General features: G+C 32.1%; 1 protein-coding gene and 1 pseudogene across 1 annotated transcript; both read right to left on the reverse strand.

Moving 5' to 3' along the window:
- Positions 1-14,024: 14,024 nt before the first annotated feature.
- Positions 14,025-33,441, reverse strand: LOC129322476 (malate dehydrogenase-like; annotated as a pseudogene).
- A 1,050-nt stretch (positions 33,442-34,491) lies between these two features.
- On the reverse strand, positions 34,492-45,846 carry LOC129321884 (malate dehydrogenase, cytoplasmic). Its single transcript, XM_054967830.1, has 7 exons — positions 45,687-45,846; positions 36,847-37,005; positions 36,470-36,645; positions 35,927-36,204; positions 35,662-35,797; positions 35,443-35,554; positions 34,492-34,868 (listed from the first exon to the last, which is right to left on the reverse strand). The coding sequence occupies exons 1-7, from the start codon at positions 45,727-45,729 to the stop codon at positions 34,774-34,776; spliced, it is 999 nt and encodes a 332-aa protein (XP_054823805.1). The 5' UTR covers positions 45,730-45,846; the 3' UTR covers positions 34,492-34,773.
- Between the last annotated feature and the right edge of the window lie 26,243 nt (positions 45,847-72,089).

The raw sequence follows: 72,089 nt of genomic DNA on the forward strand, positions 1-72,089 counted from the left end.
TTATGAACGTGTGTTGTGGGTTGCCTAACACCTTTCCCATACTCAATCGACACCTGAGCCTATTTTTGATTTCGCAGACCATCCTTATCCCCTTTAAATGATTTTTCAAAATTTTCTTAAAATTTTAGTGGCGACTCTTTATTCAGTCGGTTTTCGCTGTGAAGGCTAGAACCTCCGCTTTGTGCGCTGTCCATGTCGCATTTTGGGGTGCAACAATCTTCATCAAATTTCTTCACGTTAGTGGAATTATTTATTTCATGCATGCGTTTAAAGATCATTTTAGAAGCTATAACCAAAAAAGGGAAAAAAGAAGAAAAAATATCAATCAAGGACCATCAAAAAAAATTTATATTAATCAAGAATCACTTATTGTCAAAACTCGAATGAATACTTGTTGATTCGGAATAGTCTTTTATCAATAAGTATCCATTCAAGTTTTAACAATAACTCATTCTAAATTAATAACAGTTTATTCAAACTTATTTTCTATATAAGTTTTGACAACAATTGGTCATTAAGTAATATAAACTTCCTCCAACGATCCTTGATAGCTATTTTCCCAAAAGAAGAAAGAAAGATTGAAACAAAAAGAGGGGGAAAGACTACTTATTTGAAACTAGGGTGGTTAGTATCCATATGCAACTAAGCTATAATAACCTTTTTAGGCCCTTTCTTTAGCATTCCACTATATCAAATTCAGCATCAAGCTCTATACCCAAAAAAAAAAAATGCAGCATCAAGCTTCCACACACTCTCATAGCTTGCAGTCTCAGCCATCAACATTGCATTGATTCTATAGAATACAAGTGAAATTTTCAATATTCATAATAGTAATGTGCACCTGAGAAGCATCACAGTAAGGAAGAGCTCCAATCCAGGAGCCCCTAATCAGCCTTCACAGGTGTAGGTTATTTACTTGCCAAGTAAGCAATTCATATGGAAGGCATTAAAACAAACAGAGAACATGGTAAACTAAAAGTTCAAGGAATTAGTCAAGTAAAGAGGCATTCCTTGAGGTCCTTTGTATCCAAGTTATTCTCAGTTTGCTCGGTCCTTGAGGACTTCAAGATCCCTCTCTATAGGGTCTATGGTAGATATTTTATATTAAATATGCTTAAAAATAATATACTCCACTAAAATAGTTTAAATTATTTAATTAAATAGTTTTTAAACTTATATATTTATGATATATCTTTTAATCATTAAATTTAAGATTTTTTTTAATATTCTCTTTACTATTTTTTTTCTTATTTCTTTTCATATTTTTCTTCTTCTTGCCTAGGCTTATATTTTTTTTTTAGAGTTTCAAAAGCTTCAAACTTATTCAATTTCTTCGTCTTCTTCTTTCTCCATATATCTTTCTGTTTTTTTAAATCTTTTTTTTTTCAATATTTCATTCTTTCACTTTCTTTCTTTTTTTTTTCATCCCCTATCGAATGACTTTAATATCATGTTAGTATGTTTAAGGATAGTATGCTCCATCAAGATAGTTTAAGCTCTTTAATTAGATACCACAACCAAGGCGACAAATAGATCATGAATGAGCCAAGTTCTATACGGCTTTAACCTGCAATGGTTTTATAGATAAAATCATGCCATTGCCAACGTCCATGGAAGCTTGCACCCAAAATATTCTATCATGAGATTAACTTTCCATTCATATAATAAAATTGAATAGCTTGGTTATTATAAAAAAAAAAGTAATTTTTTCTTGAAGAACAACCTCGTAACATTTTGATATGTGATTTTATGATAGATATTAAGCACATAACATTCAATATATTTTAAAATTTTTGTTGTAGTGCTTGACAAAGCTTATTAGTAATAATTCTTATAATTTTTTCATCAAATATAAAATAAAAGTAAAATCAAATGACATCAATGTTTTAAGAGCAATGGTAGCATTATCTTATTGAAAATAGGGAGAATGACAATTAAGAATCTTCTAAAAACATTAATTTCAATTACGAATCATAAAATTTTGAAATCCCAGTTAAGGACCATGGTCCTTAATTGTGATAAAAAAAATGTAGTTTGTGAGGTGAAATTCACTATTATCATTTGAGAATTCACTAATCCAACTTGAGAAAATTTATAACGTATATTGTGAAAACATGAAACCTCACTTGAAAATCAATTATTCAACAAAAAGTGTCATTTGGGAATTCATTAACTCGATTTGAAAAAATTTCTAACGTATATTGTAAAAACATAAAATTTCACTTGAAAATTGATTGTTTAATAAAAAACACTAATTTGAACAAGTCACTTTTTATTAAACAGTTGATTATCAAGTAGGTTTCATTTTTTTCACAATATACATTAAAAAATTTTTCAAGTCAGGTTAGTGAATTTTCAAGTGGAGCTTGTTGTTAAATAATTCATTTCCAAGTGGGGTTTCATGTTTTCACAATATACATTAGTAATTTTTTTAAGTCGAGTTAGTGAATTTCCAGTCGCGTTAGTGAATCCCACCTCACAAAGTATATTTTTTTTATCACAATTAAGGACCATGGTCCTTAATGAGATTTCAAAATTTTATAGTCCGTAATTAAAATTAATATTTTTAGAAGGTCTTTAATTGTCATTTACCCTTGAAAATAAATAGATCATATAACAATTATATCTTTAAGCTATTAAAATATGTTGATTATATATACATAAAAGACAAATGTAGAATTTAAATGAAAATAACAAGATGATGCTTCTCTTCCTCGCGCTTCACTCCTCCCCTCTCCTCTCTTCTCTCTTTTGCTGCTCTGCTCATTATCCTCTCAACCAAAAAAAAACTTTTGTTTTTTTTATCTTTATAATTTTTCTCTCTTTTTTTATTTTTAATCTAGAAAAATTTCAATAAAGATCTCCTGATTGTAAATAATTAAAAAGAGAACCTTAAAAATTATGAATCTTCATTACAGTTCAAGGCTCTAAATTGAAATTAAAATTGAGAATAAAATGACAAAATTAACCTTATTTCAATTGTTAATTTGTTTCCCTAATATGACTTGTTCATTTTCACATGAAATATTGTTAATTATTTTTTTCAATTGTTTGACACATTACTTTTACTTGATTTCATTCTAAGTGTTGCTTTCATTTTAACTTGACTTGTTCATTTTTTACTACTACAAAATGCCCCTTACTTGACGATTATTTTAGAAATTATCTGACGGTTTTTAACCGTCAAGTAATGAGGTGCCATATATTTATTTGACGGTTAAAAACCGTCAAATATTTTAGAGATTACTTGACGGTTATTTCAAAATAACCGTCAAATAATCACTTAAACATTTGCATATACTGCAGCAATATACTTGACGGTTATTTCAAATAACCGTCAAGTATTTAGTAATATTTGACGGTTATTTTGTAACAAGCGTCAAATATGCTTTTGCAAATTCTGTGTGCCAAATACTTGACGGTTATTTCATAATAACCGTTAAGTATTCGTACATACTTGACGGTTATTTTGAAGTAACTGTCAAGTAAACTTATACTTAATGTTTCTTTTTAAATAACCGTCAAGTATTTATGATGTGTTTTTTTAAAAGTTGGGGGTTGCTTTTTAAGCAGCCCTCCTACAAATACAAAGCAATCAAATATATATACCAGCCAGCCAACAATAAAAAACAATTGAATCATTATTTATATTGAAATTACAATCTAAATATCTTTAATTTATCTTATATCTACCTATACTCTAAACCCGATGCCATAAAAAAATCTATAACTTTACCTACTTTACAAGTTTAAATTTCAAAATTAATTGGCCTCAAACATAAAATTGACCAAAAAAATAAATGTGTACACCAAAACTAATTAGGCCTAACCACTGCTGCTATCCACATGTTAAACACAGCCTGAGCTACCTCTTCAAAGGTTTCCTCTATATGTGCAGCTACATACTGAATACAGTAGGCATCCTTGAAGTACTGTGTGCAAAGAGTTACAACAAATTCAAGTTAATAGCTATCTAACAAAAGTTGTTAAAATTTATAATTTAAGTATCATTATATTTAATATATACCTTGTTAGGTAATGTGGTAGGGGCATGGGTGATAATGTCCTTTAAGAATCTCATCAAGCAATAGCCACAGTCATTGCTCTGATCTGGCTGGAGTGGATATTGTGCAAAAAAAATTACATATCAATAAAATAATAGTTAAAAGGCCACGGTTTGTTAATTAAAAACTCAATCCATTAGGTTTACCTTAACTGTGACCCATGTCTCACAAGAGTCTAATACCCTTAAGCTAGGGGACAAGGTCTTGTTGGTCGCAGTTCGATACAAGACCACAGCTCTAAGAAGGAAATAAAGAATAAATGTTAGAAATTCAATATATATGGATATTAAAATAACAATTAATAAAAATTCAACTTACTTATTAAAAAGTTCTACCATATCTGGCCTATTGCTTGGTTCTCCATTAAGAGGATCAAGATACCAAATTTTTGAAGCAATAGGGTTAACCACAATAAGCATCCAGTGCCCCCTAATAAGAAATAACAAGTGTTATCAAATAAGTAAATATAAAAAATATTTACTTGTACCAAAAGTAGCTAGAAAGTGGCTTACCCTTGACAGTAAGGAGCAAGAAATAAAGTATCATTGCTTGCTCCCCTATCCTTAAATTGATTTGAAAGCTGCCTTGCTTGATCTTCAAGAGCTTCCTTTGTAATTCCATTATAGGTAGAGACATCGTGGGGATTAATCAGCTTGAATCTCGACTCAAGGCCGCCAGGAATCATAAATGAGGTATAAAGGTAGCTTAAGTAAAAAAAACAGGTTAATACACACACGTGCACACATACATATATATAATTTAAGTAATTAACTGAGCATTATCGAAGAAATACCTCATGTAGAAGCTCATCAGACTAGTACTGGCCATTTCATGCTTGAGAATTTCATTCAAAATTTTATCCCGAACAACTTCAAACAAGCCCGATCTTCCATATAGCCCATCATCAAAACTAATGATATCCCCAATCGCAACTTGACGAGCCATCCTCGTAACCATCGCATATGTCTCAAGAGAGGCACGATATTTGTATTCTACAGTTGGCACCGGTGCTGCTGGATATTGCGAAACTGTGGCTGACTCTTTGGTATGGCCTGACTTACCTTTTAGCTTGTTCTTCCCTTTCAGCTGCACAACAAAAAAGTTAGATATTTATAATTATATTATAAAATTATAAATAATTATTTAAACCGTACCTTTTTCTTTGGAGGCAATGGGTCCTTTGCCGGCTTTGGTGTTACCACTATTACAAGGTGGCTAGGCCATGCAACGAAGCTCCCTACTGCTTCCCCTACCGTCTGTGCCTCATCAGTAGGAACAGGCAATGGATAGTTGGGGTCGATAACAACAAGTAGAGAAACTCTAACACAGTCGGGCGAGAGGGGATGATTATGGATTGTGTCCCCGAGATGTTGTACACATGCCCTGTTGCAACCACTCTACGTTCAGGAGTGTCTGCCAAACAATTGCAATCGTTCTCGCCCTAATTAAACAAACAATGACAATCAGTTTCTAAAATAAAAATAATTAGACAAATTCATAAGGTAAAACATATTACCTCAGGTAGTTTTTCTGAGGGGACTGTGCAGCTATCTTTCTGACTAGGGCTAATCTCACCCAAAGTCCTCCCAAGGACTTGCCCTTTCAACAACATGTCAATTAATGCTGCCTGGGCTAGTAGTTGCTGCTTCATAACGGCTTGCTCTTCTCTCAGCTCTTGGACCTCAGACGAAGAATCTAATGTTCGCTTTTTTATCTTGCCAAAATATTGCTTCTTCGTGACTCCGAAGCCAACACCCTTGACACGACCAGGGTGGTCAACAGTTCCCAACGCCCTAGCCAAGATATCCTCATCCTCAGGAAGGTTGCCCTGTGAGACTTCCTGAGAGATGGAATCCTGTGTAAAGTAAATATATTTAGTTTGGATATTCATAATTAATTATTAAGTAGTAGATAAATATAATACTTACAATCTTTTCAGTAACCTCCTTCACGCGGGGGTTGTCAATAATTCCTTCTTTATTAGTGCGTGCCAATGTCCAGAGCTTATGGCGGGATATGGTAACCTCTGATCCCTCCTCCTCTAATTGTTTTTGCTCAATGCCTGCATACCCCAACCTCCCTGCTCTATAAGGATATTCATTCTTCACTACTCTCTCCTTATTCTGTGTACTTAATTCCTTGACGAGTTAATAATAAAAATTTTTGTTAGTACATACACATATAATCAATAAATAACACCAAACTTGAAATTTAAGAAACATTAATACCTTGAATTCCTTCTCATGCCGTGAGGCAACAAAAGCATCCCAATCCTCTTGTTTTACTAAAGGCTGTAATAAGGGAGGAACTCGAGCTACAAATTCAGCATCAGGATCTTTCAAATATTTCTGTGTGATAAAATATCTGAAAGATCGTAGTGCCCTCCCAGCCTTTTGTAGGACAAAATCTTGCCTACTCTCATCAATGTCAAATCCTGACTACAAAATAAAATAAACAACATATCAGATGTATTAATTTTAAAAATAGTTTATACCAAAATATACTTAGTAAAATGTAACTTACTGCTACAGTATCCCAAATAAGAGCCTTCATGGCCTCATCTACTTTGCGCCATGATTTTACTGTGATAGGCACAGTAGTCTTTGCCACCACCCCAATATAACTTATGAATTTTGAGGATTTAATTGCTTGCCCTTTCTTGTTCCATTGCACATCAATTTTTTTCCTGCAATTCTTGTTTTTGTCACCTCTTCCATTATCGTTAGGCCTCGTTGAATGTTATTGTACTCCTGCTCTAGCTTTTTCTGTGTACTCAGAACCTCAGTCGAATTTGTAGCTAGAATTGATGGAGGGGTATCAACAGACTCGTTATCAGAAGCCATTTATCTGTAAAGGAAGACAATTAAATCAAACATTAAATAACTTAAACAAAATTCACATAATTAATTCAAACATTAATCAACTTAAATAAAAAGAACACAATTAATCAACTTAAACAAAATGCACACAATTAATTCAAACATTAATTAACTTAAATAAAAAGAACACAATTAATCAACTTAAACAAAAAGTTTTATCATTCAAGTTCTCATATAACTTAATTATACTCAATCAAGTTACCCAACAATAATTGATATAAAAATTTTATCCCAACAATCTATTTTGTCCTATAAATTCAATATAACTCAATCATATCTAATCAAGTTATCCAACAACAAAATTAATCACCATCATCACAACAAGGGAAGTAAATTTTCAACAAATTCATAAAATGCCCAACAGTAAATTAATTTTCATATAATCTTAAATTTAATTTCAAAACTAACAAAGAATTGAAAACAAAAGCCTATATACATTCAATCACAAATCGTAGTTCTAATGAACAAAAAATTCATATTCCAATTGCTAATTCCAATCAACTCTCTAATTACAATCAATTGACAACAATATCATAAGGAAGAAGGATAGGCTAACTTACTTAAGAGAGGCAGAGCACGAGGACGAAGAAGAAGAGCAGGGGAAGGAGGAAAGAAGACAACTCGCGTTTTGCACTGTTGAGAAACAAGTAGGGGAATTTGAAGTCAGATTTACCTTAAACACTAAACCTAAAAATGAATTAAACAGATGAAGAAGAAATTAAACTCACATATGGAAGATGGAGAACGAACCCAAAACGCCCGAAATGAAGACTTGGATGAACGAACAACCCACAAACCCCAAAAAATGGAACCCATGAGCAAAACCCAAGAAGAATCGAGTCTAAATCTGTGTTTTTGGGCAGTTTTAGTGATGGAAAATGATTTCGAGCACTGTGATTTTCGAGTCTAAAATGTATTTTCGAAAACGTTCGAGTTGCAGAAATGTAAAAATGAAAGGTTCTGGAGCGTAAATTTAAAAGGCAATATTTAACGGTTATTTCATAATAACCGTCAAGTATTCATTACTTGACACTTGTTATTAAATAACCGTCAAATAAAACTCAGACATACTTGACGGTTATCAATAAACAAGCGTCAAGTAATTAATTTTTTTATTTTTCCTTTTAAACCATATATTTGACACTTTTTTACAAATAACCGTCAAAAAGATAATACTTGACGCTTGTTATTAAATAACCGTCAAATAAAATGCAGACATACTTGATGGTTATTAGTAAACAAGCGTCAAGTAATTAACTTTTTTTATTTTTCCTTTTGAACCATATATTTGACACTTTTTTACAAATAACCGTCAAGTCTTCCGAAATATACTTGATGGTTATTGTAAAACAAGCGTCAAATATATTTATAAAAAAATCAAATCTGGGATGCATATATATTTGACGGTTATGCCAATATAACCGTCAAATATATACTAAATACTTGACGGTTGTTTTGAAACAACCGTCAAGTATTTAGCGCCTTTTTTATTTGTCATTTTTCACTTATAACCGTCAAATATAAGCCGTCATATTTAGCTTATTTTGTTGTAGTGTGTCTATTGTAACTTGTTCATTTTTTCTACGAAATGTTATTAATTGCTTTACTTTAATTATTTGACACATTGCTTTCAAGTTGCATTTGAATGGATGATTTTGGGTTGAGAATTTGGATTTAAAATTTCACATTTAAAATTTATAGATTCTAAATTCTTTGTGTGTGTGATATAATTTTTTTCAAGTTATAATAATAAAATCCTTTGTTTGGATCGTAAATAAAATTTTAAATTTAAATTCTATATTTCAATTTAAAGGCCACTCAAATGACGTCAGTCGTTTGGTCCATATTAGGGATGGTAGCCCAGTCTCAGTCAATTGCAGCTATCCAAACCTAAATGACATCAATGGTCTAGTCTCGACAATTCGATCCTAAACAATGCCCACAGATTAATACAAGACGATTACAATAGTTTGAGGGCTATGAATTAGATTTGGATGACAACACTAGACCATTTCTTATTAATAGCGATGTTTGGCACTGGATGATGAAAGTAGACAAATTAAAGATGATGATCACAAACTAAATGAAAATGGCAACAATTGGATGCAATGGACCAAAATCAAGCAGTAGTAGTGAACTGGCACTAGGTGTTAGAGGAGGATGGTTGAAAGTGAATTGAAATTTGAAATTTATGAACTCGATGGAGGTTGATGGTCCAATCTCAATTGAAGCCAGTTGTCCAGTCCCAATCAACTTTGGCAGTCAAGTTCTAGTAAAAGTCTTTCATCTGGTCTAGGTCGTCGAAGGCACTTTGAACCCAATCAGCGCTGGCCATTCAATCTTGATTGATGCCTGCCATCTTGTCCTAGTCAAAGTTGTTCGTTCGTTCCCAGTCGACACTTGTAGTTAGGTCTTAGTTGGTGCCAATTGTTAAGTCTTGGTTGACACTAAAGGTCTAGTCCCTACCAAAGTTAGTCATCCAATCCTAGTGGAAATTGGCTAGAGGCAATGTTGTTGAAGTCGATAAAGTAGTAAAGTCAATGAACGAACGCGAAGGAAGAGAAAAGTTTTCATGAAAATTTGAAATAATGAGTTTAAAAATTATTTGAAATTACAAAAAGATTGAGGTAAGATTTAGATTTGGGTCAAATTCAATTCCACACATTTTATAATTATTTGAATAATGAACTTGGCTTAAATCTAAATCCAAATCACTTAATTTTATTTTAAGTGTTGCTTTCATTTTAACTCGACTTGTTCATTTCCTTACTGTGATTTGTTCATTTCTCTACAAAATGTTGTTAATTACTCTGCTTCACAAGAGGGCAATTAACAATTGAAGTAGGGCTAATTTTGTCATTTTACTCTCAATTTTAATTTCACTTTAGAGACTTTAAACTATAGTGAAGATTCATAATTTTTGGGGTTCTTTTTTTTTAATTATCTATGATCAAGAGGTGTTTATGGAAAATTTTCCTTTTAATCTTCTGTCATTCTCTCCTCGTTGGTTGCTTAAACTCTCTTGGTGGTTTCTGTAGCTATGGCGTTCCGACTAGGAGGGGTATGCTTCGTTTGCTTTTAGCTCTTCTGATTCTTGTTCTTCTTTTAATTTTGTTGAAGATCTCGAAATGCGCTTAGATTTTCTTTTTTTAATACAAAGTCATGGACAATCATGTAAAAAGACTAAAATCTACTCATATCTAAAGTCAAAAAATTTCTACAGTCTTATAAGGGTTGATCAAAGATTATAATATTAAAATTGTTATGTATTTCTTGGTGAGCCAATATGTCAGTACATCTATCTTCTTCTACGCTTAGATCGTTTTAGATCGCCTTAAGTTATTGTGTTCTCGGTTTGATTTCCAATTTCCTCTCGTATGAATTCGTTTTCCCTTTCTTGGACTCATTTAGACGGGTCCGATGACTGATTTTCATGAACTTGACTTACTACTGGAGATTTTCGGTCTCAATTTTTGTTTCTTCTAGCTCAATCGTTTTGACATGATTCCTGTACTGGAGTGAAATTTTCCCTTTCTTTGTGGTACTTGCTTAACTAAATGCGTAGCTTACTATGCTACCTGACTTGACTTCAAATCCATGTTGATCTTAGAAGAAAACTTTAAATAAATCGCAGAAACTGGATGTATCGATGCTGCTTTTACGCTTTGTTAGCACGCTGTGATTCAACAGCTTTCTGCAAACTTTCGTTGTTGATTGTTGGGCTATCGGCGCAGTGGATTTTCTAGTTTTCGCTTTTTGGTCTGGCTGCCTTTTTCCCTGCAGCTTCATTTCAGATTACCTGATGCAATTCTAAAAAAAAAAAATAATAAAATTTCTTTAAACTGTAGAAATGACAATTTAATTTTTTAAAATATTATATTTTTACTGAAGTCCTTAAAAAATTTTTTATCAATAAATTTTAAATTAAAAAAAATTATTTTATTTTTATTGACAATTTGTAATTTCTTGTTTAAGTCTTACAATTTTTTTTGAAAAAATTATGATTTTTTAATTAAAAGTTATAAATGAAGTTTGTTATTTTGAACACTTGTGTTTAATAATATAAATTGCACTTGATAAATTATAATTTTTTGTTTAACTCTTATAATTTACATAAAAAATTATTATTCTTTAAGCAAAAATTATAATAAATTACACTTGATAAATTACACTTAATAAGTTATAATTTTTTTGTTCAACTCTTGTAATTTATATAATAAAAGTTGTGATTCCTTAAATAAAAGTTGTGATTAAAGTTTGTTATTTTCAATAAAGATAAAATGATCTTTTCACTAAAAAAGTTATTGACAAAGATGTTTGTTAAGACTTCATTAAATTATAGCAGTTTAAGAGATTAAATTATCATTTATATAATCCAAAAAAATTTTATTATCATTTTTTTCAATTCTAATGTAAGTTGCTGGAATTTGTTGGTTTCTATTCAAAGCCATATTCAATTCTAACGGAGAGAAGCTGACTTTACCTCAGAGGAAAATTTAGATTAATCTAGACAATTTAGATTAAATATTTTTAATTTTTTGTTTTAAATTTATATTTTTAAAATAAAAAATATATAAAAAATTTAAATAAATATATTTATTAATCTGACAGTTTAGATTTAATATGGATGGTTTACATTTAATATTAAAAATTTATATTAATTTTATAGATATATTTTAAACAGTACAGATATATTTTGAATAGAGCAGTAAATTTATTAAAAAATTTTAATGTTAAATTTGAACCATTTGTATTAAATATAAACTGTGAGATTAATAAAAATATTTATTGAAAACAATTTACAATTTTAATTTCAATATATATTTTATTTTAAAAATATAAATTTAAAATAAAAATTAAAAATATTTAATTTAAACTGTTTAAATTTTTCTTTATTTTAGTGAAAAGGCAGAGGAGGCTTCCTTAGGAAGGCAAGCCAACTCGTTTTTCTTCACGCGCTGGATCTCGGATCTGCTTATGGTTTGGTGTTCTGCTCGTTAAAATTGAAATACATTGGTTGGTTCACATCTAAAGGGTTTCACGACACAGGAATTCTAAGAAATTATTTGAATTTCACTCATCCTTAACTTATATTTTTGTCAGAGCTTGTATAAAAAATTAACAATTTAAAGTTCGACTTTTCACAATAATTTATACTTTTTTTAAGACAATATCTGATATAAAATTTATGAATTCTTATTATAATAATTTTTTTTAAATGGACGTTAATTTTATTCTTCTTATGTTTAAATTAGACTTTTATAGTGAAATAATCTATCACATGAGGTTTCATATTTAAATTCATGAGAATGTTAAAAAAAAACTCCTTTTGAAAATTATTTTCAATTATAACACTCGAATCTAATAACAAATATTAGATAGGAAAAATAGCAATGAAAAATCGCTTAAGAAAATTTATATCAGTTAGGAATTAGTTGTTATTAAAATCAAAATAAAAAAAATTTGAATGGATTGATGTTAATTTAAAATAAGTTATTATTAAATTTAAATTAATAAATATTCATTTAGTTTTGATAATAAAAAATTTATGAGTGATATAAATCTTCTTCAACAGTACTTCACTGATATTTTTCCTACCAGATGACCATTATATAAATGTTAATTTTCGATTTATAATACTATCTTCTCCCGTGCAGGTAGGTAATTATTATCGGTAAATTTTACAAAAGAATCGCCCGTCAATTCGCTATAGAAGCTCCTTAAATCACAAAACGCTACAAAGCATTTTTCTTAAAATAAAATATCACCTATTTATCTCTGCTGATTTACTTTCATTATTTCATTATTTCCAGAACAACCTATCCTTGCCAACATCAGACTCTATAACTCATACGCCTTCCAAAACACATGACCAGTCTCAACGCCCACGGGTAGACCTGCTTGCAGACAATTGCCAAAGCCTAATCCAGAATCGCTCATGATATGTTGTAGAATAATGGGGAGCCTCAGATTGAGTTATGCAAACAATGGTAGCATATAATTTGTTTGCATGCATGTGCATTCCCAAGAAAATTTTGTCAAAGGGCCGATATAACAAAGCCTATATAATAATTAAAAGAAAATTAAGTATATATTATTAACATAACATAAATATTTTAATATATATATATATATATATATATATTCATATTTAATTTTACATACATATAATAAAAATAAATATATACCTTTATTTTTTAAATTTTTTCTTATTAATTTTTTCAAAGAATAAGAATAATTAATTATTATATCTATGATAAAATTTTTAACAATTTTTTCTTAATAGAAATTATCATTAAATTGGTGAAGATTTCATTGTGAGCATAGAATAATTTAAATTTATTCTTGAGATCTAAAATTTATTCAATATAAAAAATATATTACTTGCTTACTGAATTTAATATTTAATTTTTTTAATTAATAATTATAATAAATAAATATATTAATATAATAATAATTCTCAATTGTCACAAATTTTTTATGTCCATGAGATTTAAAAAGTAATTTTATATCATATGCAGTAAAAATCATTCATATAATAAATTTCAATAGTTTGATTATTAAAAAAAAGTACTTTTTTTTTAAGCCCATATCTTAGCCATGATCTCTTAACTTTTGGATAAGTGATTTTAGGGTAGATATTAAGTACATAACATTCAATATATCTTAAAATTTTTGTTGTAGTACTCAATAAAGTTTGTTAGTAATAATTCTCATAATTTCTTTCATCAAATATAAAAAAAAAAGTAAAATTAAATGATATCAATACTTTAAAACAATTATAATATTACCTTATTAAAAATAAACAGATCTTATGATAACTATATTTTTAAACTATTGAAATAGTCCAACTATATATGCATAAAAGAAGACTATAGAATTAAAATGAGAATTTCATCTAAATATCTTAAAGCTTTTACAATGTGCTAATTTGAGGGGGTTAAAAATATATAATTTTTATATTTTATTAAAAAAATAAAAAAAGTTAGAAGAGATCATAACCTTTGCTGGTTCCCTGTCCCCACCTCAGGGAGGGCAGATCATCACAAGATGAAAAAGTTCCAAAATATGGTAACTAAGCTTTAGAATAGTCCAAATTCCACTAAAAAATGAAGCTTCTTGTGTCCATAAACAGTTCCTCTGCAGTCAACAAAGTTGCCTTATTCAAAATTGAAATTACCTTCATAGAAACAAAGAGAACTACAATGATACCAATCGAAAAGCAGTCTAAGAAAGGCATGAGAATGCTAAAGCCTTTTCCTCCGAGAGCTCTTCTGATGTCAAATCCATTTTATTCCTTGAAAACTCATCAATGGGAAGTCCTGACAGAAACAAAGAAAATCAAGTTAAGATGCAAGCAAGGTATTAAACATCGGATGAGCTATTTAACTGATTGAAATCAAAGGTCAAGAATTTAATAGGATTAAATCGAAAATCAAACTAAAATGAAGTCAATTATAATAAAATAATATATATTTTTATTATATAATAAATAATAAATATTTTATGAAAAAACTAATACAAATCTATACAATTTACAATATAGGAACAATTTTTTCTCATCTACTTGTATGTCCCTATTTTTAACCTAAAAATTATTACTATACTTTTTACTTTTTCAATATGAAGTAGACATCAATCTGACAATCACCTCAACTTTTTGAATTTTCCTCATACATTGGGTTACACATTAGTCATTTGGTCTTCCATCTTCTTCTTTCTTCATCTGCGAGCTGCTTCTCTCTTCAAAACCTTAGGGACGACGGACGACAGCGGACGAGACCCTCCAAGCTTGAAGAATGGACGATGCAATGGAGAGGCCCGTGAAGAAGCTCGACTGCTCGTGGTGAGGAAGAGGTCTGAGAGGTAAGAGCAGAGAACAAATTGAGAGGGCTTTTGGCATTGGGCGAAAGAAGAAGAACGAACGAAGGCAAGAACAAGACTGAGAGGCACAGAGATTAGAATTCAAACAAGACATGAGAGATCAAATGACTCATATAGGGCTTCTGGCTTTTTTTATTTTTATTTTTTTTTTATTTTTGATAATTTAACTCCCAAATCGATGTCAGGTTATAGTTAAAAAAAAAAAAAAAATCAACCCACCTGACCCGAACTTGGGCGAGGTTGTCAGGGTTAATCTCAAGTCATCCGTTTTAACCTGGGTCAATCAAATTCAGATTGGACAAGAAAACTGGACTAGAAAGGCCAGTTCGGTCTGCTTTTAAAAATCATAGATACAAGCAATGAAAGCTAAATAACTGCAATTTCGGTGGCGCAATGTGTATTTTGTAAACCATGTGCGGCTTTCATAAGTACTTTTGATGAATGAATCCATTTTTCACCAAAAAAAAAAAAAAAAAAGGATAACTGCAAAAGTTGCGAATGCCAACTGCTGAAGTTGAAGCGAGACGTCATTCAAGAAACTATCATCTCTCACACCAGGACACCAAATAGTCCCAACTAGCATTTGACAAAGAATTGGGAATTCTTGATTGATTATTATTTCCCAAATGGGCTGCAGCAGTAAAGAGAACGGATACCAATACCAAAATAATCATAAAGCGGCTATTTTCAGTCTGTGATTGAAAGGGAGTAGATCTTCTAGCCCACACGACACACCATGAACTACGGTGCATCAGGCATAATTCTAATTAGCATTGCAATTATGAAAACTCTAAATAAGGTGTCCAACAATTTTTTTTTTTTAAACTTTAAATCAGGTTAGCATAAGTCTAGCAGTGGCAAGGGATAATAGCAGTTATTAAAAAAATGACAAAAAGTCTGTTGTCCTTATCCATATCCATGTGACATTCAAAAGAATTTCGCGTTGGTCTAGCAATTATTACACCTTGACCCAAAAATCAACGGCATTATTAAAGCAACCAGACTCTTACCTTGAACTATCTTCCAGTCGCTACTTTGGCAAGTGACAGGGATTCAGGGAATGAATAAGTTAGCCCAGCAGGTATGCTGTTAGAACCATCAGAATATACTCCCATCGACGCCCAGGTGCCCTGTATTTAAATTGGACAAATAAAGCTAAGCATGAGACTTTTACAGATTTTCAAATAAAAATAATGTAAATGCTATCCTGCCTCTGGAATTCCAAGAAATCACGAATGTGGTCACAAGCAGCAGATAGAACACTTGAAAGCTTCCTAGCTTTAATAATTGCAGCACCACGTTGTTGAACAGTAGTTATGAATTCCCCATTCAACCTTTAAAAAAGAAACTAGCTTCAATTCTTTTGGTCTTCAACAAATCCAAAACTGGGAAACTAAAACGGAAAAAAGAGAGTGGAAGGAGCTAGTTTAAAGCATATAAGTTTATCCTTGTACCGCACATCATCAGCAAGAAGTTCACGGATTGGCTTTTCCCCAGATGGGGTCTTTACTTTTGAATGGTTGGTGTCCGGATATTGAGTTGATGGATGATTACCACAAATGATAACATTTTTCACGTCAGAAACTTGAACACTCAGTCTGTCAGAAATTTGGCCCAATGCCCTGTTATGGTCAAGTCTAGTCAAACAAGTGATGTTTTTCTCAGGAATAGATGGTGAAAATTCCTTAAAGATCAATGCATTTGTGTTGGAAAGGTTAGCAACAACAAGGACCTGCAAGATAAAAGAACTAAAATGCTTTTAAATGTTGTATCAATTACGTAAAACTGAAATTATTTTCATTCTAATGTCCCTCTCTGTTTTTTTTTTTTTTTTATGGTGAAAAATGTCATACTACAGCATCATGCATATATCATATTGCTCTCATTACTATTATTATTACCCTTTAGAAATCAATATATGGACAGTGTTTGAAAACACAAAAAAAAAAAAAGATTTTAATGCCAATTGATCACTGTATAGAATAATATAATTGAAGAAATATCGAAAAAATCTTCAATTCTTTTAGAATAAGGCATCAAAGAAATGAATGGCTATTGATTACCGTGAGAAAGGTTTGTAAAATGATGAATTCAGATGGAATAGTTACCTTGCAGCAGGGACGGAACCGCATGGCCAAGAAAATATTGCATAACAAAACCCCAAAGTATGCCCTCATTAAAAAATTTCATGTGCTCCTATCATTTCAAAAAATTCACTTGCCTCCTTATAAAATTCACTTCTCCCATATAAAAATTTGTGATCTAAAAGACTAAACAATTTATCCCATCAAAAAATATTTTTTATTTTATTATAATTTTTACTTTATGCATTCTTTTTAACATTTAATTTTATTATGTTATATCCTCAATAAAAATAACAATTATTTATAATTATTTTTATAAAAATATTAATATATTTTTTAAATATAAATTATGCCCTCACCAATTTTTATTTTTGAATCCGTCACTGCCTTGCAATTTGTAGAAGCATGCTTAACGAGGGCAGAAGCCTGGGCTCGTTCGTAGAGGCATTTTTTTTGACATCACATCTTTTCTCTTCATGCCATCCTTTCTTGGAAACCATGGCCGCAATGTTGACTCTAGTGCATGCCTCGACTACATCAGCTGCAGCAACAACACCTGGAACAAATAAATTGAAAATAATTCACAATCTAGAAGATCATTTAAACAAGTAAAGGTTCAGAACAAATCAACACTAGCAATCAGAAGGTTATTTATAAATTCACAAACATTTCACAAGAAGCAAAAATCAGACCTTTAACGAGTGGGATTGCAGCATCCACCAACTCCATTTTAACTCCAGTCAAAGAATCTGCCGCCGGAGGAATGAATATCAACCATGTGGAGGATTATAGGCTAGTCTGGCCCCAGCTTGACTCCCCTAGCAATCATAGGGACCCGTGCCTATCCAATTTTGTCCTAAATTTCCCAAAATATTATATCAGTATACAGTGCAAAACCAAGAACGGACATCACTGTTGGACTGAGACATTTCACCGTGCCATCTTTCTTCAGTTCTTGCATATGAATATGAGAAACTATTTCTATATTAATCTAGATGCCAGCTCAGTGCATCCTGAAGCAACCAATCATCTCATGCAACAAAAAGGAAATGGATGATTCGGCTGATCATTCAGGAACATTAATAATTGCATACAGATATAATTCAAAACTGGCTTTGATATGATTGCAAACGATTGTATCATCAATTTTTTTTATGAACCAAACATAATTTTTCATAGCAAATTATCACTAAAAAATAATAGAAATACTGCTGCATAAAATTCTAAATATTTATGCTCGAGGCACTAAATTACCTCCAAGGTACTACAAAACTCCAAGGAAAGAAAATAATTTCTATAATAAAACAGACAGACAGACAAAGAAACTCTCAAGTACGAGGAACATGCTAAGAAGATATTTGGAAACAATATGTTAGAGAATGTAATTAAGTATTAATTATGTAATTAGTTATACTGTAGATAAGGATAAGTGGCCTGTAGATATTTGTATATTCTCCATACATTCTCTCTCAACGTGTCAGCTTGCTCCTCAGGCTACCATTGATGGAAAACCAAACCCTGAGTATAAGACTAGTGTGCTGTCGATCATCTACTTGTAGGATGGATTTGTAACACAATAAGCATGGATATTAGATCGCAGCTGCTTCACTACTGCGCTACTTAGTACCTGTGGAATAGTGCAAAATCTTTGACAAGAGCCTCAACTAAGGCACGAGTCATGGTGTTCAAGTCGGAGCTCTAAAGGACATAGAAAAATGGGATAGGTATCTGTCAATAACTTAATATTCTTAAAATAAATATCATTTATGCATTGTAAATATGTTTTAATTAGTTAGATTCGTTGTATCTTTTCTCCTTCCTTGTATCTCGGCCTGTCCCAATATTTAAGGCATATATCTTTCTAATTTGCTTCTCTATATTTGTACATATTCCCTCAAAAAGGTTCAGAGGAATATAGAATCAATTTTTCCCTCAATTATATTCCTGGTATCAAAGCAATAGGAGGGAAAACACAATTCTTCTTTAGATACTGAGTCAGAGATGAGTCTTCAGCTGGAGCAAAGAAAATTGCAATCAATGATGTCGCTGGTGACAGAGGATTTTGCTGCAAATGGGTCGGCGCAAGTCATCTCTTCTAGTCTTGAGACATCTCCTCTTGAAGGTCGTGTCAAACTGGGTTTTATCTTAGGTGAATCTATTACCCCTCCAACGTCCAACGTCAAGGCTTGGAACAAGTGAAAATCTGAAAATGCCCTTCTCTTCATGGCTTATAAATGCTATGATTCCAACCATCAAAAAGAGCTTCATGTTTCTTTCTATTGCCCAAGCTATTTGGAAAGCCGCTCGTGAAGCCTACAGTGATGGTGAAAATGTCTCTCAAGTATTTGACATAAAATAAAAAACTCTCACTCTCTATCTAGAATGGTCGAGTTTGAGTAAGTATTATCTCAAAAAAAAAAAAAAAAAAAAATCTTTGGCAAGAACTAGACTTAATAGTGATGATACATGGTGCCATCTTACTGGCATTGCCAAATCTCAAAAAAAAAAAAAAAATTAGAAAAGGAGCAATTATATGAGTTACTTGTAGGTTTAGATGTTGTGTTCAATGATGCTAGAGAGCAAATTTTAAGCACAGAACCTCTTCTATCTGTTCAAGTAGCGTTTACTATACTAAGAAGGAAAGAATCTCAGCAAAAGATCATGCTGAAAGGGGACTCTATAGCATGATCTATGTTTCCTAAATCATCTTCTGCACTTGCTGTATGTTCAAATGAGCAAAAGAATAATAAGGGACATCTTACTTGCGATCATTGCAGCAACGTGGGGCACACTAAAGACACTTGCTAGGATTTACATGGAAAACCTCCTGATTGAAAACCTCAAAAAAGTAGAGGTCATGGATATATAGTTGAAGCTTCCAAGGAACCTAGCATGTTTGCACAAGATGATTTTCTAAACAAGATTCTGGAAATGCTTGTTGCCATGAAAAGGAACAAACAACCAGTTGCAACTATGGTTAAATGAGGTAATTTCTCTCAAGCAATATCTACCATTAAAGGTAAGTGCTTAGGGAACTATTGGATTATAGATTCAAGTGCATCTGATCATATGACTAATAATATTACATTTTTTACAACAAACATCTCATGCAAGAAACAACTTGTTGCAATTGTAGAAAATTCTAATTGTTTAGTGGCTGGTATTGGCAGTATTCATATTTCTACTACCTTAACTTTACATGAGGTTCTTCATGTTCTTAAGTTAAAGTATAGTTTACTGTCTGTTGCCATATTCAAGTGTATTTTTCAAGATTTATTGATGAGGATGATGATTGACAGTGCTAGAGAGTTTGATGGGCTTTGCTACCTAGATAAAAGTGATGTTAAGAGTATTAAAACTTGTAATCCCTAGGTCTAGTGAATTAGAGTTATGCCACAAACGATTAGGTCATCCTAATTTTCATTATATGTCTCAGGTGTTTCCTTCAAATGTGCTCTAATAAAGACTCATCTACTTTTTATTGAGACTCTTGTGAACATGCTAAACATCATTGCTTGTCCTTTCCTAGCCTTCAATATCATGCATCCCATCCCTTTACTACAATCCATAGTGATTTGTGGGGTCCTTTTAAGACTCCAAACCGAACTCAAACTAAATAGTTTATAACCTTCATTGATGATCACACTCGAGTAACTTGGATTTTCCTCCTAAAAGATAAAACTAAAGTTATCAAACTTTTATTGCTTTTTACAAAATGATTTGAACGCAATTTTACACTAATATTTAAATCCTTCAAAATGATAATGGCACTGCATATTTCAACAAAAATCTCTCCACTTTCCTTGAAGATCATGGAATCATTCATAAAAGCACATACCCTTACAATCCTTAACAAAATGGAATTATGAAAAAGAAAAATCGTCACATCCTTGACATTGCTAGAACAAGCCATGGCACGAAAGGGAGTTTAAATTTTTGTGAGACTTTCTGTGCTATGTGCCGCAGCAGATATGTCAATGCACCACGGTGCATGTGCAAAAATTAGTACTTATCAGATGCAAAAATAAATTAAAAACAAAAGAAAGAAAGAGAGATGATGAGAGAGTAATGAAGAAGAGCTTGTGTTCTGCTAGGGCATGATCCTTAGGTCATATTGGAAGCATTTGGAACTTGAATCATTATTGGATAAGTTTCACATTCTTTCTTTCCTCATTATGCAAAAATTTGGACTTATAGGGCAATGGGGAGTTTTGATTTTGATTTTCTTAGGTTTAGACCAAATCCATTGGCTTATTTAAGGTTTTGGAGAGTTAAATCAAACATTTAACCCTAAGTTTATGAATTTTATGGTGATTGAAAATTTGTTGAGGGTTTGGACGAAACCCTAGGCATGTCTAGAGATTTGGAGATAATATAGGGATTGGCTAGTAATTTTGGTGAGTTAGGATGTTTAGTAAGATGGTTTAAAGTGTTGGGAATGATTGATATTATTAGAAAAGAAATTTGAGTGTTATGGGTACTTATAACTAGTAAATTTGGGGTTATCCAGAGTGATAATTGATGATTGTAACTTGATTGTGTAAATTGAGTTTGCTCGAGCTTATTATGCATAAAGGACATGTAGAGCTAACATTGAGCCATGGTAACCCTTTTGTGTGACAAAGGGTTGAGGTAACAAAATAATTTACACTATTTGATTATATTGCTTAAAACTATTGTGAGTAGATATGTTAATTTAAACATGAGATTTGATATTTAAACATGAGATTTGATAACCTTTCATATTATGAAATGTAATTTTTGTGCATGTTAAACGAATTGCAATAATTGAAATGATGGAAGTTTTATATAGACTGGTTGAGAAATTTAAAATGTATATGTGTTATATATGATGAGTGTGAGCATGATCATGTTATAGGGTAAGAGTTTACCCATAAGAAGGAGTAGTAGAAGCCCATATAACATGTATCTTTCTTAGTGTCTAGTGAGGCATGATGTTGGAGATTTTCTCCTTAGTATCTATGTGGGATATAGCATTGGAGAGTGATACTCCTTAGCATAAGTGATATTATGTTGGAGTAATGACACCCCAATTCGTGCACAAAAAGGGAAAGACCTAGTCTGAAAGTGAGATAAGATACCTTTGGCCAGGTGATCCTATCACTGAAGGCGAGCTCGAGCCTTTGTGAATGTGCACTTGGTCCAAGAACTATAGTTTCAATCAGGGTGATATGGAGGCTCAGATGATAAAATGATTATGCTAGTAGTAAATGACTTGCATTCATTAAAAAGGAATTGTTGAATATGCTATAGTAGAAATGAAAAAAGATTATCTGAAACTTTGCTAAAAGTATATTTTACTGTTTAATAGCATTATTCTCTTATGGTTTTGCATGCTAATTAATAGTAGTGAATTATTCTATTACTGAGATGTTTATCTCACCTCGTGATCATATTTTACAAGTGAGGACTTTTGGTAAGGGCAAGGGAAAGGAAGGGGCAACTAAAGAATAAAGAGCAATAGTTGTATAGCTCTTCCTTTTCTTCTATTTGGGTATTGTAATGAATATTTTCCATTACATAATGTCAACTTAGAAACATGACATTATTTGGTTTCCTTGTATGAATTTGTGATAAGTTAATGTATCTTGGTCCAAGGTTGATGTTGTGGATTAAGTATGTGTGCTTGGCTAAGTTACAATTACAAGTAATATACTTGAAGTGCTTTATATACCAAAATGACCAAATTGATATGTGTGTTAAATTTAATTCACCCCTTTGTGTTATATCAAATGAGAGTTTGGTGTTTATTTTGAGTGTGATTGCTTACTTGTGTGATATGAATGAATTGTTATATTATGTGGTCCATTTAAGATGTTCAAAGTGTCTTTGGGGGTAATGGCATTTGGCATTGTGAGTTGGACACTTTTGAATGTGTTTTGAGGTGAAAACCAACCATTTTGGGTTTAAGTTCATCTTTTTAATGGATGATTGTTTGAGTGTGAGATCTGCCATAGTTAGAGGGCTCAAAGAGCTTCGTGTGGACACTTCAACTGCTCAAATAGAATGTCGGATGGCAAGGTCTTAAGATAAATTTAAATAAATGTTTTTGTAAGACAAATTAGGTCTTAATATGCTTGTTAAGTCTATTGAGAAATATTTTTGTTAGGCTTGTCAACTCTAGAGATCAAAGCGTTTGCCATTTTTTGACTCAGGCAGACATTTATTTCTCTTGTGATGCCAAAATTCTTGAAGTTCATTTTGCTAAGTATTTTTACTTAAAGCTTGTTTTTCTTTATGCATCAACACCATTAGACCTAATTCATACAAATCTTTGGGGTTCCTCTCCAATTCAATTAGTTCATGGCCATTGGTTTTACATTTTTATTGATGACTTTAGTCAAAACACTTGGCTATATCCTCCTAAACATAAAGGAGAAGCAATCTCAATGTTTAACCATTTTAAGAATCTAGTTGAGAATTAATTTTGTAGAAAAATTAAGAGCATCCAAAGTGAGATGGGCACTAAATATAAGCCTTTTATGTCTATTTCTCAAGAGCATGCTATTGATCTATGGTATACATGTCCCTATACCTCCCAACAAAATGGATAAGCCAAAAGTAAACATAGATACACAGTTGAGAATGGTTTGTCATTACTTGCACAAGCTCATATGCCTCTTACGTACCAGGTTGAAGCCTTTTAGATAGCTATGTTCTTAATCAATCGAATGCCCACACATGTTCTTAACAATCAAACACCTTTGTTTTTGTTATTCAAAACAGAAATGGATTACAAAAGCTTAAAGCCTTTTAGGTGTCCATGATGCCCATGTCTCAAACCATGCAATGATCATAAGTTTCAATTTCAAAGTTAGAAATGTGTTTTTCTTAGCTATGCATCATAGCAAAAGAGATATGTGTAATATCTCAATTTAAATTTTAATAATTAATTTGGGCTAAAGGAAATTTTGGAGAATATTTATAGGTAAGTAAATTAATTAAAAGATGATTATTGGAGCTAATTTAAGATAAAATTCTATGTTGACATTTTTAGAAAATATTATTATTATTACTACTACTATTATTGTTGTTATTATAAAGGGGGGAGAGAGAAGGGGGTGGAAGAATGGATTTATTTTTTTTTTTTAATACAATTGGCAAGCCAAAGCTTGAGAGAAACAGAAATAACAAAAAAAAAACCCTAATGGTTAGAGCATAAGCTCATATCACTAGCCATAATTTCTTGACAAAAAGTCGATATGTGAAGTAGGAGACTCTATCCTTTCTCAACCATATGTGTGTTCCTAGCCAACAAATCAGCACAACAAATAGAATCATACCCTGAGAAAACAATTCTAGGGAGAATGGATTTATATCTATTGGCGTTGTATGCCTATGTGTGTAGGTGTATAAAAAAAAAAGAGGAAGGAAAGTAAGAAAGGGGGGAGAGAGCATGGCCACACCATGTTTTTTTAAATAACACATAACACCCTTATTTAATTTTCCCATTTTGTTTCCTTCCTCTTCTCTACAATGGTGCCGTGAGCTCGTGATAGGGGAGAGAGTTTTAGAGATTTTCAATGATCATGCTCCATAATACGATATTTTGGGCATGATTTCAAACTTTTTTAAATTATGTAAGTGTTCTAATTTTTTTTTCTTGGTTGCTTATCCTCCCTAGTTGCTAATTTCTTAGAAGTGGCAAACCTAGGGCTTGAAAGGAAGATGAATTTTTTTGCAAATAAATGTTGTTGTTGAGGCTGTAGGTAGTATAATAAATTATCTAGAGTATTATTTTGTTGATGAAGTTTGAATTTGAGGCTTATAAGTTAAACTCTAAACTATTGTGGGTAGATTTTTGTTTAATCTAAAAATATATGATTTGTAATGTTTAGATGATTATTTAGGATGAGAAAATAAATTATTATGGCTATAAATATAGATTATAGACTTGAGACTAAGTTTGTAATTTTTGGATATTTTAGGTGCGAATTTATGAAATAAAAAGAGAAATTTTGATAAAAAAATTCATTTAAAAATTGATTTTAGCTTATTGATATTTATTGACGATTAGAATAGGAGTTAGAATTTTTACTTGAGGGCACTAATCTTAGACTAGTATTAATAATGGGATTAAAAATTATATTATACTCTCTAACTTTATTCTTAAAGTTGTTTTTATTAGTTTTAGTAATTGAAACTAATATTTATAAAATAAAATGTTATGTGTAGATTGTATTATTGGTGAAGGTTTAGTGGGAAAGAAGTTGTAGGGATAATTTTTGATAAAGCCATAAGGTAATCATGCTTTAACTTATGATTAGTGTTACTTACTATAATTTGTGTGATTATTGAGAAAATTTATAAATTGTTGTTGAGAAATTATTTTGTTATATTTATACAAAAAATTGTAGAATTGTGAAAATGTATTTTTAAATGTTTTTGCCATGTGGGATGTTATGTTGTAATATTAGTGAAAATAAGAAAATTGTAAAGATTAAAATGTTATATATTTGTACATTGTCGATGTGTAAATTGTTTGACTCTTGTAGCAAGTGTTAGGAGATTTCTTGTTGCATTTTTGTGCTATATGGTACGCTCATATTGAAGGCCCAATAGGTAAATTGTAAGGCTTCAAATTAGTCTACCTTTGGTCAGGTGATTTAGCACTGAGTGAGAGTTATGGCTCAAGATTAATAGAAAAAGATAAAGATGGTTGTTTGTCATGCATTACAATATTTCTTCCATTTTGTTAAAATTATATAATTGTTATTACCATACTTAACAAACACATATAACTGTTTGTATACATTATCATAAATTAGCATTGATTATTGGGACTTTTAAGTCTTATTATGTAATTAATAATTTTCAAAAGAGGAGTGAAGTGTGGTGCTTGGAAGAGTCCCTGAGGTTTAGTGGTGTGAATTCACTATCTCTTTCGGTATTTTGGTTTATGATTTTAATGATGTTATATTACTAATGCTAGGGTTTTTTTTATCAAAAATATGTAATATTATAATCATGTCCTTCAAACTATTTCTGTTTTGGTATACTTTGAATGATTGTAACCTTAATGTCTAGTTTATTTTAGATGGTTTGAAATAGCATGATTATGAGGTCATATATTTGGCTTATTTTGGAAATTGATTAAGTTGTCTATTTTGTTTAAAGATTTATGGTTTGCACTTGTTGGAAATATAAAGTTGGAAAAATATGATCTTGGCCTAATGGCATATGAGATGTTAAAATTTATTTGAGAGGTTGTGTTGTGCAAACCAAAGCCAAATGTTATATGCTTTTATAATGGTTTTACTGATATAAATTTATTTGGTAGTTGTAACCCAACTATGGTTATAGGTAGGTATAAGTAGTAACAAAAATTATTTTGTGTTATTTGGAAAGGTTGATAAGTGGTTATAAGATTTTAAAATATATAACTATTTATATTTTTCCTATTTTATTTTGTTTATCATGTTATTGGGATCATATGGGCATTTCACACTTGTTTTGTTTTATAAATATTTGGGATTTCAAATGTTGAAAATGAAAATTTAAGAAGTTTAGTTCTATTTACTATGGTAGTATTTATTTATCTAACTTAATTGTTTCTAACATGTTAGAACATTTTTCCCTTATGATAGTCATTTTAAAAAGGTGCAATATTTATAAACATATATTTTATCATTTTCTATCATGGTAGCCCCTCTTCCATCATGGTAGTGTTTCAAGTTACATAATTATTTTAAAAAACAGGACCAATTGACTTTTATTTATCATGATAGATATTTTTCTACCATGGTTAATTTAATTGTTTGAAGAAAAAAAATTTAGGGTGTTATAATATAATACCTAAGCTTGACTAAATGAATATATGTTTCCTGTCATGTTGTGTTTGATGCTTATGTGTTTTCTTTTGCTACCAAATTTATTAATCAAAGAGCTCTAGAGACAGTTGAAACCTTCTCTGTTCCAATCAAAATTTCTTCAACTAGCACTAATACAGAGCCTTCCTCATTGTTGTATCATGATTCACATGACTCTGTTCCTCTATTTCCATTTCTGAGAATGGCCTCACCATCTATAATTTTTTATAACTATCTTCTGATTTTGTCTTTAATCAAAATTAAGGTCTTTCATCATCCTCCAAGCAAGTTTCACCAATGCATGCCATGTCATTACTTGACTCTACTTCATCACTAATGGTTCCTTACGTGATTATTAATGTTGATGTTTACATTCATCAAATGGAGACTTAGGATAAACGAGGCATATTCAAGCCCAAATACCCATTTTTGGGTTTTTAACTTCAGAGGATCCAACTTCTCTTCATCAACTTGTTGAATCTAATTATGTACGTGAAGCACTCACTACTCCTCACTACTAACAAGCTATGGTGGAAAAATTTAAAGCCGTTTAAAGAAATCAAACCTGACAACTTGTTCCATATGATCAATCAAAGAAGGTGATTGATTATCAATGGGTCTTCAAGACCAAGTTTAAGGTTGATAGTTCTTTGTTGAAGCACAAAGCCAAACTCATTGCGAACGGGACTCAACAAACTCTTGGGTTTGATTACACAAATATGTGGATGATATCTTGATTAGCTTACTTGAATTTTTTTCATTCAGAAGCTCAATAGCTTGTTTTACTAAAAGACTTATGCCCTATTCATTATTTTCTTAGAAGTGAAGTCTTTTGTGATAAGTCTAGATTATTTTTTAGTCAAGCAAGATATGTTCTTGACATATTAAATAAATTTTATGTGTTTGATGTTACAACTGTGAGTACACTTATGGTAACTTATAGGCAGATCTCTATTAATGATGGATAACTATTAGGTGATGCAACCAAATATTGTCAAGCCATTGGAGCCTTACAATATCTCACCACCATAAGGCTAGATGTAGCTTATTCAAGAATAAGCTAAGTCAATTTATGTCTAAACCCACCAATGTTCATTATTAAGCTATTAGAAGGATATTAAGGTGCCTTAAAGGGACTTATAGCTTAGGATTGTTTACAAAACCATTTGTATATTTGAGTGTTGATGCCTTCACTGATGTTGATTGGGCTATGTATGTTGATGATAGAAGATCAATGGCTGGATTTTGCATTTATTTAAAGAATACTTTAGTTATATGGGCTTTTAGGAAACAACTTGTTGTGTCAAGATCAAGTATAGAGCCTGAATATAAAGCCTTAATAGATACAATATCTAAAGTTAATTGGCTTTGTTATCTTTTATATAAGTTAGGGTGCTTTTTCTAGAAGGCCTTCTCTTGTGTGGTGTGATAATGTTAGTGCCAATGCTTTGACTACTAATCCAATTTAACGTGCCAGCACAAAACATATAGAAATTGATTTGCATTTTGTCAAAGATTAAGTATTGGCTAGAACTCTTAATGTGAGATATGTTCCTTCACAATATCAGCTTGTAGATTGTTTCATTAAAGCCTTAGCTTTTTCTTAATTTTCAACTTGTAAAAGCAAGCTTGGAATGATTGTTACCCATTCCCATTTGAGGTGGGAACGTTGGAGAATGTAATTAAGTTTTAATTATAGATATTTGTATATTCTCCATACATTCTCTCTCTATGTGTCAGGATTGTATCGGCATCATTGTAATATAATTGCGACCATCTTGTACTACATATAGTAATGAAGGGAGCTAGCTTGAATCACAAGTCTGAGCATTTTTATCCATATTCTAGATTTTCATTCTCAATATATAAGCCCTAAAATCCTAGCAAACAATCAAAGCATAAAGAATGGAACTTTGAAAACATACTTTGGAAATTTTAAGAAAGATTATCATAAATGACCAAACTGTTCAATTTTAGTTTCCATTTTAAAGAAGAATATTGATAGGAAGTTTCTAGAAAATTCCAACTCCTTATAGAATACTTTTACAAGAGCCATCATTTAAACACCACAAAAGTAAGCAGTTGTAATTCATTCACAAAGTGAAATCATAACTCATATAGCACATCAACTTACATGTTAACTATTATATCAAGTTATCAACATGTGTTTCTTGTTTGTTCAAAGACAAGATGGAAGGTGCTAGCACAGTCCATCGCAAAGTGATAAAAAATGATCTCAACACTATAATACCAAGAAGTGATGTGATCATGCATTTTGTAACATGAACTAAGAAACTTTAAGGCAGTAATAAAATGAAATAATCCTAAATCCCACATAAAACATAACAAAAAGACAAGTACTTTTACATTAGTTTCTTTTCCTCTCATGTTCTTTGGCAATACCAATCAACTACTTCAAAGTCTCAAAAGCACATAAAATCACAGGCCTTACTATAATCCACAGGCAAATATCATCATAGAATTAGATCTGAGGCCATATCATATCAAGATCAACAATAAAACATGATACCATAGATCTATCATATAAAGCATGCAAATAAATCCAAAACTAAGTTCAATTGAGCAGTAAAGTAGAGTAAATGTCAAATCTAGGAACCAAAATACCAAGAAAACCACACTCTAAAGATCAACACTCCAACAAAGCTACGGAATGACACACCAATGGAATTAGTGAACTAGGAACTAGAATACTTAAAGAATCATGCTCTAGCAATCTGCACACCAATGATCCACACTCTAAAAGAGTCATGGTTCTAATTAGAACGAGACCACATCCTTATGGAATTAGTATGGAAGCACACCCTCGAATTGAATAATAATGGTAAAATTATATTGGATCTTAGGATCTAGAATGTGATATTGCAGGCATAGTACACTTGTCAACTCCATTATAATTCAAAAATGAGTATAATAAGAAGAGCTCTAAGGTGCATACCCACTATCTAGCCGTATATTGAGACTTGAACAAATACTAGGAACCTCACAATACAACATAGAGCATCAAGTAGGTATCCCAGAGCCTTTTAGGCTAAGCATCACCATGTATCTCGAGTTCTTCAAGAGTATATTCGAAGTACTCAAGGGGCATTTGTCTAACAGCTTTGATGACGAGCTCTACGAGGGCAATAAGACTGAGGCCAACTCATAGCCTTTAGAACCAAGTATATCTAAAGAGCTCGAGAGGCACTCCTCTTATAACCCCAAGGATGAGCTCTACAAGGACAATGAGCTTGAAGCTAACTCTTGGCCTTTAGAACCAAGCTTATCTAAAGAGCTCAAGGGGCATTTTTTTGATGACTCCAAGAATGAACCCTGTAAAGATTATGAGTTAGAGGCCAACTTATGGCCTTTAGGGCCAAATACAGATGAAGAGCTTAGGGAGAAACTACTTGATAGCACCTAATGGCTGATAAATTAGAGGCAAGCTATATGCTTTTAGGATCAAATAGAGAGTAAGATTGACACCCGAAGCCCATCATTGAGAATGAGCTAGCTTCTTAAGTAAAACAGTCACTTGAAACTTTGATTAAAAAGAGCTAGGTCCCCAAGTTCCATACCGCATGCATTACGAATGTATAAAAGATAGAACAATTAAGTATCCATACAAACTCAACTTGTGACGAACTCAGCCAACTTTGTATGCAAGAGGCATTATTTAGGCAAAAATCTAATTTTGGCCCCAAGCCCAACCATTTGGACTAAAAAGAGTCATTTTGGCCCAAAGCTTACTTAAAACTTCTACAAAAAAGGTGGTTGAAAGGTAGACTTGGCCAAGCAATGCAGCTTTTCAAAAAGCAAGAGTTGAGGAAGTTATGAAGAAAACTATAGCTAGTGGCCTTAAACAAGTGCAGAATGAAGCATAGAAAAAACTGCCACTTGATGTCTATAAAGGAAAGAAGTCACACACATACCAGACCTCTCTTCGACACTACACACAACTATTCAGACAATCTCTCTAAACACTTACCAAGTGCAAAAACCTTGACTCTATGCCATCCTTTACTTCGCCCAAAGTGACTCCTTTTATCCTTCAGTAGATTGGACACATCGCCCTTAGCGTGCCACGCATCCAGTAGCGAGAATTGAATTCTCCAACAACTGGTAGAACTCTAATTCCTAACGAAAGAGCAAAAACAGTGCGCCAGTGCTTTTCCTTTTAGTTTTCCATATTTTATTTTCTATAATTTTCTTTTTATCATTATCAATATGATGGCCACTCTCACAATGCAAATCTTGCATGTTTCTCGATCTTTATTTCTTCATTCACTTTATTTTTAAGCACTTGTATTTGGGAAATTTATGGTAAAAAATCTCAAAACTCACCATTTGATTTTAGAAGTAAAGAATATCACACTTTTTGAAAATACGCTCCTCTGACGTGCCTACACACCAAAAAACCACCAAAAACAGTGTGTATCTTGGGAAAGGATAGCCCTTTAAATGGCCTTCAAATTTCTCAATAAATTAATCTCATGGCTACCTATTGTACATACCTTGAAATATTAGAGAGAGAGAGAGAGAGAGAGAGAGAAGAGATTATCATATCCCACTTCTACTTTAAAATATTTTCCATTTTATGAAATTCTTGCAATATTTAAAAATATTAAATAATTTGAATTATTGTTAAAGCTAATAAATTGTTTATCAGACTATTCTTAAATATATTTTTTTCACTAGTATGATGGAGCATGTCTTCAATATTCTTAAAGATTATTGTCAAGTTTTATGCAAATGTTAGAAGATACTCTAGTTATTATCATTTTATTCAATCTTGTCTATTTTAATGAAATTGATTGATATTCTTGTTTCATTTCAATCAATATAAATTAAAAATTATATATATTACTATTAATTAAAATAAAATTTGTAGAGTACATAAGCCAAGTGCGGGTGCACTCCCTTTTTTCTAAAAAAATAATAATAATAATATTCGAGCTTCTAAGTCACATAAGGCAAGCCTAAGCTTAAGGGAACAAAGTTACCTAATTAACAATATTAACTACAACAGCAAAAGGAACAAAGGCATAGGAAATCATCGGACTGTATGATCCTTCTGCAACTATCCTGATGTTACCTTCTGTCGGCCCTCGGGGGACTCCAATGAATCTGGGGATCCTCTAGCGAGTGAAAAATTCTGCTCTTTAGCTTCCCATTAATGGTGTCCTCGATCAACAAAGCTAAGCATCGGTGCTTGATTTCAGTTGTTGAGGGAGAGCAATTTTCAAAGACCTGTTTACAACTCCAAAGATCTTGACCCATGGCCACTGTGTAAATCTGGAATTGCCGGATTATGATGTGAATTCCACTTAAGCCATCTCTGCAAATTATCACGAAAAAAACTTTGGCACATGTTAGGGTTAATCAAAACACCCCAAACAGTTTTTTGCTCGCTCACAGTCAAGCAAGATATGTAAAGAATCTTCCTCACTTCCACACTCAAACAGGCAAAGATTACTCTCAGTATATCCTCTCTTAGCCCTGATACTTGTCATAGGAACATTTTCATTTTCTCAAGAATAAGCCGTGTCCTCGATCAACAAAGCTAAGCATCGGTGCTTGATTTCAGTTGTTGAGGGAGAGCAATTTTCAAAGACCTGTTTACAACTCCAAAGATCTTGACCCATGGCCACTGTGTAAATCTGGAATTGCCGGATTATGATGTGAATTCCACTTAAGCCATCTCTGCAAATTATCACGAAAAAAACCTTTGGCACATGTTAGGGTTAATCAAAACACCCCAAACAGTTTTTTGCTCGCTCACAGTCAAGCAAGATATGTAAAGAATCTTCCTCACTTCCACACTCAAACAGGCAAAGATTACTCTCAGTATATCCTCTCTTAGCCCTGATACTTGTCATAGGAACATTTTCATTTTCTCAAGAATAAGCCGTGTCCTCGATCAACAAAGCTAAGCATCGGTGCTTGATTTCAGTTGTTGAGGGAGAGCAATTTTCAAAGACCTGTTTACAACTCCAAAGATCTTGACCCATGGCCACTGTGTAAATCTGGAATTGCCGGATTATGATGTGAATTCCACTTAAGCCATCTCTGCAAATTATCACGAAAAAAACCTTTGGCACATGTTAGGGTTAATCAAAACACCCCAAACAGTTTTTTGCTCTCTCACAGTCAAGCAAGATATGTAAAGAATCTTCCTCACTTCCACACTCAAACAGGCAAAGATTACTCTCAGTATATCCTCTCTTAGCCCTGATACTTGTCATAGGAACATTTTCATTTTCTCAAGAATAAGCCAATGCTAGAACTTGTCCCATCTCAAATCAATCAGGTTAGTTTCCAATCGCTGAATGAACTCATAAGCAAACTTAGTAGAGAACTTACCAACCGAGGTGACCAACTATCTGTAAGTATCCAACCATCTTACCGAAGCTCTTGGATCACCAATAGTTCTTGAATTGGTGGTATAAGCTATGAGTGGTTGATCAAGATTAGTCCAATTGTCCCACCAAAAACTAATATCACGACCACTAACAATTTTCTTCCTCTTGCCTCTAAAGAAATTGTCCCACACCTCCACGATCCCTTTCAAAGTTCTAGATTGGGAAGTTTTCTTGAGGATGAGAATTTCCCGTCCCTTGTCACATTTGTATTTAGCCTTGGGACACTTGACCCATAAGCTGTCGGTGTTACACAGAAGCTCCCAACAGAGTTTAAACATGAAAGCTTTGTTTTGCTGGTGGAGATCTTTAAAACCTTAGGTCTTTTAATTTTCTCCCAAGCAATAAGAGCTATCTTGATGAGAGCGATGCACAATGTCATTTGCTAAAGAAGTGCACGCCCGCGAGCACATGCTTTTGCATTTTGATCAAATATCATATAGTATTTTTTTTAAGACACTTGACCCATAAGCTGTCGGTGTTACACAGAAGCTCCCAACAGAGTTTCAACATGAAAGCTTTGTTTTGCTGATGGAGATCTTTAAGACCTTAGGTCCTTTAATTTTGTCCCAGGCAATAAGAGCTGTCTTGATGAGAGCGATGCACAATGTCATTTGCTAAAGTACACGCCCGCGAGCACATGCTTTTGCATTTTGATCAAATATCATATAAGATTTTTTTTTTATGATCATAGTATTTATTTATTTTGATAGAAATAAAACGAATAGGATATTTGTACCAAAAAGAAAATAATCATTTAAATTTTAACACCCTCCATGGCATGTGGGTGAATACTGGGATAGAAATGGAATGGGCCACGAAAAATAAGGAAATGATAGCAGTTCAATGTTCGCCAATGTTTTAAAAAATAAAGTACAAATATCAATTTAAACAATTACAAACAAATATTTTTATTATAATCTAAAAATTATATTTAATATTTAAATAAAACTCTTAAATTTATAATAATTTAAATTGATATTTTCAACTTATTTTTTCAAAAAATGTCAGATTTAACTAATATTAATTCATTGTTTTGAAATCTAACTGGCATTCTTCCTGAAAAATACTTCGAACATGTTGAGCATGATGACAGGCCACATCATCTTCCATCCTGTATAATTACTAAACAAATCCTATCAACTTCAAAACACCACGTTTGACACTTGAAAGGGACCTATTAGTAATTACATTTCCTATCCAAGACGTTTCAAGGATCCTTTCCATCATTTTTTCTAGAGGAGTAAGTGAAATTTTTCAAGCGAAAATGGCTTGTTTTCTTTTGAGAGGGAGGAAATGAAATATTATAGGGGGGCAAGTGAAGCTGCAGATTGAAAAATTAAAAACAGTAGCATTTTAAAAATATATAATCTTGTCCAATCGCCAGTGCAGTGCCCACTGGAATAACAAGTTACCAAAAAAACCGAGAAGATGGTTGTGCTTGTGTCCATCACAAGTACAGGTCATGAACTCTAGTACTGCATGCCGAGCATCTCCATTAGCACTTTTTCAGTTATTCTGTATTTAAAAAAAGTTGTATTATTCAATATATAAACTGCTCTCACAGAAAGCGCCAAGGGACCAGCAATGACGCCAAACAAGAAGCAAGCAATCTAAGAGAGGCATGAGTAAGCTAATTCCTTCTCCTCCGACAGCTCTTGTGCCGTCAAATCCATTTTCTTCCTCGAGAACTCATCAATGGGAAGGCCTGGCAGCATATAAGAGAAACCCATGTTAGAAACGTCCATTGAAATCAGTATTACGTGCAGAGAACGTGATAACAAAAAGGCTAAATTGTAACACTAAAGTCATCCGTGATTTTGAAACTGTCATATCTGAAGTCCTACCACCAGTTGTCTCCGGTTCAAGGTTTGATAAAGAATTGGGCATACTTGTTTGATTCTATCTCAAACTAATGGCCAATGAAAGGAATTTCCATCACTCATTGCGCTAAATGGAGCGGTCTTTTGCTTCTCTCCTAAATATTTCACTGAACCACTACATATATTACGATAAAACAGCAATTCTCAATCTATCATTGCAACAGATTAGACCTTCTAAGGTGAATAGGAGATGAGTGAGTTAACGTCCAATTCTAAGTTCCATTTCTAGTAAGAATAATAAATAAGGTTTGTGAAAACGAACAATCACAAGGATTTAAAGCTTGCAATTATGAAATCATGGTCAAATCAATTTTAAGATTCGAAACATTAGACAAAATTTGTTCAAGCAATGATAGAAAGTTTCAGCTGCATTTGTCCCGTAGATAACCAAATTCTTACCTTGAACTATCTTCCACTCCCCATCGCAGCAAGTAACAGGGAATGAATAAATTAGCCCAGCTGGTACATTGTAGGAGCCGTCAGAGTATACTCCCATTGATACCCAGGTGCCCTGAATTTAGATTGGAAGAATGAAGTAAGCAGATTTTTTTTTTTTCTCGTTTCTTTTTCCCCTTTTTTTTATTGGAAGGGAGGCTATAAAAACAAAACTAAACCAACCTCTGGAGTTCCGAGTACCCAATCACGGATATGGTCACAAGCAGCACTTGCAGCAGATAGCGCACTTGAAAGCTTCCTAGCTTTAATAATTGCAGCGCCCCGTTGTTGAACAGTCGTTATGAATTCCCCATTCAACCTTCAAAATAGAAACTTGTGTCAATCCTTCAAGACTTCACAAATTCAAAACTAAAAAATTTAATCGAATAAAGGGGGAGAGGGGGAAGATGTAAATGCTAAGCTTATAAGTATTCGTCCAACTGCATACCATGCATCATCAGCAACAAGCCCACGGACAGGCTTTTCCCCAGCTGGGATTTTAACTGTTGCATGGTTGACGTCAGGATATTGAGTTGATGAATGATTACCCCAGATTATAACATTTTTCACGTCAGAAACTTGAACATTCAGTCGTTCAGAAATCTGACCCAATGCCCTGTTATGATCCAATCTAGTCAAACAAGTAATGTTTTTCTCAGGGATAGATGGTGCAAATTCCTTCAAGATCAATGCATTGGTGTTTGCAGGGTTAGCAACAACCAAAACCTGCACAAGATGAAAGCCAAAATAAAGATTTTAAATATTAATATTTTTAAAAGAAAATGGAATTTAATCAATACAAGCATAGAGATAAATTAATCAAAAATCAAGACGAAATCTCTTGGACTTGACTACATGGGATTAGAGTCTCTTCCTCTAAATGCCAACTAATTCAAGGGAAAATCTGACAAAAAATAAGACGTATTTTACAATATCCTAAGTGCACAGCCAAGTTCTTTATAACATTTTTTTTCTCAGTAGACTAAATTACCTTGCAGTTTGCAGCTGCATGCTTTTCAAGTGCAGAAGCCTGGGACTTGTAGATAGACACATTTTTTGACATCACGTCTTTTCTCTCCATGCCTTCTTTTCTGGGAAACCCACCAACCATTATAGCAACATTGACCCCAGTGCATGCCTCAACTACGTCAGTCGTAGCAACAACACCTGGAACAAATAATGTCACAAGACCTCAGAATATAGTCTGATGTATAAACAAGAAGAATCATCCCATTAAGTGAGGGCAACCAAATTGATCATCATTGGGATTTGGGCCGACAGAATCTAGTATATATCACTTCAACAACAAAATCCCAAGATGATAGCCTACTAAGTTCATAAGCGTTTCACAAGGAAAAATAGTCCAACCTTTAAGAAGTGGGAATGCAGCATCCACTAACTCCATTTTAACCCCATTCAGTGACTCTGCTGCAGGTGGAATGTCAAGCATGTGGAGAATTACAGGCTGGTCAGGACCCAGCATGACTCCCCTAGCAATCATAGGGACAAGAGCATATCCAATTTGTCCTGTAATGGCCAAAGCATCATGTCAGCCTAGCACAAAAGTATACCACATCAGAACTACTGTTTCATCAAATGGCGTTAATGGCATTTCTTTCTTTGTACAATGAGTTACGTAACTTACATATAAGAATTTTATCACATTCTGAGAGACAAACTACCGAGACATGACAGTAAAAACTGCTAAAATTCATTCAGAGTGACGTCTCAGTGAGCGAGCAATAAGAAGTCAACTTCCAAAGTCCAAAGCGAGCACGGCGGCCCAACATGTTTCTTATTCATTCCAAAAAACAAATATATAAAGCTGCTGGTGCAGCCTGGAAGAAAGAGATGCTAGAGGATCTCGGCAATCCACTACTATATAAGTGATGCGAATGCGATCAGGTGCAGTATAAACCAAGACACAGACTATTATGAAACAGAAATACACCTAACTGATTTACTATTCCACACGAAAGAAATTGAAAAATAAGTACTTGTATATTCGTATTCTTCCCCATGACCAAGAGTACCAGTCACCTAGTCTAAAAAATGTTGAAAAATATCGCAATAAACAATATAAAAGTGATTAGAGTATAATTTGGTAGGCACACCTGTGAATCCATAGAAAATGAGTCAACAATACAACCTCAATTACCTAAAGTTTAAGCAGACTCACAATCTACTAGGCTCTCATAGCATCCACATAAAACAAAGAGATTAGGGAGAACTCACTAACTAATCACATTATATGGATCAACTGAGTAACCACTTTAATAATTAATTAATTATTAATTAAATAATTAATCTCATCATCTGTGACTCGGTCTGATAGAATACCAATTATGGTGAGATAATAGATAATTGAGAAGTTAAAAATATATTAGGAATAAATATTATATTATTTTATTTTAAATATTTTCTATTTAATAATATTTTTTAGATTTTACTTAGATGTTAAGTTATCTAGATTTTATTTAGATATCTAGATATTTATCCAAATATTTAGTTATTTAAATTTTATTCAGATATTTAGTTCTTTAGATTTTATTCAGATTTCATTCTATATTTTATCTAGCTATAGATTCTAAGACATTTTATTCAATTTTTATTTAATTATCTAGTTATCTAGATCGTATTCATTATTTTAGATTGTATTTAACATTATACATATGCTTAGCAGCTCAAAAGTAGGAAAATCACAAATAAAACAGACTTTTCATACTTTTGACCCAATGGAAATTCTCCTAAGCATATATATTGAGATAAGTATAGAACGAGATACTTGTTTTATAATATCTTGATAACTTTATTTCTTCTATTTTCTTCCAACAATTGCATCTTCTCTTATTAATATTATGAAGTTAGATTATGATTTCATGCGTTAATAGAAATTTATCTTCTTTATTTCCCTCTATTTTGGATCCTAGCATTTGGTATCAGAGCCGTTTGACCCTTAATAGGTTCCTACTACCTCTACACTACTACAACTTCACCTTATGAAAGGCACCTATTCCTTCACACCATAGCCCACCTTAATGACTTTACTTCCACCATTAGGGCACCACCAATTGTGTCGGCTAGCAAACAAATCAAAGCTGGCCACATTCATTTAGACATTAAGGGAGATATGAAGATTCAGAAACTCAACTCCTCAACCTAGAAGTGTGTACAAGCACAAGTTTAGCCTTAAATAGTGAATTTAAGGTCCAACCCTCTCGTGGTCCCAAAAGAGTGGAATAGCCTAGACAAAATGAAACACTCTTGACTGAAAATTCATTTGCTCATGAAGCTAAGGAGATGCGTCCTTCTCTCCTTTATCTCTCAAGGACCGTAACAAACTCCAAACCTTCTATTTCAAAGCTTGAACATGGCAAGGAATTTATCTCTCCTCTAAAAAACAACACCAAAATCAAGATAGTGCTAGAAAGTGCAATGCCTTCCTCTGCTATAGATTTAGGAAAAGTTGTTATAGCAATGATAAAGCTTCAAGAGACCTCATGTGAGCGCAAGGTTCTAAACTTGGTCGATCGTGAGTTTAACTACAACTTTATCCTTAAAGTTTTCATGCAGCCTATTGCTCAACCATTGAGAACCCACATTAGAGATGTTGCTATATATCTATTACTCCCATCTCAACCTCCAGATGCATAAGAAAGCTATTGTCTACATCTAACCTTGAGGAGAAGGTAAATTTTCAAGGGGGAGTATTGATAAAGCACCAATTATAGTAGGATAATGGATAATTTGAAAAGTTAACATATATTAGGAATAACTATTATTTTATTTTATTTTACATATTTTTATTTAATAATATTGCTTAGAATTTATTTAGATGCTTAGTTATCTAGATTTTATTTAGATATTTATACAGATATCTAGTTATTTACATTTTATTTGGATATTTAGTTCATTAGTTTTTATTAGATTTCATTCTATATTTTATCTAAATATAAATTCTAGGAGATTTCATTTATTTTTTATTTAATTATCTAGTTATCTAAATTTTATTCATCATTTTATATTTTATTGAACATTATAAATATGCTTAGCGAGTCAGAAGTAGGCATATCATGAATAGACCAAACTTTTAAGACTTTTGATCATTTCAAGATTCTCCTAAACGTGACTATTAAGAAAAATACAGAACGAGATTCTTGTTTTACATCATCTAGATAGATTTATTCCTTCTATTTTCTTCTATCAACTCTATATTCTCTTATTAACATTATGAAACTTAAAAAATTCTAATTTCACATGTTAATAGAAATTTATCTTTTTAATTTCTCTCTACCTATCTTAGATCATATAATGGTATAACCAACTGCTATAAGGTTGTAAGTTAGCCCTCTATTCATTGGGCTCACTTATATGGTTCATCTATCACTGTCTATCCAAAATCATAAAGACCAATCTATTTTAAGCTTAATATCCAATTAATGCAAATCCACATATATATTATAATTATAAATATAAATATTTCAACAATCTTCTACTCGAATTGATTAATTAAAGAACATTAAGTCACCAAAATTATTCATAAAATGAAATTTCAACATAACTAGTTCCTATGGGGAAGCAAGTGAAACTTAGACATAAATATAACATCTCATCAATAGCATGGAATACAAAAACTTTATTCTAAACACAGTTCAATAAGATGATAACATAAGATCATTGATTCCTATAAGAAAACAAGTGACATGTATAACGTACCGCAACAGAATCATTGAATCCTATGAAAATACAAATGATATAAACACATCTAACTTAATCAAACACAACTCACAAAAAATAAAAAAAGCCTAAAGCGAAAATGCAAAACAAAAGTTCTCACACTCCCACCAAAACAAGACATCAAAGGAATTCATAATACTCATTTAAGTTAAAGAATTTCAAAAAATTTCTACGTGTGAGCCCTTAATCAACAAATCTACAAGCATTTACTTGCTAGGAATGTGAATCACACAAGTCTAAGATTAAGCAATTTTCTCTTTCACAAACGTAATTTTAATATCAAAATGCTTAGTACAGAATACACAGTAAGTCTTCTAACCACAACTCAATAAAGAGACAACACAAGGTCACTAAATTCTATAGAAAAACAAGTGACATAAAGTGCACTAACACAAATCATTGAATCTGATAGGAAAACCAGTGATATAAAGCACCATAATATCTATGAATCAAAATGGAAACTTAGTAGAGAAAAAAAAACAAGATCATTGAATCTCATGAAGAATTAAGTGATATAAGATGCATAACACATATCATTAAGTCAAATGGAGAAGCAAATGATATGAAATACCTAAATGTTTCTAAAAAAAAAAAAGTAAGCAGAATAGCAAAATACTCTTAAACCATCAAATATCCTTAAAAGGACAAAACTCAAATTTCCACCAAACCAAGAGTACCACAAAAGATCAACAAAACCCCACATAAGCGAGTCTCTGGTCATATAAATGCATAAGCATATATTCACTACAGATGTGAATCAATCAAACAAGTCTGAATGTTCATAATCTTCTCATTAATAAACAAATTTTTGAGAGAAGCACATGGAAAACAAAATAACACATTAATAGTTAGAGGAAACAACAAAGTGCATATCCAATGATAATTTCCTCAACTATATAACTTAATGAAAGGCTTTACAACAAGCGATATATATTCTATATCTTAAGTTGACGTAGCTATGAGTTTTTGTGATACACTCCTTTTACAAGAGTATTCCTCTAATTACCATGAAACACATAGGATGCTACTTCTAAATCCTCATAACCGTAATTTTTGAGAGAGAATCCAATTTCTACAACCACCCTTAATGCTGTGCTTGGCTCACAAAGGAAAGTAAGAAGAAAAGAAAATGGAAGGAGAGGAAATGAAGAGAAAAGAAAATGGGGAGAGATGCAATTTTCTCTCATTGTTAGGAGGAAAGAAAAGTTGTTTATTTTATATGGACAATAATAATTTTATTATTTATAAAAATACTTGTATAATAAAATTTAACATTTTAATATATTATAAATAATAATTTTTACCATATATTATTGACTAAACAAAAATATAATTGAAAATTATTTTATCCAATACTAACAAAAAATTATTTTATCCAATTTAAATTATTAAATTATTAAATATGCAATAATCTTAAAAGTTAAAACTACAAAGGTACTTAACTAAAAATTAACTTGAAAATTTAGAATTGATATTTATTTAATAAATTTAAAAATTAAACATACTGCTTATTTGATAAAAATTTATGATCAAAATATAACTACACTACGAATATCACAATAAAAATAAAAAGAAGCAAGAGGCGGCAATGAAAAATTGAAGGTAAATTTGAAAATTTTTGTCTCCAAAATCCCCTCATATTTGAAAAGTTGAGGTAAAGACATGTAGGTCTCGTGTTATTTTCCTCCTACTTTTCTCTCTGTAGCCAAGTAGGAGAACATGATGTCCCCCCCCCCTTTTCCCTCCCACTTTTCTCTCCCCCTCACTTTTCCCTCCTACCAAACATAGCATAAGTGTCATGTTCATTTGACATGTGAGAATTTTCCAAAATGATTATTCAGTAATCTCTTACAAGGATTTCGCAAGTATTTACCAAGGGATACTCAAAGCTAAACTAGGTCAAAGACCAATGCATCATTTAGCATTCATAACGTCATTCGTAGCGAAAGAGCACAAAATCTCTAAATGCAAAATAGTCCTCCTCAACACTTATATGAGGACATTAAAACTTAACCAACCTTACACCCCTTAAAAAGGTGTCAAACCAAGAGTGTGCACCAATTTTCTGAACACTCGTTTAAAATATGTTGCCAAAGACAAATCAAGGATAGCAATAGACATTAAAATGGATAGTGATCCTTAAACCCAAAAAAAAAAATTGTTCACAAAATATTTTACATTAAAGCCGCGTTACCATAAGAATGTTGTCTCATTTACTTAATCACTAGTGAGTAACTAATTATTAACATAAAGCATAAGAGACAAAAGACTGCTCTTCTCAAATATTTAACAAGTATATACAAATCTGAAGTATTCCAAGTAAAACTTAAAAAAATTAATAACCTTATCAAACTTCATGTATCACTACCTCGAGACTTGCTTATGCCCAAAGATGGTTTTAGATAGTTGCACATCATATCTTTCTCAACTAGATTCTTCAAAACATCATCTTTATTAAACTATGTTGATTCCTCCCCCTCAAGTATTTATTTAGAAGGGCCAATTTTAATATTTTTGGGACAAAATTTAATGGCAAATGATATTAATGTCCTTAATGGGCATAACTATGGAAGTTTATATTGTAGATTTCACCATTAGCCATTTGGTTGATCATTAATGATCACTTCCAACTCGGTATTACAGGTACACCAACTTTGTCTCAATACTACCAACTCTTCATATTAAGCCATCAATGGTTTAATGATCAGGTAAAATTGGTGCCCTCAACAAGTAGGCCAATAGCCTAGGTCTATAACTCTCACTATTTAAATAATAATTAAACTTGATCAACTTAATAGGGAGTAACAAACTTAGCACATCCTATACAACAATAAACAATGAATTCCTCAATAGATTTAAAAAATTAAGCTTCTTAAACTGAAGATTATACATTCTTATGATTTTCAACCCTATACAAATAATTTGTCACCATACCTATAAGGTATAGAAAACATTAAAACATTAAACATTTACTTGCAAACTTACCAAAATAAATGTCCAACTACTAACAATAATGATCTAATTTACAGAAGGTGTCTTTTACCAATATAGTAATTACAAAAAATTTCAAAAATTATTCACACAAATTATATTAAAAATGACAAACCTATAGGGTAAAATCCATTGTCAACATAATATCTTCAGCTATAATTCCAAAAAAAAGAACAATTACAAAGTGTAAGTGACTCTTGCAATATCCCAAAATATATCACTTATTTATCTACAAATGCCCTTAGCATATGGATGAAAATGGAAAATCTAAATATCTGTAATTTATCCATCCCTCTAATAAATCTAGATTATTAATGGTAGAACATTATCTACAGGGCCTAGAATATAATGGATTTTAAATGCCCAAAATATGAGGAGCCCATTATAAGTTTAGGATTGTACAAGCTCATAAAAGGACAATAGTCTAACAACTCCCATTTACTTAAAATTATTCCAAAAGGATTGTATAACTGGAAACACTTCACCCCTCTGATTGGGATTCTTATAGGCTACTATTAATATTATATAATCCATCACTCTGCCCCCTTTCTTACATATATCAAGAACTCATACTTAGGCTGTATTAATTAAGTTGCTTTATAGACTAGGACGTATTCTCCTATGTAAACCCCATGTAAAATTCAAGAGATGCTCCCTAACACTAAATGCCACATTAAAGCTGAGTGCTATCAAGTACTAAATAACAGCAGTCTTAACGTACTGTTACTAACAACTTTCAAATATTTAATTGCAATATTATTGTCAAAAATGTCATCCCAATTTTTTTTCTTAATGGCGAATTCGATCACCATCAAACAAATCTGATTGGACTAATACAAATATTTATGATCAGCTTTATCAAAAGCACTGGACTGTAAAGAGAGATCCTCTAATTTAGGTTTTCTTAGAGCCAAATAATTTTCAAAATGATAAGATATATATTTAAGGACTCTGACAAACTATCACAATTAGTCTCATAAAAAGCCTTAACAAAACAGTTGCCCAAAAAAACAAAAACTGAAATTGCAAAACAAAAAATGAAAAATAGTAATTAAACGTGAGCAACATAATTATAATATAGAATTCTTAACAAGTAAATTTCAGTTATACAATTATTATCATACACCAAGAAGATTCTCATACCATATAAATTTGGCTCACACAAAAGTATATACCACAAATGCATTAAATAGTTTCATACCTAGAGGATACAATAAATATTTACTATATTATAAGTGCTTTATACCTATCCACAAAAGTCCTAACCCAAAATTATATTAACAATGTCACACCTTTAAGGCATGTCCATTATCAATGCAATACAATTTCAAATGTCACAAAAAATCTAACATTTTCTTACCTCAAGGACAAATTAAAATAATGTCATGAATCCTTTGAGTCTATTAGCAATCAGGGATAAATTTGGGACATTAGTAAAATTTCCGAATAAGTTCAGGGGCAAAATGGTAATTCTAGAAGAGATTTGGTGTAAAAATGCAGTTCTGGAATTTTAGGGATGAAAATGTAATTTCAAAAAGAAAACTTTCCCGGGGTCACAACGTAATTTCTTGAAAATTCTGGGTTCAAACTGAAATACCAAAGCATTGAGGTCCTGACATAAATTCGAGGAACTCTGGGCACTTAACTGTAAATAAATCCGGGTCCTAAACTACAATTTACAGAAACCGCTTTTTTGTTTGGGCCTTTGGATCAGCCCAGTCAGTTTCACCTGAAGTGAAACGCTTCGGCCTTTCACTGTTGTTTTGAAAACCCAACAGATCTGGGCCAAAGTTCGGCCCACACGCTTGCTCACCATTAGGATCCCTAGGACGCGATCCGTCTGGCTTCTTGGCCCGGTTGGCTGTGCTCTGCAGCAACAGCTATCCAGAGACGACGAAGGGACCATCTCCGACTACTCAACGCCGGCGAACACAGTGGCCACCTTCAGCGAACACGGCAGGAACCCAAAACCGACGGTCTCATGGTGGCGAAACAGCAGATTCAATAGTAAAAGTGACGCCTTGAACCAGAAGCCCCCGGCGGCGCTTCCCGCGTTTCTGGTAGCGGCAGCCTTGAAGCTGCGTTTTCCAGCTACACCCATGGCGACGGAGGCAACAGGACATCGAATCAAGAAGAGAACCAAGACGGAATTGGAAGGAATATATGACGCCGTGAAAGGAACGTTCAGTGACAACACTCACAGCGACATTTTTTTCGACGATGCAACAGTGATAAGCATTGAAGGGGGTGGCTGTACGACGAATCTAAGCAGGGTACGTAACCAGAAAATTCACAGGCATACATCATCAGAAGCTCAGATCTGAACCACATCAGATCGAGATCGAATATGCAATAAAAACAGCATTTTAACACAAAACCATCATATGGAATAAACCATGTACGATCGTGCAGTAAACCAACAGTAAATGGTGATCTGAAGCATAGGAGCACTGATGGAATAACCTAGATGCATATCGTACCTGCAGCACCGGTGACGAGAACACGAACTGGTTCTTTGGCCATTGACTTTGGCTGGGAAAAATGGAGCAGATAAACGAGAAAGATGTGAGACTTCCTCTGCTTCTCGTGAAGGCAAAAAGGAGCGTGTGAATATTGAATCAGTGAGAGCTGGAGGACCTTGTTATTTATTCCGGGAATCAGAATTATTTTAATAAATCAAGATGTGTGTATACCTTCAATAAAATTTAGGAAAAATTGTCCACCACAAATTTATTTATTAAGGATGCGCTGGGACAAATCTTGAAAATGGGTCCTTTGACGACATTAATTGCTTAAGACTAAATGATATATGTCCTTATAGTTGAAAAAAAAAAAACAAAACAAAATAAAAAGAAAGTTAGGTCATTTGTTATAAATATTTCACATAAAATTTTTTACTGTTAAAATATCACAAGATTTTTTATTATCAATAATTTTATATCAACACTTAATATAAAATTTTTTAGTGTCAATATATCACAAGCTCCCTTGCTGTTAATAATTTAAAATATTAGAAGTATGAGTCTTCAATCATATATAAGGATTCTTTTATTATATGCATTTGAATTTTAATTATATGCAGAAAAAAATTTATTTATTCAAATAATATCTTTTGATATTTTGAAAATTTTTATCCTCCAAACATTTTAAAATACTTGAAGCAGTAATTTTCAATCATATATAATGATTCTTTCATTATATGCATTTCAATTTCAATTATATACAAGAACACTTCTAGCTATTAAAATAACATCTTTAGATATTTTAAAAATTTTTAATTTAGAATCATTTTGAAATACTGGAAATAAAGGTCTTCTATCATATGTAGTGATTATTTTACTATATATATTTGAATTTCAATTATATACAAGAAAATTTTATCTTATTTAAATAAAACTTTTGCATATTGGAATATCACTCATTAATTTCATTTATGGATAATTTTGAAAGTATATGAAATCTTTCTTCCTCAATGTGTGATTGATCTTCAATGAAATGCAAAAAATTTTCATGCATTCAAATAACACTTTTACATATTCAAATATCACTTATTAATTTCTCTTATAGATACTTTTGAAAATGCAGGAAATCTTTCTTCCTTGATATGCAACTGATTTTCAATGAAATGTGAATTTCTTCTATATATTTGAATATCACTTATTAATTTCTCTTATGAATATCTTTGAAGTAGATGCAATCTTTCTTTCTCAATATGCAAATGCAATTTTTTCAACAAAATGCAAATTTCTTTCGAATATTCAAATAACACTTTTGCATGTTTGAATAAATGAGAGCCTATTTGTAATTCCTTGAAATGATTGAATATCCAAAATCATTATTTGAATAAATAAATGAAAAATTGCATTTTTAATATATTCAAAATACACATTCGAATATGGCTTAAAAGTTAAAGTTTAAATTTTGCTTTAATGTTATGTTTTTAGGATATCATGAATGCATATTCCAAAACTGCAAATAGATATTATGAAAATTTACTTATTTTTCATAAAAACACTAAAAGATATTCTTAATTATCACTATTGTTATATGAAAAGTTTAATCATACTAACTTGAAATATTAAGAACAACAATTAAACACTTTTTTTGGTTTTAATGAAAGGAAGGGGAGGGGAGGGCTTGGGTTAGGTTGGGTTTTAACAAAGGGGAGGAATAATACTTTTTTTAGTTCAAGAAGGGAGATGAAGGGAAAATAAATATATATAGACAATTTTACCACCCTTATATAAATAAGATTGTTTTTTCCTAATAAAATATAATTGTGAATATTTTTAATATATAATTATAAGTATATAATTATCCATAGTTCACACACACACACACATATATATTGCCAATAATATATTCAACAATAATTTATTCAAAGTTTATAAACTAAAGGTATAAGCCAGTAGTGAGTTTATTAAAATAAAATAGAAAAATAATAAAACCTAACAAAAAATATAAGAATAACAAAAATAAAATAAAAGGAGGGGAACAAAAATGATGACATAAATTAGAAAGAGGAATGCAACATAAATAGAGGGGTATATGACAGCAAAGAGAGAGGATCATTTTTAGATTATTATATAATGATAGGGGTATAATATCTGCTATAATCAAGTTATACGCCAACTCTCTTCATTCCCCAATTTTGGACGGGACCAAATGGAAAATTTAAAAAAAAAATTCCTCCCCCTACTATAACATCCCGAAATTTTAAGACTTGAATTTATTAAAATAAAATAAAATAAAATATTTATAATTAAATTAAAATTTAGAATAATTTGATAAGGTTCAGAGTTTAAATTTTTTTAAGCAAAAATTTAGTTTTATTTGATTTTTAACTATGGGAAAAATTACCAAAGTCGACCCGGCTTTTGTGCAATAACAAAAAATGTTGGGCTATTTCTTGTAATTTTTCCCCAAACTTTTAGATCAGCTTTTATAAGGAAAAAACAGACGCATAAATGCAAAGAAAGAAAACGAAAGGAAATGCAGGAGAGGGAGAGAGGAAGAAGAGAAGAGAAAGGGAGGGAGTTAGGCTTAGATCTAGGACTCTTTACGACCATTGCGAGCTCGGCTACAAGATAGGTAAACTCCCTACTTCAATCTTTTTCCCTTTCTCTTGATTTTCTTTAAGTTATGGAAGAGAAAATTTTTGGATTTTGATCCCAAAGGCTTTATTCTTGTAAGATTTTGTTTCTTTGGATCCTAGGGAGGATGTTTTGAGTTTCTATATAGTGATCTAATATTTTGAGTGGATAATTGGATGAAAAGAGGTGTTTTGGGCACAAATTAAATCCTGAGAGATTGGGTTTTTGCTCTTCAATGGTTTAAGCTTATTGATTTAGTTATAATTTTTCTATTTGAGCCCAATAAGATTTAAATTAAGGTTTGGTTTTCATTATAAGGGCTAATGGTGAAAGTTGGCGACACTAAGTGAAGATTTTTAATTGATAAAAAATTATATAAATTAAAAATTAGCCTGATGATGGCTAATAAATGATTTTGGTGGTTAAGTGATACTATGTGAATGGTTGGTTTAATATATGGATCATTGGAATGGATTATGGCTCATAGACCCAAGTTGTGTGGTATGAGTTATAGTCTTCATTAATGCTATTTGACATGATAAGTAATGTGGATCACTTATATGTTGTAGGGATTGTTGGTAGAATTTGTTTGGAAGTTAAGGAACAAGCCAAGTTCTATTTTGTACAAAAAGGAACCCTTTTAGTACCAAAGGTTGAGGTAACAGGGAAAATTTATATTTTTTATTACTTTGTTTTAGCTATTTTTGAATAATATTACTAGCTATCATGTATTACATGTTTTAAAAGATTAAATGTGTTTTATAAGGGGTTATGGAGTACTAATTTGATTATAGTGCAAATATATTTTCTAATTATTTAACAACAATGTTTTTATGGAAACGAGATTTGTTTACATGTATTTTAATCATAAAGAATAGAAGTTGCACTTAAGGAAGTGTAACTAAGTAAGGTACCTTAGATAGGCTAAGGAACCGTTTAAGGGAGATTTATAAACGTTATACTACCTTAGAGTGTTGAAGTGGCCAATACTCGGGAAAGGTAGACACGAATAAAAGGCATGATCTCAGTGGGAGTTCACCAATGAGAAGGTGTGTACTTTTGATATTCTATGGCACATTGCCAGTACTCAGTGTTGCCTTACGTATTATGGGCTCAGTGCACTAAAGTGGTTAGTGTATTGAGTGTTCGACACCTCTTAGTAGGGGAGAGAATCCGACATATGAAGGGTGAGGTTGAGTGCCTAAGCCAAGGTAGCCCTCACATGGAGAATAAGTTAAGCTGGCTCTAGGAGGGAGTTAGCTTTGACTGCTCAGGATTCACGTTGAAGGGGCATAGGCGGTTCGGTGGATTAGATCATGTCTTAAATTTTGTTTTGTGCCTGTAGAGGTACAAATAGGTATAATGTTTACCTGTGAGTTAAAGAGTGCCAGGGGCATTTTGTTGGTCATGAAAGGCCACATTGACCTATGTCATGCATTCATACATTTTAAATGGCTAAATTATATACTATGTTGAATTTATTATTCGTTTATTTGATTATGGCTTACTTTATAATAATCAATGTAGATTTCTTTGTTACTAAGATTGTGATTGTCTCACCCCTTTCTTTTTAATATTCTAGGTCCAGGCAAAGGATCCAGTGGTGGATGGGGAAAGGAGCAAAGCTAGGGGTTTGCTTATGATTTGTAAAGAACTGCAACCCCTTTCTTTTGAGCAAATATATTGTAATGTATTTAGGATTAGGGTGCCAGTAGGATATGATTATGTATGTGTGTGTGAATATGTGTGGATTGTATGCTTGTGTATGAATTTTTGTCTGTTTGTAGACTTATGGCTAGGAAACTTGGTTATGGTGTGTGGTTTTGATGGATTTACTTAGTAGACCAAGTTTCTATTACAAGCAGATATTTATTTTGATATATATGTGATTCTATAAGCAAATGCAAAGTGGTTGCATTGCAAATGGTGTGCTATGGGCAAACATATACCTTGGATAGAGAGAGTAGGTATGTGGGCCCCACAAGGAGCTCTGAGCCAAGTGAAAATGTTTAACATATGTATTTATATAAATATATGGTATTTAGATTGATTTGTGACCACTCTTATATGATTTGTGCATTTTGAGAGTTTAGGGTCCATTTTGGGAAATGGCACCCGGGTGGTCAAATTTTGATGTATGAGGGTTTTCCATCATTTGAATGTTCTATCAGGTGTTTTTAGTCTTATTTAACATGTCCAAAGTGTTCCCACAGGTTTGTGACCATTAGGATGAGATTTGGACAATTTTGAAAATAGTTTTTACCAAAAAGCTGCACTTTTGTATCTGGGTATCCAAATCTTAATCCGACCGTTGGTTTTCTCAAAATTTGGGTCACAAGTAAAACCTATTATAAGCTTCATGTGGGATTTGGAATCATGTCGATCGGATATCGGATGGAGAAACAGTGCACTTCGGAATTTGGTTGGAGGTGCTGTCATGACAGCATTTCATTGCTATCATGACAGCTACAGTAGTGATATTATAACCTGCACAAAATTCAATCCGTTCGTTGGATCTTTTCAAAATTTGGTATGCTAATAGTATTCTTAAAAAGTGACATGTGGGCTTTAGAATCATTTCGATCAGAGGTCGGATGATGAAATGGTGCACTCCAAAAGTTGGTTCGGAAGTGTTGTCATGACAGCTTTTTAGCTATCATGACAGCAGAAGTGACCAAATTTATAACATGTCCAATTTTTAATCTGACCGTTGGATCTTTTTGAAATTTGGTACACTTATAGTACCCTTTAAATGTGACGTGTGAGCTTTAAAATTTCTTGATCAGAGATCGGAAGATAGAATGGTGCTTCCCTGAAGTTGACTCGGAAGGGCTGTCATGACAGCAATTTTTTACCCTTCTTTCGTCTAATTTACTTCTGTGCGCTATAGGTAGAACCTATAAAATTTTTTAAAGGCTTTAAATGTTTAATTTGAAATTGTGTATTTGCTTAGTGATTTAAATGGTTTGTTTCCTAAGTTGGTTTTAGGATTAATTCCTTAACCACACTTAGTTTATTTGAATTGTGTGATTTTTGAATAATACTCGGGGCAAGTGTTACACCTACCCTCCATTTTTACAAACAAAGCAAGAGGAGGGGAGCAAAATCCCTCCTCTTCATGCCCCTTCTCCCAAACCAAAGATGCTCTTAGATGCAAGTGTAATTAATGTCATTTTCTTTCACATTTTCATACTTGTCACTTTTTAAATCATATTTTTAGAATATCTCAAATGTATATTTATATTTAGATAATTCTATACCTATAAGCAAGATGATACATGCTATTCAAATATGGCAACTTGAAGTGCAAATTGCATTCAAAAATTGATTTATTATTATACAATAAGTTGGTGCATGGCAGCAAAACATAAAATGCCACCTAATACAAACTATTACATCTCATGCATTATTTTTTTGTACATTTCATTCCTACAAGCTATTGCAATTACAAAGCAATAAATTTTATATTGTTAAAGTTCTCCTTTGTACCTTGCTTTTGTCCAAGAGGTTCATATTTAATTACATCTCTTTTTCATCCTTGCCCAACAATTACGTCTAGTTCTTGAAATGATCCATCCTTATTGCAAAAAATAACATAACTTATTTAGTATAATCTAAGTTATTTTATCAATTGCACAACTAAAGAAAATCCAAATAAGACAACAAAAACTAGGGAAAACACAAGATAATATCATACCATAAGAAAACCAAAAAGCTTTGATACATAATACTTATGGTAAAGTGCTTAATGCATTTAAAGAAAATCTAAGTCTCCTTTAAAACTACTTCAAAAGGAAATCAAAACCGAACACATCAAGCTTCCATGGTAATTCTATTCATGAACATCATAATTCTAACTTATCTCCGACCACATGAAAAGAAAACGTGGTGATAACTTGGATTTATGGATTCATCTCAATAATCAAAAGACTTTGGAAAGCACGCAGCAAAGTAAAGAGAACACTAAAACTCCTATGCAAGATTTTGAGTAAGTTCTGGAAATTAAAAAAAAAAAAAAGAGGCTAAGAGAGCAATGATAACAAAGAGATTTCAAATATGAATTTAGTCTTCAGTTTGTGCATCTATATGCACACACAAACACACACACACAATTTTAGCATGTTACTGAAAGCAATTTACTAAGCGATGTATGCGTGAATTCTAAGTTCACATTATATATAACACTATTTAATCCAAAACCACAAATAACCAAATATGGAGACACAAAATCAAACTTATAACAATCAAGTAACGAGCAATCATAAGTTGCCAGCTAGTCCTTCTTCATTTCCAGAACAATCATAAGTTACATAAACACACAAACCAAAGATTCATATATAAAGACAATTTTTACCCCAAAGACATTGTCACTGCTGAAGCAAAGCTCTAGAAATTTCATGTTGAAATTTGGCTGACTCTGACATGAGCTTCCCAGATATACTCAAAAAATAAATAAAAATATAAAGCAGGGGATTTGAGATACAAATAAGAATTAAATAGAAGTGTTGAACTCTGACTTTAATAATGATAAAATAAAAAAAGCTTGTGTTTTACAAGTTTACTAGATGCATAGTTATGACTTGTAAGGGAATTGGTATCCATTAGTTTAAATTTCTGGCTTTTAGCCTTATTCTCAAGTAAGCATGCTTATTCCAAAATAAGTGTCTTATTCTAAATAATCAAGAAACACTCAAACAACTCTCATACTCCTTCTTAATTGTTTTTCTCTTAAAATTAAGTATTTGACTTAAATTTAAGTCCTTAAGAACTTCTTATATTATTTGAAAGGTATCCCAAATAATCTTAAAATTAAAATTCAAATTCTAGAACTGGAGTCACAATTGAGACTTTAATCCTTATTCAAAATAAGTAACCTTTATTTCGGAATAATTTATTTCTCAACATGATCTCTTACTCCCAATTAATCTCATGTTATCCATTCAAAAATTTCTTATTTCAAAATAGCCACCCTTATTCCAAAAATAGCTTATTTCTAAGCAAATTAATTTCTGGTCAATTTTTTTTTGGCAATTTTTCCTAACATAAATTTAAAGAAGAAATTTCATCGCATGTTACAAAATTTAAAAATAAACTACACTAATCTCCCCTCTATTTAATCTAAATTACTTATAAACCTTTTTTTATTTTGAATCCCCTCTATTTAATCTAAATTACATATAAACCTTTTTTTTTAATCTCTTAAAATCAAAATGGATGATGTTACATAAGCCTTCCTTCTAATTTTAAGATTCTACTTTAATTCATTCAATTGTTAATTCACCATTAAATCATAGTATTATTTTTTTTTACCAATATTCCCCTCCTTATAATAAATATTACTTAACAATCATTTAAACATTTATTTTTGCCCAAAAATAATTTTAATATATATTTCACATTTTTTATATTATTAAATTTATTAATTTTCATCTTATTATAAATTAAAGTTGATTTGTTTTATAATTCCATTTTTATTGTTCCAATAATTTAAAATATTTAAACTTATTTATTTAGTCATATTCTAAATATGAATATGTTTGCTAAAAACGTCTTTCGAGAGATAGCGAACATACACACACATTTAATTATTTTATAAGTTCATAAAATGATATAATTTTGAGCATAAGATATTAATATGTCAATTTATATAATATAAATTTTTTAAATATATCTCCTCAAAAGTGTAGTTTTTAAAAATAACTTTGAATTTTTTATCAAGCTATTGTTTTTATTTAATAAAAAATTAATTAAATTATGTCAAGATTTACTGAAAAAGTATTAACTAAACATACAGTCAAAAGATAAATTAGACTATTGGAGAGATTTAGTATGATGAGGGGTAAACTAGTAAATAAAATTTACACTAATATAATTTTCAATAAAAAGAATGTACTTTTAGGCGTATTTTTGAATATTTTTTAATGGTGTTAATAGTTTGAATTAAAATATGTATTTTTAAATAGAAGAGAATTTTGGATAATTAAGACAAATTAAAAAGGGAGTCGGTGTTCCAATATCTTTGGACAGTATTTGGTTCTATCTTGCCGTCAAATAAGATTCAAATTAGTAGATTGGTAAGTTTGGCGTTAAATTTTTGTGCTAATAATTAATAATATATATATATATTCTAATGATCAAGGAATTGAACTGCAAAAAATTATTTCTGTGGAGCCAAACAAATTGGATTACCTATCTATATCACCTAGGACCAATTTTTTCCCCGTTTCCAAAATGAAACTTTATTATTATTATTATTATTATTATTATTATTTGCTTTGCATACCCAAAAGACAGAGCCATGACGAAAGTAAATACAGGAATCATATTGAGGAACGCACATGAAAACGTTACTGAGGTGTATCCGAATTCAAGAAGAAATGAGAACTGAAGTGAATGTTACACTGAAAGAGAAATTGATTGATTTCGAACGTAAATCGTGAAATAAGCAACATGTAATTTTGTTTTTGTTTTTTTGTTTTTTTATACAAAGGAAAGCGACAACTTAAAAAAAGGCCAAACAGCGAAAACTAAGGAGGTGTAAGCAAAGACCGTCGAGAAAAATCATCTGGTGCAAGGGGATGAAGCCCAATGGGTAATGACAATCCCCTTTTGGCAATGAAGTTAGCTTCATCATTAGATTCACGTGCTATGTGCTGAAGCATTTCATTACAGTACTCATTAAGATCCAACGAGCCGCCTTGAATGGCTCTGATGACTTCTAAAGCATCCAAAAATAGGCACATCTTCTTGAAACCCAAATCCCAAGCATGTTTGAGTCCCATTATGTATGCCCAGATCTCCTTGCCACAGCATCACCATGAGGGATTCGAAGCACAAACCCACTCGAAATTGTGCCATTCTGATCCTTGTACACACCACCGCAACTAACATCTGCGTTCTTTCTGAGCAGGCGCCATCCACAAACGAATGAATTTCGTCCGCATTCGTTTAATGAACCTGCGAAGTTGCTTCAACCCTTCGTCTCTATAAATTGGTCGTACCTAACTTTCTCTCATTCTGACTCATACAGTGCAGAATCACCATAGCATGGGCACTTATGATAGCATTCGACACCATGATATTTTTGAAAATTCGCTCATTTTGCCGTTTTCAAAGTAGCCAACAAACAATCGCAAACCAGGAACTCCACTACACCTCAAGAGACCCCACTTCTGTAAGAAGGTTAAGTCTCCACAATTCTCATAAATTAGAATTGAAGAACCTATACGCATATTCTAGTTGAACACACCTTCTCCAAATGCTCTGAACCTCAGAGAAATCCCGAAGAGCATGACGAATGTCTTCATCAGCTAAACTACACCCCGTACACATAGCATCCTCACTCATGTGCTTCATTCTTAATTTATTAGTTAACAAATGATCATCCATTACCATCCACATAAAAGATTTAACACATTGCAGGATATGAAGCTTCTATATTCTTATCCAAAGAGGAGAGGTAGGAGACTCATCGTTTTCTTAATAGAGAGTAAGCAGATTTGACAGAAAAATGGCCATGTTTTTCATGCTTCCATAGCATAGTCTCTTGCCTATTCTGCCGAGTGCAGTGCTCCAAGCTAGATCGGAGAAGATCCCAATTTTGTTTGAACACCATAATCATGATCTTGACCTTTTACGGTCCACAGTGGGTATCAAATCTGACCCATTTCTATACTTGCTCCTGTCAACCCTTGCCCAGAGAGCCTCTTTACCATGAACTAAACCTATCTGACTTTCATTAAAAAGTTTGGTTCTGGGGTATGCAGATTGCTAAACCCAAGACCTCCTTTTTTCAATCTCTGCAAACTTTGTCCCAAGCCACACCATTGATCTTCCTCTTCTCATCCGTAGAGCCCCATAGAAAATCACAAGAATTCTTCTCAACGTCCTCACAAATAGACACCAGGAGCAAAGCAGTTTGCATAAGGTATATGGGAATGGCAGACAAAACAAAAGCAATCAAGGTGTTCCTGCTCGTAGAGGAAATTTTGTTTGCTTTCCAACCACTTAATTGTGACTTCACCTTGCCAACGACATAATTATGAGTATTATTATTAGCACAACTATGGTGCATGGGAACTCCAAGGTATTTGCCCAGATCTGACGTGAGAGAAACGCCTAATAGATTGCTAAGTTGTTGGCGTTTGGTATGGCTAACATTATTTGAGAAGAATACTTGAGTCTTCATTACTCACTTTTTGACTTGAAGCCACACATGACTTCTTAATACAACTATTAATAATCTCTACTTGATCTACAGTTGCTTCATGTCACGTCCTGAAAAATAAGAGTGACCGGCACAGAAGGTGAATCAAATCACACATCCCTTAAGCTCTAAAAAGAATTCTTCATATTACTAAAACATAATTATGTTTATATTAAATTATAACATGCGTGATCATTTTCATAGAAGCTTCTTATTCTTGTAAAAATTTCAGCAGAATTTCCCTTATAAATAGGACCATCCCGAAAATTTTACAACAAAACGTTCAATCAAAAAATCACAATAACCAGGAGCTTTACTCCTTCCAGCCAATAGACAAAGTATATAACAAAATAAGGACCCTAACTATAGTTTATGTGAAGCACCTAATTATATTTTTCATAATATGATACATAAATTTCATTTTTCATTTTTCTTCCCTTCTTCCTCTTCTTTTTGATCTTCCTTCAACTTTTTTTCCAGAATTTTAGGGCGTTTTAGTGTAAAAAACATATAACTTGCCCAACCCGTGTGACCCATAGGGTTGGGCAAGTTGATCTAGGTTAATCTCAGGTCAACTGGGTTGACCCAATTTAACCTAGATCAAATGAAATAGCAAAACCGGACCGGACATAGTTCAACCAGCCAGTCTAGTTTGCAAACAATGGTATTTTCTCTCCACATAGCCAATATTCTTTTATAAATAGAGTATTAAATGAAAAGTATTTTAAAAAACTTATACTTTTGGTTTGAAAGAATAAAATTGTAAAGTCTATTTAATAAGCTTTATTAATATCCATGATTGTTTTTTTTTAATGTCTTGTAAATGATGACAAGGAATATTATTTACAGGAGGACGTAAAGTGATGTAAAAAAAAAAAACAAATATCATTTCTTAAAGCAACAATGCTACATAGTCTCTCTACTCTCTGGTAAAAGATTGGGAAAAAAGTTGTAGTAGTAAGATTCAAATATAGCTAATCCAGGCACAAGTAATGATGAGAGTGGGCAAGTGTCGTTACTCAACTAAAAAAAAATTTATAAGGAGTGGATAAAATTTTTAAAAATTTGCCTCCATTATCCCAATAAATTTAAACCCATTACACTTAAATTAAAATATATTTGAGCTCAAAATAAGTTGACTCTTTTATATTTCACTTAAGCTGAATAGATTTCAAATTATGAATACCTTATATTTTAATTTAGATTAGGTTTTAAAAGTATCATTTTAATTTTTCTTTTCTAATATTATTTTGGGAGAATCTCACTTAGGGCCCTAGAGTGCATAAATTTATATTTAGGATTCAATACAATATGAAAACTCCTTATAAGTTCAAGGGCTCTAAGTGAAAATATGTTAAAAAAACGCATTTGTCCTCTCTCTTTTCATAAATGCACAACACAATATCCTATAATGTATAATTGGTCTACTAAAAAAGGTTTAATTTAAAATATGCAAGTTGCATAGAATGTGCTACAACAAAAATATTCTTTTGAAGCATTTTGAATGCTTCAAAAACCTATACAAGAGCACTTTTAAAATGCTCTCCTAGGAGGTTTTAAGAATGTTTTTGCCTATAAACACTCTTGTAGGGTAGTCCTACAAGAGCTTTTATGATTAGAAATGCTCCTGTAGGACTATCCTATGAGAGTTTTTCTAGTAAGAAACGCTCTTATAGGTTTATATATATATATATATATATATATATTTCTTATGCCATCCTACTTCATATTAATTTTAAATGCCATAATCATTTAAATAATAATTTAAATGCAAATTTCTTAAGAAATAAATTATAGTAAAATACATACAATAAATTTTATGTAACTTCAAATACAAAAAGTCAACCCAAAATAAAATAAAATAAAAACTAACAAATCAGAGTAGAAAATGAATAAATTTCTAAGTAGAATCATTTCCTCTCAAGCAAAGGAACCTAAAAAATTAAGATGGCTCTTCTCACCTAAGTTAAAAAAAAAAACTCAAATTAAAAGACATACATTTTAACTATAAAAGCACTAGTGCATGGCTTTCTATATATTATCATCTTGCAATGAAAAAGGGTGATAATTGGAATGTAATATGGGGAAGCACAGTCATACTTTTTTCCCCATGTTGTTAAGTTTCTAAGCAGATTGTATAAATCTTAGATATACAAATTGAAGGCAGTAACTGCTATTAAACAATAGTCAACAAACTTATACTTTTGAGCATAGCTTTAAATATATTTCATCTTGGCTCTTGCTCGAGAAACCTTCACTTAACTAATCCCATAATGAATATTGTAAGCCACCTACATCAATGAAATAAAGCATTCAAATATCCTTGGGAGAAAAATGAAATACATGTATCATAATAATACCAGGAGAGAAGGAAAAGGAGAGGGGGTGCATGCTAATGTTAGATTCATGATAAATTTTAGTTCAATGACAATCATCAACAATGAGTGGAAGTACTCTATTTTATCTATATATCTTAAAAAAAATTCCATCTTTTTAACACCAAGCCCCGCAACACTTCTATTTCATGCAAACAATTATCAAATAACATTCAATGATTATAATTTTAAAAACTAGATTTTACACATTAAAAAAATCAATTATTTTATTTTGTTGTGTTCTATAAGAATCTCCTTTTTTGTAAGTACTTGTTTGGTTCGCTAAATCAAAGGAAATGTAATGGTAGGGAATGGAATGCAATGTAACAATCATTATAATGAGTTTGTTTGGTATGCCATCAGTAATGGTAAAAATATATTTATTTTTATATTTAATTAAATATATATAGAAGTGAAATAACAAAAATGCTCTTAGGAAAAAAATGTATTGCTTCCTTCTTTGTTTAGGATCCTCCTTTGGCAACTCCCTTCACTGTTGCCCCTTCATCCTTCCTCCTCCATCTTCCTTATGCCACCAGCAACATTTATAACATTTTTGTCATCACCATCCTACCATAATCAAGTTCATTTAAAGAAAAAAGGGGAAGAAAGAAATAGATCTGATACAATACAAGCAAGCAAATTTATATGTATCAAGACTAGAGTAAGAGAGAGAAAAAGGAAAGTGTAAAAACAAGTTATATTTATTTGAGTATATCATACAACATTTATAATAGAAGTTTTCTTGAAGCATACACATGAATATCTCAACTGAATGACTAATCATCATAATTACATTTAACCACTAGTGACAATATAATATATTAACTGACTCTAATAGCCACCCATAAACCAAAGATGGGTGTTACAAGATTTACAAATATCTTTAATAGTCACCCATAAACTAATATCTTAACCAATATCAAACACTTTTAACTTGGTCTTTAGCGTTGTAAATCGAGCATGTGATAAAGGCTTTGTGAAAACATCATCAATTTGATCTGTGGAAGGGACATATTCAACCAGGATCTTCTTTTATAACACTTTGTCATGAACAAAAAAGGAGATCAAGCTCCATGCTTTGTTCTATGATGAAGATTAAGATTATGTACTGGCTGAACAGTACTAATATTATCACACAAAATTAGGGCAACAAGAGATTTTGGAGTAACATGTAACTTAGTAAAAGACTTTAAAGCATGTAAGTTCTATCATAACATTAGCAAGACTCCTATATTCAGCCTCTATATTGGATCTAGCTATTGTAGGTTGCTTCTTTGCACAACAAGAAACCAAATTACGATTAAGAAAAACACATGAGCTTGAAACAGAACCTTGATCATTGGGTCACTACCCCAATTAGTACAACCTCCTCCCATATCTGCTCGATATAGGAGAAGATTAATAAAATTACCATATCACACATATATATTGAAATTAAATACTGTTTGAAAAGCTTTGGTCGATGACTTATTTCACAAAAATCATCAAAGTCATACCATATCAGAGCATCATATAATGGAAGACAAAAAGTTGCATTCATAATGTTCATTGCATGCCCTAAAAATCATAAAATCAGGTTATGAATTTGGGCTATGCGTCATGGCGTGCAATACATACATGCGACTTGTGGCATAGAGCCATATGCCCAATTTTTTGCGTCATATGCTGTAGTATGTGACACCATGTGCTATGATGCTCCTGTTTGAAATTTTTTCTATCATTTTGACAGCAAAATGACAAACTTTAGGTGTGTACTATTTCCACACACGACATCAAATCAGAGTGATTCAAGTGCCTACACGAATCTTATCTTATAAGCTATCTAATGAGATAGGTTTGGACACAATTTAACAGTCCAATCAAAATTTGAACACACGGGTCCATAAAGTCACTTTATATGAAAATTTTGGGCACCCAAACGCTCATATCGATCCCTTTCTCTCATTAGACCATACAAGGCCTTGAATCAAGTCCAAAGGACCTAATATATCTTATTAACCATAATATATCACATACACACATATATACCAAAATTTGACCCCTTAATGGCCAATTTTTACTTTTCACAACTTTTAATAATTTGCCATTACCTGGCATAACTTGGGCCACTTGGCCTTTTTCTCTACAAATACATATAAGACCATATCCATAACATATGTATTACTCAATCTTAGCCCCAAATTACTCATTTTCATCATAATTTAGTATATGGGCTTAAGATTCACCATTTTCACTACACTTTCAACATATATACACTCAAATCTTAGCCCCTGATTCATTTCAACACATACATACACAATTTGGCTAAGATTTCACAAAATCACTACTCAACACATGCAAGCAACCCTATAGCAACTCATGTACGCATAATTCACACTAGATTAGTTCATTATACAAACTCTATCCTGTAGACTCTAAGCCTGCCTAGACTCTTTTCTTTGCCCTGAATCGCTGCTCTATCCTGTAAAAATATAACCATCAGGGTGAGATAAAAATCTCAATAACAGAATAACTCACTCTATAGACTATCAAATGCAACTATATGAAAGTAAAGCATAATATACCATTTTATATAATATATCACATATTTTATTTCAAATAACACTCATATCAAACATTTCATCACTTTTACACTTGTTTCACTTCTTTTTTCTACTTATACCACATATAACAATATCTTGCATCACATAGTATGATTACTACCGACCGAACCTCTAAATCACCTAGACATGAAACCATAGGCTCACCTTAGACTAATGTACACTCTCAGTGACCTTGAGCTTACCTTTAATGATAGAATCACCTGGCTTATAATAACCCTGACAAATTTTTTTAAATAAATATATAGGTTAATTTGCTCAAAGTGTATTTATATTAATTCTTAGGATAAATATAACAAGTTAGAGACTTGATGTAGTGGCAGCTAAATAAGCATTCATGCAACAGGTTCCAAGTTTGAATCTGAAAGAGGCCAGAAGAAGAGTTGATTTTTTTCCTTTTTGCCATGCGAAATTACCAAACTGCCCTCACTCCTATCAGATATTTTTTAACTCTGCTTTCTTCTTTTCTCAACTATTCTAGAATAGAGGGGGATCTAGGAATAGGATGACATTTTGCTTTATCACCCGTTGGTCACTGCTTTCTTCCTCCTCAACCGTAGCTAGCACAATCATTTACGTGGGTCATCATCATCGGTGTGCTCGTAGCTAGTCTGTTTGCCTCAGTTAGGAGTTCTCCCCTATTTTTGCATCATTCTCCCTTGTACGAGCTCAGCATTTTACTAGGTTGAGGTATAGATTTTGGGATCATTTTGCCTATGCTACTATCGAGTTTTATTTCTACTATGTTCTTAGTTATGATGCTTCTTCTCTCTACTTCATTCTTGCTGTTACTCTATTCTTGTAAACTTCATCCATGCTTTGCTAATGGGTGGAAGAAATCAGGTCGTCAGAATTGGTATTGCTGGTCATGAGCTGAAGTAACGATGATTCTGGTTTTTTTCTTTCTTTTCAGCAGTGCTGTGTCTTCCTCTTTTCCTTGCTTGGCTGGAGATCCTGTCTTCTCTCCCTGTTCGGTTGGTAGTCTCTTGATCTCTCCCTCTTTCATTGTTATTGGTGATTAAGGTGAGGATTTTTAAGAACTCTTCCTTTTTTGAGTCGTATGAGAGGGAGTATGAGTTGATGGCTGAAATTATAGAGTTCTTTGATAGAACCTTGTTGCTATCGTACGTTGTAAGAAGAAGGTTCAACTTTGAGATGAAAACTTGACTTAAGGCTTAGTAGTGATATACATATCGGTCATAATTTTGGAGTTAAATTAATTCTATTCGAAATGGTTGATGCAAAGAATTTATTGAGGTGAAATTGGAAGAGAATAGCTTTGATATATTACTTAAATATTGGCTTCATTGAGATGCCTGCTGAAATTTGTAAATAATTTTAAAGCATGAATTTTGGTTTTGAATTTTAAGTGATAATGGTTGATATAGGAAAAATAGAAGGAAGTCTTCATAAAGTACAGACGATTTGTTAAATTTTGTTTAATAATATCCTTATAGGATGTGCGGAAAATGAGGATCCTGAAAAAAATTGAGGAAAGAATATTTTGAGAGTTTGGAACTTCAACAAGTAAGTGAATAGCATTCCCTTTAATTTATTTTATTGTCATAGACTTTTATTGAAATATTTTATATTTATGAATTATATTAATTTTGAAAATTATGGATTATTAATAAAGGACAAATGAATTATGATATGTGCATTTATTTATTCTAAAAAATGCATTCCCAAGGTTGATGAAAGCACTCTTGTATGGTTGTTAAGTTTGAAATGTATTGACTACTTAAGTAATGTAAGTTTGGCATAATAGTTATAAAGTATAGTTTTCACAAATTTTGAGATTTGAAACAACTCATGCAAGTTTGGCATTAAGAATGGAAATTTTATTATAGTAATAATTAATTTTCTCACATGTTTGAAACATGGTTTTAGGAGGACTCTAAACAAAACACTGCGGGTAATTGTAGTTTCGTTAGCTTGTAGCACGCTGTGGTTAAATACTAGCTAGTTTGTTTCTTGAGTTTTATTCTCACATTTGGTATTCGTGGGCTTTGTACCCACGTTTGATTCCGTAGCCTAAGTCGTATTTAGTTATTTATCCTCGTGGACTGTGTGTCCACATTTATTTCATAGCTTCGGCGGTATTTGGTTACTTACCCTTGTGGATTGGTGTGTCCACGTTTGTTTTTATAGCATAAGCCACGTTTGGTTATTTATCCTCGTGGACTGTGTGTCCACATTTGTAACCTGTTCTGTTAAGTTCTCAAAATTTTAAATGTTGATTAATGTGTTTTCAAAATTTACATGATTTTGGCTAGCAACTTTGAGTTATATGTGAGTAAATTATTTTCTTTAAGCATAATAATATAAATTATTTTCAACTTACTCATATTTTAAAATTATGGTTATGACTTACAGGCTTATAAATTTTTTGGGAATTATTTTTAATTAGTTGACACCATTATTAGAGTTTGTTAATTTAAATTTTAAGAATTTTATCATGGGAATGCTATTCATTAGAAAACTTATTTTGGCCTAAGATTTATTAGTTGATGCTGATTTCCCTTGACCTTTGAAGGGCAAACTAGCTACAGTGGGTGGAAATTTTTTATTGGTAATGTTGTTTTGAATGTAAATATATAGTTTGTATGTCTTTTTGATTTAAAAAAAAAGAGTAGATGCTCCACATAGATTATTGATAGACTTTATTTTAGGTTGTATATTGGTTGTTGGCTGGAAGGAGCTATGCTCCTGATTTATACTGTTATTTGTAAAAACTTTTGTTATAGAATTTTCGAGAGATCTTAATTACAGGGAGGTTCTGCCGAAATTTCTACAAAAACGTTGACACTTTCTTATGACAATTAGCTAAAAGAAAAAATAATATATATTATTTTAATTCTCATATAATTCGATAAATTTTCTTTCTTTTCTTTTGTAAAATGGAATAAATTTTTATTTTAAAGCTTATGAGAATGTGTGAGTGGTTCACACCTGTGTCAGTCACCCTCTATTTTTAGGGCGTGACATGGCCAAAGGTATTCTATCTCACTTTCGAACTATGATTTCCCCTAATACACACAATGGGTGTTGTGGAGTCCATCACTGTATCATATAGACACTAAGGAGTCCCATATCTCCAACACTATACCTTAATAGGCACTAAGGAGATCATCTCTAATACTGTACCTTAAAAGGTATTAAGGAGGTATAATTCTCCAATATCGCACCCCGTCGGGCATTAAGGAGAATATACCATATGGTCTTATCACCAGTTCTTCACTTGAGTGAACTCCCATCCCCATGATCATGCTTTTTGAACCACAAAAGTCCCAATCACCACTTTACATGTTTTCTCATATATAACACACATACATGCACACACATATTAACATACCATATGAAATCACATTTTCTTACTCATTTTTTGCTTAAAAGCCATTTTCATGCAACATTCACACAATGCTATAAAACATGCTTAGTTTTTTAAAACTCTTTCATGTACTATATAGCATATCCACACACAGTTATAATAAATAGTCAAACAAAGAAAGTTATTCGTTACTTCAACCCTTCTGTCACTAAAAAGATTATTCGTGGATTTCAACTATCACAATAGCTTGTCACAGGCATCCTTTCTCAACTCATATGCTCAATATGCCAATCTAAATATATTTGGCACAATTTAGTCATTTGGTTTATTTTGACCAAAAACATATATTTACTACTTATGGTTATATTCATCTGTAAACTCTTTTTCATTTATCCATCTTAAGTCCATTACTACTCAATTACTACTTTACATCACCGCAACCGATCTCATTTCATTCAAGTCATATTTTCACCCTAAAATCTCTCTCTCTTAAGGCCAAATTGAGCCTATGAGTTTAAAGCTCTACCGTTCAACTTTAAATTAGTTGTAAAGATCTAATTTAACTTTTGACAACTTTTTTATTACTATTAAAGTAAATCCCTAAAACTTCACCAATTCAATTTTTCTATAACTCATATTTAGAAAAATTTGTGTAGCATGGAAGGTAAGGGCTATATGTAGCTTACCCGTTAAGTTATTGATCAAAAGCACCTTCCAATGACTTGAAATGGCTTTCCTAGCTGACTTGTCCTTCTTCTCTTCTCCCTTTCATGTGTTTTCAATTTCTTTCTTCTAAAATTTCTAAAATTTCATGACTTAAGAAGTCATTTTCTAGTCCATGCGCCATGGCACGTGTAGCACAAGCCGCGGCATATGGCATAGTGAGATTAATTCTCACCATGCACACTTGCTTCAACCCGAAATGTAATCCTTCCATTCGTACCTATTCATTCAACATCTTAATAAGTTAAATTATCAAGTAATCATCCAAATCTCTAACCCCATACTAATTATCACTTTACCCTCGATTAACAACTAATCACAGGGTTAAGAAATTCAGAATGTCACAATCAGCATCACAATAAGCTTGAAAATTTAGATTAGACTATTTTGAGAAATAAAGACCATATGTGAGAGTCCCTTTAAGATAGTGGAGAATTCTTTTAACTACTTGCCAGTGATTAGCCCGAGGAGTTTGCATGAACTAGCATGCTTTATTCACACTGAAAGATAACTTTAGTCTAGCAATAGTAACATATTATAGAGCACTAACTATAGACCTGTAAAGTTAAGGACTAGAGAATAATGCATAGTCAATCTTATTTAGTTTGCTAGCAGAGACCATTAGAGTGACAACTCCTTTACAGTGAGACGTACCAACCTTGTGAAGAAAATCCTCAATATGTTTCTGTTGAGACAGAGAGAGAACACTTGTACTATGATTTTTAACTTTAATACCCAAGAAATAATGAAGAGTACCAAGGTCTTTTAGAGCAAATTTAAAGTGAAGCCACATTTTTAGATTTGAAACATAAGAGGCTGAGTTACTAGTGATGAGTATATCATCAACATAAATTAAGACATTGGTAAGATCAAAAGATGAAGCATGAATAAACAAAGAGGGATCACAGTGATTCTGGACAAAACTAAATTTATTAAGGGCTACAGCAATACGATTAAACTATAGCCTTAGAGCTTGTTTAAGGCCATAAAGACTTTTATGTAATTTGCACACCAAAGAGGGATTAGATGATTCAAACTCTTAGGGTTGACATACATAGACATAATCTAATTTGCCATTTAAAAATGTATTGTTAACATCTACTTGAGAAATAGACCAAGACTATGACAAAGCCAATGTAAGCATTGTATCAATAATGGCAGGTTTAATGACTAGAGAAAAGGTTTTAGTGTAGTCAAAACGATAGGTTTTATGAAAACCTTTTGCTACAAGACGTACTTTGTATTTATTTAGAGTCCCATATAGATTATCCTTTTACCTAAGTACCCATTTGCAACTTATTACAAGATGATTGGAAGGGGGAGGAACCAGAGACCATGTTTGGTTTTTAATGAGAGCATGATATTTATTAGTCATAGTTTGTTTCCACTTGGGATCTTGAAGAGCAATAAAGGGATTAGTGGGAGGAACATCACGAGAAATAGTGGAAGAAAGAATTTTTGATTTGAAAATACCATGTTTGGATTGAGTAAGCATAGGATGAGTGCTACTTAAAGGAAGAGAGGGAGCAACAGTAGAAGGAGAAGAAGGGATAGAAAAATTAGAAGAGATAGGAAAAGGTAGAAAAGAAGTAGAAATAGAAGAGGAAGAAGCAAAAGACAAAATAGGATTAGGAAAAAAAAGGAAAGTTAGAGTGAGAAACTAGAGGACTATGAGAGGATGGATAAGATACAAAAGAGCAAGAAGGGAAAACAATGAGTATAGAGGAATGAAAAGGAAAGAAAATCTCATTAAATTACACATCTCTAGAAATATAAATTCTCCCATTTGATGTAAGATACTTGTAACCATAGTGGGGACATGCTATACCTCAAAAAGATACATTGTTCAGATTAAAATGAAAGTATATGTGAGTTATAGGGATGAAGTAAGGGAAAACAAGCACAGCCAAAAACTCTAAGAAAAGAATGATCAGGTTATTAGTGACATAACTTAGTATATGGAACATCATTACCAATAGTAAAAGAAGGAAGAAAATTAGTAACATATACAGTAGTGAGAAATGCACCTTCCCAATACTTTAAAAGTAAGTTAGCATGAGATAATAAAGCCAAGCCAGTATCAACAAGATAACAATGTCTCCTTTCAATAACACCCATTTGATAATAAGCATGTGGACAAGAGTACCTATGAATAATGCTATGTTATTGAAGAAAATGATCAAAACAGCAAAATTCACCACCACCATCAATTTTTAGTATTTTACTAATTTTTAGCAAGAGCTTTGAATTGAAGAAAAGTAGAGAAAGCATCAGATTTTTGTTTTAAAGAAAAAAAAAACCAACAATAACAAGAGAAATGATCAATAAAAGTAATATAATATAATGAACCATGAATTGAAGGGCAAGGGGCTAGACCCCAAAGATAAGCAAAGATAAGGTCAAGAGGAAAGTGATAAACAAACATAGATGGTGGACATATGAGCCTTTCCCATACAACAAGCATAACAAAACTAGCAATCTCTTTATTTAGTATTCTAGATTTAGAGATAAGATTACAGTGCTTCAGTAAATTAGGAAAAGAAGTACTAGGAAAATGCACTAAATGATGATGCCATAAGTCACTATCAGAATTAATATGGGATGTACGATAGGCAAATGGTGAAATAGAAGAACAATCATTGTGAGGTAATACATTTGTGGTAAGACAAAATGATTTGGAACCAATAAAAATAAGAGGAGTGAATTGATAAAGTCTATTAGGCCTACGACTGCCCGTGAGAAGAACTTGGTTGCTACTCTATGATTTAATACAACAAGAATGAGGACTAAATTTAATAACAACATTATTATTAGTGGTTAAATGAGGAATGCTGAGAGGATTATCAATAATAAAAGGAACATATAACAGATTTATAAGATGTAAAAAGAATTACAAGAATAGAGAGTAGGAAATGTGAGTGACCTGAATGGTGTATGGATAAGCTTATCCCATTGCCAACATAAACTTGGCCAGATCCATTATAAGGAGTAGCTTGTATCAAATTGGAGAAATGAGGAGTAATGTGGTGTGTAGCACTATAATTAGCAATCCATATATTAGAAGGATACTCAAAAGTAGGAGACGAGTAAGAGGCATAAGCAATGAGATCATAAAAGGAATAATAAATAAAAGGATAGGAAGCAAAGGTGTAATAAAGTTGAGTAAGTGGACGAGTTAGATGAGGAGAAGTAAAGGAATGATCAAACCTATGATAGCATAATGCAGTAGTGTGCCCAAGCTTAGAGCAAACCTGATAAACCAGTTGAGGATGAAAATAAAAGCCACAACCATGGCGATTGACCCCTCCTTTACATTCGTAACCACTATGGCCATGATTGCCACCGCCACCATGTATGTTATAAGAGCATACTCAATATTTTAGATAAGGGGAGTATACATATGAGATAACTACGATATTAGAGAAGTGTTTAAGACATGGATTGTGGTGTTTTTTTTTGTTTTTTTTTACTATCGTAGTTAACTGGGGTTTGTCTTAATTGATTTAATTTCATCATATGTACAAAAATATACTCACATAGGGTGTTTAGAGGAAGAGGATCTTGATAAAAGTGATAAAGAGTGAGCTATAAAAGTTGGAAAGACTTATCAGGTAAGTGGATAACGTCCCAATTAATTTTTATATTATAAAGTTTTCTTTATCAAAATATTGTTTTCAATAATTTATAGATATTTGTATATTTCTATTACTTTAGTTACTTCTGTTAATTAAATTGTTCTGCTTCTTGAAATCATGATTTATATTTTTCATATTGATGAAAATGCTTATATAAATTCTTGTGGTCCTATATTTAATAAAGCCAACTATGAAAATTTGTGAATAGTTTATGAGATATTAATTATGAATTTTCATATTCAGAAGTATTGATATTTTTATATGTTTCATGCGAGTTTAATATTAAAAAGAGAAATTATATTTTGAAAGTGATGATTTTCTCGCATGTCTGAAAGTGGATTTAGAAAGGAACTGTATACAGAATGCTGGCTGCTAACGGCAGTTCCGTTAGCCCTTAGCGTGCCATGGTCAAGTACTAGCTAGATTAATTTTCGTGAGCTTTATTCTTACATCTGTTATTTATGGGTCTTGTACCTGTGTCTGCTTCATGGCTTCAACCACGTCTGGTTACTTACCCTCGTGGACTATATGTCCACATCTGTTTCGTGACTTCGGCCACGTCTGGTTATTTACCCTCATGGACTGTGTGTCTATGTTTGTTAATTGTTCTGACAAGTCTCTATAAAAAAATAAATTTGATTATTTAATAATTTTATATCCCATTGGTTTTTAATTAGTAATCTATTTATAATTACTCATTTTTTTTATCAGCTTCCTCAAAATCATGTGATAACAATATTTAATATGATAATTTAATGGCTCAAGATTTTTATCTAAAAGTTATATAGAATCCTTTTATTTCGAATTTATTTAAAGCTTCATGAAGATCGTTGTATTTTTAATTTACATAATTGCTTTTAACTTTCCTTTTATTCATGTTTAATTATTTTTTTGAGACATTAACTGGAAATAATTTTGGTCTCAGATAGTGTAGCTGACGCTGAACTACCTGTTAAACATTGAGGAGTTTATGAATGACTAAACGTGGAGGAGTTAACGATTAAACTTTCTCTTGATGTAAAGTTTTAATTATAAAATTTTATTTTGTAAACTTTTTGTTAGGTGGTCCACAAAATCTGTGGTTAGATTGTTTATGTTGTTATATATATTTTTGTCAGCTGGCTGGAAGGAGCTCTTGTAATACTTGTCCTGAGTAGTATCCAAAAATCACATAATTCAATAAACTAAGTGTGGTTAAGGAGTTGATCCTCTAACCAACTTAAGAAATAAATCATTTAAAACCTTAATAAAAAAATTATAGGTTCTACCTATAGCACACGGAAGCAAGCTAGACAAAAGTGAAATAAAAAGATGTTGTCATGACAGCATTAAATTCCTATCATGACAGCCCTCCCGGGCCAACTTCTGGGAGGTGTCGTTCTGTTATTCGACCTTCGATCGAAGTGATTTTAAAGCTTACACGTCACATTTAAAGGGTACTATAAGTGTACCAACTTTCAAAAAGATCAAACAGTCAGATTAAAAATTAGACATGTTAAAAGATTGGCTATTTTTACTGTCATGACAGCTAAAAAGCTATTATGATAACACCTCTAGACTAACTTTTGGAGTGCACCATTTCATCATCCGACCTCTGATCGGAGCGATTTCAAAGCCCACATGTCACTTTTAAGTAGTACTATTAGCATACCAAATTTTGGAAAGATCCAACAGATGGATTAAATTTCATGCGTGTTGCAACATTATCAATTATTGTTGTCATGACAGTACTTTTGCTGTCATGACAGCTCCTCCGGACCAAATTCTAGAGTACGTCATTTTTCCGTCTGATATTTGATCAACATGATTCTAAAGCCCACACGATTTTTATAAAAAGTTTTACTTGTGATCCAAATTTTAGATAAATCCAACGGTCGGATTAAGATTTGGACACCCGGATGCAAAAGTACAGGTTTTTGATAAAAACCATTTTCAAAATTGTCCAAATCTCATCCTAATGGTTACAAACTTGTGGGAATACTTTGGACATGTCAAATAGGACTAAAAACACCTGATAGAACATTTAAATGGTAGAAAAGCCCTTTATACCAAAATTTGACTACTCGGGTGCCATTTTCCAAAATGGACCCTAAACTCCTAAAATGCACAAATCATACAAGAGTGGCCAAAAAATATTCTAAATATCATATACACATATGAATACACATGCTAAACATTTTTACTTGGCTCAGAGATCTCTGTGGGGCCCACGCACCTTCTCTCTCTATCTAAGGTATATGTTTGCTCATAACACACCATTTGTAATGCAACCACTTTGCATTTACTTGTGGAATCACATATATATCAAAATAAATATTTTATTGTAATGGAAACTTGGTCTGCTAAATACATCCATCAAAACCACATACCATAACCAAGTTTCCTAGCCACAAGTCTACAAGCAAACAAAAATTCATACACAAGCCATACAATCCACACATACTCGCGCACATATACATAATCATATCCTACTGGCACCCTAATCCTAAATACATTGCAATAGATTTGCTTAAAAGAAAGGGGTTGCAGTTCTTTACAATTCACAAACAACCCCTAGTTCTGCTCCTTTCCCCGTCCCCCACTAATTCCTTCGCTTGGACCTAGAATATTGAAACCATAGTCTCAGTAATAGAGAAATCTACATTGATTATTACAAAGTAAGTCATAATCAAATAAATGAATAATAAATTCAATATAGTATATAATTTAGCCATTTAAAATGCATGAATGTATGACGTAAGCCGGTATGGCCTTTCATGACCAACAGAATGCCCCCTGGCACTCTTTAACTTGCAGGTAAACCTTATACCTACTTGTACCTCCACAGGCATAAAACATAATCTAAGGCATGATCTAATCCACCGAATCACCTGTACCCCTTCGACGTAAATCCTGAGCAGTCAAAGCTAATTCCCTC

The sequence above is a fragment of the Prosopis cineraria genome, unplaced genomic scaffold (assembly GCF_029017545.1).
Source record: "Prosopis cineraria cultivar Desert tree isolate PC_DT_omini unplaced genomic scaffold, ASM2901754v1 PC10, whole genome shotgun sequence".
Lineage (NCBI taxonomy): Eukaryota > Viridiplantae > Streptophyta > Magnoliopsida > Fabales > Fabaceae > Prosopis > Prosopis cineraria.

Coding starts and splice junctions, on each gene's coding strand:
- LOC129321884 (XM_054967830.1), bottom strand. CDS start 45,729: ATGGCCAAAGAACCAGTTCGTGTTCTCGTCACCGGTGCTGCAG. Junction 36,646..36,846: donor TGCATTCCCACTTCTTAAAG/GTTGGACTATTT, acceptor TATTTGTTCCAG/GTGTTGTTGCTACGACTGAC. Junction 34,869..35,442: donor GGAGTGGAAGATAGTTCAAG/GTAAGAATTTGG, acceptor ATATGCTGCCAG/GCCTTCCCATTGATGAGTTC.